General features: G+C 35.6%; 2 protein-coding genes across 3 annotated transcripts; both read right to left on the bottom strand.

Annotated features, from left to right (window-relative positions):
* Positions 1-9564: 9564 nt before the first annotated feature.
* On the bottom strand, positions 9565-25799 carry LOC123548954 (TAR DNA-binding protein 43-like). The gene is made up of 4 exons (XM_045336650.2): positions 25068-25799; positions 16511-16662; positions 13579-13719; positions 9565-12774 (listed from the first exon to the last, which is right to left on the bottom strand). Exons 1-4 carry the CDS (start codon positions 25303-25305, stop codon positions 12061-12063), a joined length of 1245 nt encoding a protein of 414 aa, XP_045192585.1. The 5' UTR covers positions 25306-25799; the 3' UTR covers positions 9565-12060.
* Positions 25068-66971, bottom strand: LOC123548953 (nuclear receptor coactivator 5-like). 2 transcript variants are annotated; one of them, XM_053545844.1, is made up of 12 exons: positions 66850-66971; positions 61003-61442; positions 58341-58451; positions 48807-48936; positions 48198-48320; positions 46842-46883; positions 44096-44182; positions 43450-43587; positions 41165-41364; positions 35870-36163; positions 29526-33076; positions 25068-25287 (listed from the first exon to the last, which is right to left on the bottom strand). In XM_053545844.1, exons 2-11 carry the CDS (start codon positions 61427-61429, stop codon positions 32460-32462), a joined length of 2169 nt encoding a protein of 722 aa, XP_053401819.1. In that variant the 5' UTR covers positions 61430-61442; positions 66850-66971; the 3' UTR covers positions 25068-25287; positions 29526-32459. The 2 variants fall into 2 exon arrangements, with proteins under 2 accessions (XP_053401819.1, XP_045192584.1); XM_045336649.2 differs by lacking the exon at positions 46842-46883.
* Between the last annotated feature and the right edge of the window lie 868 nt (positions 66972-67839).

The raw sequence follows: 67839 nt of genomic DNA, 5'->3' as shown, positions 1-67839 counted from the left end.
TGCATAACTATTATTGTTTTGCGCAGAAATACCAAGAAATATGAACTATTGATGCTGGGCTGTTATATATTTATTTCAACTACATACAATTATTTATCAAATGCATCATAGCATTTCATAGACTTAACATCATATTGTACTGCAAATGTCTACATAAATCATCATCAATGTTATTTCACAGATGTTCAGCTATTTATTTCCGCAGATACTTTTTGTAGAACAGTTCTAGCTGTTTTTTTGTACAGACATATCCTTGAATGAATACACAATGAAAAGGCAATATTGTCTTTCATTTATATACATCTGTCCCTGTATCTGATAATAGTAGTTTGAAGGTTTCTTTAGCTCCATTTCTCCGTCCGTATACTCCGTATGGAAACAATTTCCCAGGTGTGATCATTTCCTCTTTCCTAGCATATGGACATTTCACCTCAGCTATTGTTTGTTCATTGATGACTCCGTCGGGAGTTGCAGCCAGATATGGACTTTCTCTACATATGAATAAACCGCAGTTGTTGACACTTTATCCCGTTTGCTTTTCAAATTTCTTAATTGCTGTTTTTTCATATTGCTTCCCAATTTAGGGAAGTGGATCCTATGGTCTGCTTGCAGTTGATGAAACCCTTCAGTGGGCCAGTCCGAATCCAGAGGTTCTGGTTGGGGAATAGGTTCACCCCTGAAGTCTTGATTTCTGTCATATGCTTCAAGTCTGAAAGTAAGAAAAAGATAGACACCATAAATTCCTCAAACAAGATATAGTGCTAGCATAAGTCATTAACCTGTAAAATGTTATCCAAAAGGCTACTCTCCAGTATTATTGCTTCGTATAAGCAACACTAAATCTACAAATAATGAGATGCGATAAAGATAGCACCAATAAAACTTGCAGTATACACCATGACCTACATGTAAGACATTGCCTCTGTGTACTGGTTTCTCAAAGTTTAAATTTATGGATTAATACTATTTGCCTGAGAATTATTTAATTATAACAACAAACAAGAGCACCGCCTTGCGGGTGCTGACGCTCATCTGATTTTTTCTGTGCAATAGAAATATTGTCCTACCCATGATTTTCTAAGTCTAAAAAGGGCCATCATTCTTGCAAAAAGCAGGATAGAATTATGTTTCTTGATGTACAGTGTCCACTTATGATGGTGAAAAACTGTTGCAAGTTTTAAAGCAATAGCTTTGATAGTTTATGAGAAAAGTTGACTTAAACATAATACTCAACCATGAAAATGATTTTCTAAGTCCAAAAGGGGCAATAATTATTGCAAAAAGCAGGATGGAGTTATGTTGCTTGCTGTACAGGGTCAGCTTATGATGGTGAACAAGTGTTGCAAGTTTCAAAGCAATAGCTTTGATAGTTTAAGAGAAAAAGTTGACCTAAACATAAAACTTAACCAAAATATCTGATATTTTCTAAGTCCAAAGGGGCCATAAATCTTGCAAAAAGCAGGACGGAGTTATGTTTCTTGCTGTACAGGGTCAACTTATGATGGTGAACAAGTGTTGCAAGTTTTAAAGCAATAGCTTTGATAGTCTAGGATAAAAGCTGACCTAAACATAAAACTTAACCAAGGAAACTGATTTTCTAAGTCCAAAAGGGGCAATAAATCTTGCAAAAAGCAAGATGGAGTTATGTTTCTTGATGTACAGGGTCTGCTTATGATGGTGAACAAGTATTCCAAGTTTCAAAGCAATAGCTTTGATAGTTTAGGAGAAAAGTTGACCTAAACATAAAACTTAACCAAGAAATCTGATATTTTCTAAGTACAAAAGGGGCCAAAAATCTTGCAAAAAGCAAGATGGAGTTATGTTTCTTGCTATACAGGGTCAGCTTATGATGGTGAACAAGTATTCCAAGTTTCAAAGCAATAGCTTTGATAGTTTAGGAGAAAAGCTGACCTAAACATAAAACTTAACCAGGCAACGCCGACGCAGACGCCGACGCCGACACCGACGCCGACGCCGACAACCGCTCAAGTGATGACAATAACTCATCATTTTTTTTCAAAAAATCAGATGAGCTAAAAAACATACCTTGTTAACAAATCTTCCTTTCTGCCTTTGATTGGTGCCCCTCTTTTTATTAATTCTCTCTGTAATTGTATAACTTTCCATCCAAAATATTTTGATTTCTTCTCAGAATCCATTGCAAAGTGTAGTGAGATAAGAATCTGGGTCAGCATTGTTTACCCCTTATTTTACTAGCGCCACCAAGCGAGTAGCTGGCTTATTATCCCCATTATATAAATGCATTCCTACCCCCACCCCCGCTTATTTTGGGGTGGGGCACTTAGCTTGCCCTTGTCCGTACATATGTACGTCCGAATTTGTGTCGTTCATATCCTAAAAAGTATCTGACCAACAGTCCTCAAACCTCACAGGATTGTTATTCAGTATGCTAAAATTATGCACCTAGAGTTTTAATTGGGATTTTGCACTACCGGGCTAGTTATGGCCATTGATTCAGTCAAAAAAATGCATTAAAAGGACCTAAAAGATTGTGTCGCATGCATCTTAAAAAGTATTTGACCTAGGATTATGAAACATTACAGGAATATTATTGAGCATGTGAAGTTAAACCAGAGTTATAGCCCTTGTGTTTGTCAAAAATATGCATAAAAGTTTGTGGTTGCACATATTTTAAAACGTATTTAACCTTGGGTCATGCGATATAATAGAAATACTATTCAGCATAAGAAAATGTGCATCTGGGGTGATGTTTGATATTTTTGTTGGTCAGACCAGTTATGTCCCTTTAGTTACAAAAAATGCATCAGGGGCATACATGTCTGTGTCCAATGTTTTTATTTCGCATCTCATTTACATCAAAATAAAAATCTGGTTTATCTTTTTGACCAACAGTCCGATGAACGAACAGACCTCATCCATTAAACAAACTTGATAATGGTCCATACCAGTATGCTACATACCAAAGTTGGTGTAATTCTGACATGTAGTTTCAGTAAAAGCTCACCCTGAACAAAGTTTTGGCGAGCTAAAAATTCTTATACTGCAGGATCCACTTCATATTCTCCATGTTGCCTTTTATTAAGCAAGTTTCATAAACACAACAGCTGTCAAATAAGACAGCACACTCATCCAAGTGCGCTGCCTTATTTGACAGCTAAGTCAGACGGGTCCAAACTTGGCAAGATTAATTTAATTATGTCCAAGTTATATATCACTATTAGAATTTAAAAATTTCTTATGGCAATGACAGCAACAAGCATGCAAAACTTTTATTCCACGTCAACCAAAAGGCTCAAATGGGCCCCAAAGTCCTACACCCTAAGAGGACCTTGATCATCTGATCTTGCTTCTGAAAAAGTTTGGAGAACATCCTTTCAGAAGTTCATTAAAATAAGTTATCTAAAGGTTTTTTCTATATTCTGATGCGACGGCCCAAAAATAAGTTACCATTAGAACGAAATTGAATACAAGATTTTTTTCTATTTTTAGCTCTGCTGTCCCCTTAAAGGGACCAAGCAGAACCTTTTGAACAAATGTTGAGAGAGGACCTTACAATGACGCTAGAGACCAAGTTTAAAGAAGATCTGTCAGGTTTCATAAGATGTCATTTATAGTCTTTCTCTCAATTTTTTAACCCTAGAAGCCCCTAAAAGGGTCATAATTCATTTTAAATAAGCCAAAAGTTATCTTACTTGGTTATTTCAGTAGGTTTCATATATAGGAAGTCTCGTGTGACTTTTTCATGCATGCAGATGAATTAAATGCAAAACTTTAACCAAGGTGCAATGTCGAGGATGCCATCTAGCACTTGTGCAAGTAGAACAGCCTTTACTAATCTTCAAATACTTGAACTAAAATCTCTTGTACTTGCTAATTTTTCTTATATTTTCTAACTACATGATGTAATAGTAACTATGCTTTTTTTGACATAGCAACAATATGAAAGGACAAGTATATTCAATATACCGCATTCTATTAATAATTCTAACACGATCCGATTCATTTTCCTATTAAACAAAGAAGACTGAAAACAGTGAATTATTATACAACAATTCACTGTTCTGACGTCACAATTATTACGTCATAGTGTCAAAAGGCATAGCGGCGCGCTGGAAAAGAAACCGATTAAAAACGAGCAAATATTCAATGAATGCCGTCAAGGATGTACTTTAAAGTCCTTGTAACGTGTTAGAATCGAAATAATATATCTCATTTAGTGATCTGCCCTTGAATAAAATCATAGTCGTTCAGATGCGTATTATTATATCACTCTGGCTGCGCCCTCGTGATATAATTCCTTCGCATCTGAATTCCAAACAATGATTTATTCAGCGACAAATCACTAAATGAGATATATTATTTCTTAACCAACTTTCATGAAAAGATGGCTTGTACTTAATTTAAAAGTTACCCACTTTTTCTGCCTGACCGACAAGGGGACAAACCTCGAGTCATATAAATAATAAGTGAAACACTAGAACAGGACTAAAAACAACACAAAAGTTGCCAAACTATTGTTTATATTATTTTAATAAATCAACCTCACACCACACGCTAACAACGAAAAGGATATACACTGTTTACATTTGGAAGCAAAAATACACCAAATACATAAAATGCATACATTCTACAGTGGGTAAATTATACTTGATTATTAATCATTTTGAGAACTGTCAAATGTGAGTATACAATCTGGCCCTGTCACAGCCTAAAGTATACAATCTGGCCCTGTCACAGCCTAAAGTATACAATCTGGCCCTGTCACAGCCTAAAGTATACAATCTGGCCCTGTCACAGCCTAAAGTATACAATCCAGCCCTGTCCCAGCCTAAAGTATACAATCTGGCCCTGTCGCAGCCTAAAGTATACAATCTGGCCCTGTCACAGCCTAAAGTATTATGTCTTAGTTATCAACCATAATCAGTCTTTGTAATGTAACATGTAAATACAATAAATGCAGTAGTAAACTGGCTATTCATTTTGTTGTTCTATATAAAACTAAATTTAATTACAGCAATGCTCGACAGATTTCATTATAACACATTTTGGTTTAAGTCATCTACTTTGGATGCAGAGTTTAAACACGGGCAGATGAGTCAGGCATAAACCTTTTGTAGAACTCGCGTACAATGTAGCAATAGCATATATGCATTATCCTCCGTCTGAAAAGGACTATTTCTCGCATAAGGGATTCCTAAACCTTTACACTGCTAAATTTCTAAAACTGACTAGTCCATCATTCAATTTCGCCAGTACCATTTCTTACTCAAAGGGGTGTTCACTGAAAATTTACTGACTGAATAGCGAATAGTGCAGATCATGAATAGCAAATAGTGCAGGGTCTGCACTGGTCACAAAGGCAAAACCACTTGCCGCCAGCAGGCTAAAGATTAACTATCAGTCATCTCAATTAATTTGTAAAGCGAGTTGCCAGGCAAATACTAAGAGAGGTCTTACAGTTTAACCTTTAGCCTGCTGGTGGCGAGTTATTCTGCCTTTGCGACCAGTGCAGACCAAGATTAGCCTGCACATCCGTGCAGGCTAATCATGGTCTGCACTGTTCGCTATTCAGTCAATAAATTTTCAGTGAACACCCCTTCGAATAATAAATGGTATTGCCCAAATTGAATGATGGGCCAGTCCATTATAGAAATTTAGCAGGCTAAGGGTTAAGACATATGCAGATTTTCTTCCAAATATAATTTAGCTTCTGAAGACTTGCTGTGAATAATAATATAAATGGTGCGGCAAATGATTCAAGATCTGCTCTGGCAATCTAAATGTAGATGATCTCCCAGGTATATGCCTGTCTCATTTACTCTTGGCGTGAATGTAACAGATTATCTATTTCAAAAGGATACATATTAAATTAATTATAGTAAAGAGATAAAACCTTCCTTTGAAGTTTGATCACAAACAGAGAATCATATTAACCCCATATTCGGGGCTCCCTACAACTATCTGACAATCTAAGGAAATGTTACTATTCAATATATAAGTAGAGTTTATTCTCTAATACACAGGTTTCTATCTTTTCTCCTACACCTCAAAAACCCAGTCTACCATACAGGGATCTCCTACACATATTTTTTAAAAAACAATCACCATTCAATTCTTCTATTTTCCTCATGTAAGTTTCAATCAATACGACGCTTAGATTCTCAACAAAGTTCATATCATGGCTCTTTCTTCTAGTGTCAAGACACATACTTTTTTTTCACCCTCAAAATTTAACAGTGTAAAAATAAACTATTTATCAAAACCATGATTGTAAAAAAAAAATGAACTGTATCATGGTTTGAAAAAATCTCTATAAAATAATTTCCATGGGCAGAAATGACCTCGCTTAGCAATGTAAAATATGGCAGGACTAGAAGTTTCTCTGTTTTACAGAATAAAAATATATAACAAGATTTAACAACAAAATGCTGTAAATGTAAAAATTGCTTTATCCATTCTTAAAACATGGAATAGTAACAAAATTCAACGGATACAAGTTTCATACCTTTCTCAAAACAGTAAAACTCTCCACTCGGCTTGAGCAAAATATTATGACCCACTCCTCCATGTAATCTCCACTTCAATACAATATTATCATACAGAAAACCTATTTTAAGGTGCTTCTTGTGAAATGAACCTATGTCATTTACCAACCACTCAATGTTCACAGTGCTTGTAGCAACCTTTAAGAAATCTCAGGATTTTTTTATACAGTATGAATTACACTCTCTTCCATACCAAAACAGATTTTCTTCTATATTACTTAATGGAGGACAGAAAAAGAAGGCAACAGCCTCTTTTCTCACGCCAGAAACTCAACTCGAGCAGACTTAATTATATTTTCTGAAAGAAACACTTTTCACAAACTCACAGCAATGTAATCAAGCTAAACTATAGACACTTCCAACTCCCATGACTGTTACCATAGCAACAAAACATCACTATATTTTCAACAATAAAGGAACCTCAACCATGAAATAAAGACACATTCCAGTTCCAACAGTAAATTCACTACTAAGTTTACTTACATATTTCGCACACAAGATGACAAAAAATTCAAGGTCATTTCTGCCCAAAATGTGATCTGTGTAAAACTTCATGGAATTATAGCACTTAGAGTACATAATTATTAACAATTTCAAGCAAATATATACATAAAAAAGGAAGTATATACAATTAACAATGCATGTATATGTTTAAAAATGAGTCCAAAGCTGATCAAATAAATCCAACTTCCAAGTTTAATAATAGTTAAAAAATCTTTATAGCGAAGGCTAGGCAGCTATCTGAAAATACATCAATTTTACACCAATCTGCTAACAAGAGCACCGCCTTGCAGGTGCTGACGCTCATCTGATTTTTTTGTATAATAGAAATATTGTCCTACCCATGATTTTCTGGCAAGTCTAAAAAGGGCCATCACGCTTGCAAAAAGCAGGATAGAGTTATGTTTCTTGATGTACAGTGTCCACTTATGATGGTGAAAAACTGTTGCAAGTTTTAAAGCAAAAGCTTTGATAGTTTATGAGAAAAGCTGACTTAAACATAATATTCAACCAAGAAAATGATTTTTCTAAGTCCAAAAGGGGCAATAATTATTGCAAAAAGTAAGATGGAGTTATGTTGCTTGCTGTACAGGGTCAGCTTATGATGGTGAACAAGTGTTGCAAGTTTTAAAGCAATAGCTTTGATAGTTAAAGAGAAAAAGTTGACCTAAACATAAAACTTAACCAAGAAATCTGATATTTTCTAAGTCTAAAAGGGGCCATAAATCTTGCAAAAAGCAGGATGGAGTTATGTTTCTTGCTGTACAGGGTCAGCTTATGATGGTGAACAAGTGTTGCAAGTTTTATAAGAATAGCTTTGATAGTTTAGGATAAAAGCTGACCTAAACATAAAATTTAACCAAGAAAACTGATTTTCTAAGTCCAAAAGGGGCAATAATTCTTGCAAAAAGCAAGATGGAGTTATGTTTCTTGATGTACTGGGTCAGCTTATGATGGTGAACAAGTATTCCAAGTTTCAAAGCAATAGCTTTGATAGTTTAGGAGAAAAGTTGACCTAAACATAAAACTTAACCAAGAAATCTGATATTTTCTAAGTACAAAAGGGGCCATAAATCTTGCAAAAAGCAAGATGGAGTTATGTTTCTTGCTACACAGGGTCAGCTTATGATGGTGAACAAGTATTTCAAGTTTCAAAGCAATAGCTTTGATAGTTTAGGAGAAAAGCTGACCTAAACATAAAACTTAACCAGGCAACGCCGACGCAGACGCCGACAACCGCTCAAGTGATGACAATAACTCATCATTTTTTTTTCAAAAAATCAGATGAGCTAAAAATGACAACAAAATACTGGTACACTGAAAACCGTACTTTGGTTATGTTAACCAGAAATTAATTAAGACAGTATCTGCCTATTAAACAGTCAAATTAAAAGCCTGTCTATTATATGATTAAAAAAAATATTTTTGGCATATCATTGATTGATTTGGCATATTAAAGTTGGAAGAATGAATAGGAAAGAGTTATAGGATTCAAAATGGAGACAAAAAAAATATGAAAAAAATATCAAGTAAGGTCTGCAAAGACAATATAGTAAAGTTATATCCCAAGAAGACTCAATCCCACATAACATTTGAGCACAAGAGCTGTCTGTAAGATGGCGTACTCAACTATTCCACAGCTTTCAAGTTCAACAAGGGCCACAGCTTGTATTGGTAAGACTTACATAGCTGAATGATTTCATTACAATTTATTACAAATTCAAATTATATTATACACATGTAGTTATAACAACTTGTATGCAAAACTTCAACAAAATTTTCTATGTCAGACAAGGACCATAACTCGAACAAATTTCAACAAAGAGTTTTCTAACTCGGGTACATACGTATATTTGATGAGAAGGATGTCTTTAGTGAAGTTTCATTTATTACAGAGATTCAATTTGACAGTTACTTGCACACAAAAATTTTCTACATAAAGAAAATACCATATTTTACATTAAATCCAAACAAAAGTTATCAAACTTGTACTGATGACTGTAAAGTACTGTGTGAAGTTTCAATCTAATATATATAGTTGTTACTGCAGTTAATCTTGATAGTTCTTGCATGAAAAACTTTAACCAAATTGTCTAAGTTGAAAAAGTGCCATACTTTATTGAACTTGGGTTATTCCTCCAGGTTTGATTTCTATGAAGCCTTTTGTGAAGCTGCAATCCAATACATGCAATAGTTACTGAGATAGTAAATTGCACGCAAAACTTAAACCAAGGCGAGAGCCCGACAACTACTGCGATGTTGATGCCTAGGCAAGTAGAACAGCTCTTATTATCCTTGGAATAGTACAGCTAAAATTCATTTCCATAGAATTATTCACCACAAGAACTATTCAAATGTAAATGCCAGTACTATCTTGCCTAATGCCTTAATTTCAAATGACCCTTGCAAGACAGGAATTTGCATCAGCTATTGGACTCAACAATCAACTTCAGATATGATTTTACCTGCAACAAGCATATTCTGTAAGTTGCAATATTAACAAGCCTTCAAAATCCAACTAACAGGAGTTCTGTTCTGAACAACGTCACTACAACTTACTTATACAAACGAAATTCAACCTTTCGCAAATAAAACCATATCTACATTATGTAACAACATACACAACCACATAAAATGAAGTCCAGCAACTCTCCAGGCCAAAAGACTCTAAACAACTCACAAGAATGTACACATACATGTAATTTTACTTTGGTAGCCTCACATTCGCCATACTTAAGCGTCGTCCAAACCACAAACAATTTGGCACAGAGAAAATTCCTGAATTGTTTGACAAAAAACAAGTCCTTGAGCATTGTAGCTATGGCCTAATCTCACTTGATAATAAAGTATAACAAACTTGATCACACAATGAATGGACACAGAGATGGAAACAAAACATCTAACATTAACCTTTAGTCTGCTAAATTTCTAAAATAGACTGGTCTATCATTCAATTTGGGCAGTACCATTTAATATTCGAAGGGGTGTTCAGCAAAAATTTACTGACTGAATAGCAAACAACGCAGACTATGATCAGCCTGCACAAATGTGCAGGCTGATCTTGGTGTGCGTTGGTGGCAAAGGCAAAATTACTTGCCACCAGCAGGCTAACGGTTAAAATAGGCTTTGAAATGACGAGGACCAACACAAAAGGTATTTTAAACTTTACATCTACAAATATTTCCAAAAAATAATACTGGTATTGGTTTAACCTGTTGATTCATACTATTTATCATTTTCTTACTACCAACAAATACTTTATCACATCCAAAGCTTGCTAACCAGAAAAGCTGACAGGTAAATGTGGACTGTAATGCTCAGGAAATGATATTTGAATCACGTTTCTAAAATGGGTGTTATTTTTCTTTGTAACGTAATAGTACAAAACAGCATTCCCCTATGGAAAATAATCGGTCTTCTTAAAAATCCACATGTTGTGTTTAACAGGTCTGTGGTGTAATCCGTGTAAACAGTGAAATCCTTTTGTAAAATAACTGAACGTAATCACCTAATGAAAATTATTTAGTCTACAGTTCAACTTTTTTCTGATAACTATATTTCTAAAATTGATTTCAAACAAACATCTATCAGCAAGAATAGTATTTGATGGTGAACAGAGATTACACATTTAACATAAAATGTAACAAAATCCTAACAAAAATGCTACCATCTCTGTGTACAGTACATACACTTGTCATTAGATGACAACATTAGGGGACACACATTAGCTCTCACCCAGCAGGTTTCATTCCTGAAAGACTATTTTGATGTGGTTGCACATAATAGCATTTTAGAACACAAGTTCTAATTAATAAAACATCTCCCTTTGTCATGCAGGGGCACTCGTTAAATTTCCAATGAAGTTTTGTCTCGCATTCTGCAATGCAACAGGTGTCTTGATGTTTATATAGCCTAAATGTGAAGATCATTCTACAAACTCTGGCATCTAATTGTTTGTGAACTTAAATTTGAAATCGACCAATGGTTGAGATGCGACCTGCGACTATTCCCTTATACCAAGAAAAAAGTCTGTCACAGTATCTGATAAAACTACACAATTATAAAAGTCTGAAACAGCTGACTGAAACCCTTTCACCTGATAGAACATATACTTATTAGAGCAGTTAAAACTTTCCATGAGCACAGTTTTCAGTCAAAGTGCAGAAACACCTATTATCTGTATGTGTAAAAAATATTATACTAAACGAAAGATTACACACACACCTTTATCTTTCTACATAAATACCTAGACGAAAATGTTTCGCCACTGTCAGCCAATGTTAAAGTCTTTTTTTTAATTTTCCAAGTAACAAACCCTTACATGACAAAAGTAGATTACCTATAACAAACTCTGCTTAATACGAAAAAGCTTTAAATGGTTCGCACTAGGTACATAACCAATACATACCCACAAATACTATGAATTCAATATATCAGCAAAAAAATCCCAATAACAGGTGCATCTACTATCTAAAAGGGTACAACAACAACAAATTCTATACTGAAATGGTAATGAACTACCCATGCTGTGCTGAATTCATAGCATTTGATCTATTTACATCCATTACCAGGGCTCATACTGTAAACGTATTTGACTGTTCAATTTTTTTATCATCTGGCTTTTGAACCTGTACCAGTATTTTACAGAACAATCCATTCATTTGGCTTACATGCATCCACAGTGTGAGCCCTGATTTGTAAATCACTGAACTGAAACAAAACTCTTAACAAACTGAAAATTATACTCAAGTGTTTACAACTAGTCTGTGTACCAACAAACTAGTCATTCATACTATTCTTGGAAGTGGTTGTTTTATAAAATATTTTTCAAACAATCTCTTGCAGAAAATTTGTGTTAATTTTAAGATTACTCCTTACTTAATTGATAGGAAACTTTTTTAGACTGTGTATCAGTTAATTGTTTCATCAATATTAAAGACAAAATTTCTTAAATCTTGACTTTCTGCAAACTTGAATCTAATTAGGTAGTTTCAGTTCAGAGACTTCTTTCACCCATGCATGAACACCTAGATTAGCTCCATCCCTGTTGTTGTCTGTTAGAAGCGCTCCAACCTGCATAGCTCCCAGGTTGTGGCTCAGTGCCATGATGTCCGCCCCAACCCCAGGCCGTACTTGTCTGAGGTGCAGCATAAACATGACCTGCATTCTGGGGAACAACTGCATCACCAGAGGCTACGGGCTGATGATGCTGGGGTGGTGGGCCAGGAGGAGGGGTCATGTGGGCCCAGTTGCCACCAGGAGCCTGTAACATGGCCTGCGCTGCAGCAATCATGGCCGAGTTGAAAAGATTTATGCCCATAGCATTCATATCTTGTGGCGGCATATTTGGAGGGAAGCCCATTGGTTTAGCAATCTGGTTGTTTTTGTGCGGTTGCCACGACGTTTGGTGATTCACAAGCTGTGTGTAGTTACCTCCCCTCTGCGCAATAGGGCCATTCTGTACCCCTGGCTGAGCTTTCCTGTCGCCAAATCTATCTGTTCCTTTTGGTGCAGCGTAACTTACATGTACACTAACACCTTTCACGATATGATCTTCCCCGCAAAGACTGTGAGCCACTTCAGGATCAGAGAATGTAACAAACGCAAAAGATCGGAATGGTTTTGGGATGAATACGTCAACAACTTCTCCATACTGACAGAAATAATTCCTGAGATCATCTGATGTTATATCTTCTGTACATCGCGCAATGAACACTTTGCGGTTGATCAATTGGTGTGCACCTTCCTGAAAAGCAATTAACACATCAACTTTAATGACAGTCCAGCTAAAAAGAAATTTGATACCCTGAATTGCACTATGAACTTGATCTTTCAGGAAATTTCAAACATGGACTGATATTGATCCCAAAGTCAAAGGTCCAGGGGTCTTGAAGGTGCAGTTTCAAAACTAGTCCTCAGACATCAAGTTGCTGTGAAATTCATCCACATTCATATCAGATGCAGCTTTTTTCTTCATAGAAATCTTAATGTCAAATAAATAATATTTGACTTCAGGAGTCCACTTCAGTCAGTAAGAATTATTGTATGCTACATAGATTTTGTGGGTTTTTTTTTGTTAGGTTTTAACATCAAGCCAACACAATTACAGGTCATATGGCAACTTTCTAGCTTGCATGGTGAAGAAAGACCCTAGGTGCCCCTCATAGTATTATTTCAGGCATGGGAAGACATCTGCATAGTACCATCAACCTTCCTTAAGCCAACTGGATGGCTTCGTCACATAAATTTTACATCCCAAGCCTGGTTTTGAACCTACAGCAGTGGTATAAGTGCATTTAAGTGATTCAGTCAGTGACCTAAACCACTCTGCTATGGAGGACCCTTTAGCTAAAAAAAAAAATATAGCATTGCTTTCAACTGTTAAAAACTGCCATAGCAGTGTATGTGCAGCATGTCAGAAAGTATCTTTATTCATTTCAAGATGCCATCATTCAATATCTGACACTAGAAGATGGCACCATGACCTTTGCAATTCAGAAGCTGTTAAAATTTTATTTGTGTCAAATGTCACTAAACACTTGAAACTTACATTAGAATTTGGAACAGTAACATCACACCATCTCCCATCGATGTTGTGTCGCTGAGCCATACATTTCATTTGATCTTCATATTTACAAAAACGTATGAACCCGTAGCCTTTGGACTGGCTTGTTTTAGGATCTCTTTTAACCTGTAAAGGCATACGATAAAACAAGTTATGTTAAGATGTTATCCTCGAGACTGGTTACATAACAATAAAGTACTGTCCTCAAAATAAAGTGTAACGTTGCGAGGAAGTATTCACTTAAAAATGATTCATAAGTATCAATGTTTAAAAAGAGTTTTTAAATAGTTTGAAGTGATTTCTAGATTTCATTTACATTTTCATACAATGCAGTATATATCTTTATCAAAGTATATTTTGGAAAGAATATTTGATCATCCATAGTTCATGTTCTTTCACATTCAAGGGCAGTTCCATACCAGTGAAAATTAAAACGATATTTGACTTTATCCAAAATTTTAACAAAAAATTCTAAGTTAAAAAGGGGCATAATTCTGTCAAAATTCAATTCAGAGTTATGGGGACTTTTTCTCCTGGTGTAGACTTTGATGGTAAATAAGTATTTTAAGTTTCAAGTCAAAAGCTTTGATAGTAACAGAGATATTTGACTTTATCAAAAACTTTAACCAAAAATTCTAAGTTAAAAAGGGGCATAATTCTGTCAAAATTGAAATCAGAGTTATGGGCATTGTGTCTCCTGGTGTAGACTTTGATAGTAAATAGCTATTTTGAGTTTTAAGTCAAAAGCTTTAAATGTAACAGAGATATTTGACTTTATCAAAAATTAAACAAGAGGACCATGATGGTCCTGAATCGCTCACCTATCCCCACAAGACCCAGTGTTGAACTGAGTATGACGTCGTTATTTCTATTATTTGACATAGTGACCTAGTTTTTGAGCACATGTGACCTAGATATCATCAAGATAAAAAATTCTGACCAATTTTCATGAAGATCCATTGAAAAATATGGCCTCTAGAGAGGTCACAAGCTTTTTCTATTATTTGACCTAATGACCTAGTTTTTGAAGGCACGTGACCCACTTTTAAACTTGACCTAGATATCATCAAGGTGAACATTCTCACCAATTTTCAAGAAGATCTCATGAAAAATATGGCCTCTAGAGAGGTCACAAGGTTTTTCTATTTTTCGACCTACTGACCTAGTTTTTGACCGCACATGACCCAGTTACGAACCTGACCTAGATATCATCAAGCTGAATATTCTCACCAGTTTTCATGAAGATCCATTGAGAAATATGGCCTCTAGAGAGGTCACAAGGTTTTTCTATTTTTAGACCTACTGACCTAGTTTTTGACCCCACGTGACCCAGTTTCGAACCTGACCTAGATATCATCAAGGTGAACATTCTGACCAATATTCATGAAGATCTCATGAAAAATATGGCCTCTAGAGAGGTCACAAGCTTTTTCTATTTTTAGATCTACTGACCTAGTTTTTAACCCCACGTGACCCAGTTTCGAACTTGATCTAGATATCATCAAGGTAAACATTCTGACCAATTTTCCTGAAGATCCATTGAAAAATATGGCCTCTAGAGAGGTCACAAGGTTTTTCTATTTTTAGACCTACTGACCTAGTTTTTGACCGCATGTGACCCAGTTTCGAACTTGACCTAGATATCATCAAGGTGAACATTCTGACCAATTTTCATGAAGATCCATTGAGAAATATGGCCTCTAGAGAGGTCACAAGGTTTTTCTATTTTTAGACCTACTGACCTAGTTTTTGATCCAACATGACCCAGTATTGAACTTGACCTAGATATCATTAAGGTGAACATTCTGACCAACATTCATGAAGATCTCATGAAAAATATGGCCTCTAGAGAGGTCACAAGGTTTTTCTATTTTTAGATCTACTGACCTAGTTTTTACCCCCACGTGACCCAGTTTCGAACTTGACCTAGATATCATCAAGGTGAACATTCTGACCAATTTTCATTAAGATCCATTGAGAATATGGCCTCTAGAGAGGTCAAAAGGTTTTTCTATTTTTAGACCTAATGACCTAGTTTTTGACCCCACCTGACCCAGTTTCGAACTTGATCTAGATATCATCAAGGTGAACATTCTAAACAATATTCATGAAGATCTCATGAAAAATATGGCCTCTAGAGAGGTCACAAGGTTTTTCTATTTTTAGACCTACTGACCTAGTTTTTGACCCCACGTGACCCAGTTTCGAACTTGACCTAGATATCATCAAGGTGAACATTCTGACCAATTTTCATGAAGATCTTGTGAAATATATGGCCTCTAGAGAGGTCACAAGGTTTTTCTATTTTTAGACCTACTGACCTAGTTTTTGATGGCACATGACCCAGTTTCGAACTTGTCCTAGATATCATCAAGGTGAACATTCTGACCAACTTTCATAAAGATCCCATGAAAAATGTGACCTCTAGAGTGGTCACAAGCAAAAGTTTACGGACGCACGGACGCACGGACGCACGCACGCACGGACGGACGGACGGACGACGGACGCCGCGCGATCACAAAAGCTCACCTTGTCACTTTGTGACAGGTGAGCTAAAAAAAAATTATGTTAAAAAGGTGCATAATTCTGTCAAAATTTAAATCAGAGTTATGGAGATTGTTTCTCCCGGTGTAGACTTTGATGGCAAAGAATATTTTAAGTTTCAAGTCAATAGCTTTGATAGTAACAGAGATATTTGACTTTATCAAAAACTTTAACGGCGACACAGACGCCAACACCAGGGCGAGTGCAATAGCTCTACTTTTTCTTCGAAAAGTCAAGCTAAAAATTATATTATATCAACTTGTGCACCACAAAATTGTAAGTCAACCCATGACAAATCAAATGCTAAATAAGTTTGTAATCTTCTATTTTAAACCACTTTAGAAAGTATAAAAAGTCAAGTTACATTTCATACCTGAACGAGCAGGAGTTCACCAAACTTTGAGAAGTAATTCCTTAGGTCATCCTCTGAGCTCTTCCATGGTAAGCCTAATACTATGAGGTCACTACATTTCTTTTCATTGCGATTTGTCTTCAAATCTGCTCCTTCGTCCCCTTTTCTTTTGTCTAAAAATAAATAATAAGAATGATGTCAACACTATATGACACATGCTCCCGAAAATGCCTCATAAAACAAAATAAATAACAAGAGCTGTCCATAAGACAGCACACTCGACTTTTCTCAGTGCCAGACTCTGAATTTGAGCTTTGCCAGTATAGTAAAAACTTTAACCAAAAAATTCTAAGTAAAAGGGCATAACTCTGTCAAAATTCAAATCAGAGTTAATGGGGATTGTTTCTCCTGGTGTATACCTTGATAGTAAGTAACTATTTTAAGTTTCAAGTCAAAAGCTTTGATAGTAACAGAGATATTTGACTTATCAACAAGAGATCACAGAGTGATCTTGGCGCCCACCAAGTGCCATTTTTGAGTGTTCCAAATTTCAAGACTTACTGACTAGCTCAAGGTCAAATTTCATTTCCGTACACAACACTGTGCATGTGGTCCAAATTCGAAAGCTGTAGCTCGAGAAATGTGAAAGTAGGTCACTAGATCAATCTTAAGGTCAAAGTTTAATTCGGTATACAAAACTATGCAAGTGGTCCGAATTTGAAGGCTTAGCTTGAGAAATGTGTAAGTAGGTCACTAGGTCAAAATCAAGGGTCAAATTTCACTTCAGAACACAAATCTATGCATGTGGTCCAAATCTGAAGCCTGTACCTTCAAAAATGTGAAAGTAGGTCACTAGGTCAATGTCAAGGTCAAAGTTTGTTTCGGTACACAATCCTATGCAAGTGGTCCAAATCTGAGGCCTGTAGCTACAGAAATGTGAAAGTAGGTCACTAGGTCAATCTTAAGGTCAAAGTTCATTTCGGTACACAAAAATATGCATGTGGTCCAAATTTGAAGGCTGTAGCTTGAGAAATGTGAAAGTAGGTCACTAGGTCAAAATCAAGGTCAAGTTTTATTTCAGAATACAGAACTATGCATGTGGTCAAAATTTGAAGCTTGTACCTTCAAAAATGTGAAAGTAGGTCACTAGGTCAATGTAAAGGTCAAAGCTTGTTCGGTACATAAAACCATGCATGTGGTCCAAATTTGAAGGCTGTAGCTTGAGAAATGAGAAAGTAGGTCACTGGGTCAAAATCAAGGTCAAATTTAATTTCGGAACACAAAACTATGCATGTGGTCCAAATTTGAAGACTGTACCTTCAAAAATGTGAAAGTAGGTCACTAGGTCAAAATCAATGTCAAATTTCATTTTGAAACACGGAACTATGCATATGGTCCAAATTTGATACCTGTACCTTCAAAAATCTGAAAGTAGGTCACTAGGTCAAACGGACGGACGGACCACGGACGCAGAGTGATTTTAATAGCCCACCATCTGATGATGGTGGGCTAAAAACTTCAACCAAAAAATTCTAAGTTAAAAAGGGGCCTAACTCTGTCACAATTCAAATCAGACTTATGGGGATTGTTTCTACGGGTGTACACTTTGATAGTAAATAGCTATTTTAAGTTTCAAGTCAAAAGCTTTGATAGTAACTGAGATATCTGACTATCAAAAACTTTTACCAAAAAATTCTAAGTTAAAAAGGGGCATAACTCTGTCAAAATCCAAATCAGAGTTATGGTGATTGTTTCTCCTGGTGTAGACTGGTAAATAACTATTTTAAGTTTCTCGTCAATAGCTTTGACAGTAACAGAGATGTTTGACTTTATAAACAAGAGGACCATGATGGTCCTGAATCGCTCACCTTTTCCCACATGACCCAGTTTTGAGTATGACGTCGTTTTTTCTATTATTTGACACAGTGACCTAGTTTTTGAGCTCATGTGACCCAGTTTTGAACTTCACCTAGATATTATCAAGATAAAAATTCTGACCAATTTTCATGAAGCTCCATTGAAAAATATGGTCTCTGGAAAGGCCACAAGGTTTTTCTATAATTTGACCTATTGACCTAGTTTTCGAAGGTACGTGACCCTGTTTTGAACTTTACCTAGATATCATCAAGGTGAACATTCTCACTAATTTTCATGAAGATCTCATGAAAAATATGGCCTCTAGAGAGGTCACAAGATTTTTCTATTTTTATACCTACTGGCCTAGTTTTTGACCGCACGTGACCCAGTTTCGAAATTGACCTGAATATCATCAAGGTGAACATTCAGATCAATTTTCATGAAGATCCATTGAAAAATATGGCCTCTAGAGAGGTCAAAAGATTTCAATAATTTTAGACCTTCTGACCTAGGTGAACGTCCTGACCAATTTTCATGAAGATATTGTGAAATATATGGCCTCTAGAGAGGTCACAAGGTTTTTCTAATTTTAGACCTACTGACCTAGTTTATGACCGCACGTGACCCAGTTTCGAACTTGACCTAGATATCATCAAGATGAACATTAAGACCAGCTTTCATACAGATCCCATGAAAAATATTGCCTTTAGAGAGGTCACAAGGTTTTTCTATTATTTGACCTACTGACCTAGTTTTTGACGGCACATGACCCAGTTTCGAACTTGACCTAGATATCATCAAGGTGAACGTTCTGACCAATTTTCATGAAGATCTTGTGAAATATGTGGCCTCTAGAGAGGTCACAAGGTTTTTGTATTTTTAGACCTACTGACCTAGTTTTTGACGGCACGTGACCCAGTTTCGAACTTGACCTAGATATCATCAAGATGAACATTCTGACCAACTTTCATAAAGATCCCATGAAAAATAAGACCTCTAGAGTGGTCACAAGCAAAAGTTTACGGACACACGCACGGACGGACGATGGACACCGCGCGATAACAAAAGCATACCTTGTCACTTTGTGACAGGTGAGCTAAAAACTTTAACTAACAGCGACGCCAGGCAAGTGCAATAGCTCTACTTTTTCTTCAAAAAGTCGAGCTAAAAAAAGACCACAGGAGGAGGTAACTACATAAGAGCTGTCAGTAGAGAAAGTGCACCCAACTTTTTAGATGCTTGATAGTTAAATAGTGCATATCTGAGGAAACTAGAGCTATCACTAGAGTGAACTAGAAAATGCTTTTGTAAAAAAGCGCATGTCTCCCCCAATGCAAAGTCCTTTAGGCAAGAAGTCAATAGGGGTCAGGAGCGAAAGTCAAAGAGACACTGATGGTTAGCTGCAATAGGGATCATCTACTTCGCATGTCCAGACATCACGCTAAATTTCAACACTCTTGGCCTAGTGGTTCTCAAGTCACTGTTCAGGCTCCTGTGACCTTGACCTTTGATCAAGTGACCTCAAAATAAATAGGGGTCATCTACTCTGCATGTCCAATCATCCTATTAAGTTTCAACATTGTAGGTCAAGTGGTTCTCAAGTTATTTCCAAAAAATGATTTTACATGAACAGGCCACTGTGACCTTGACCTTTAATAGACTGACCCCAAAATCAATAGGGGTCATCTACTCTGCATGTTCAATCATCCTATGAAGTTTCAACATTCTGGGTCAAGTGGTTCTCAAGTTATTGATCAGAACTGGTTATCAATGTTCAGGCCTCTGTGAGCTTGACCTTTAACGAAGTGACCCCAAAAACAATAGGGGTCATTAACTCTGCATGAACAATCATCCTATGAAGTTTCAACATTCTGGGTCGAGAGGTTCTCAAGTTATTGATTGGAAATGGTTTTCCATGTTCAGGCCCCTGTGGCCTTGACCTTTAACAGAGTGACCCTAAAATCGTTAGGGGTCATCTACTCTGCATGACCAATCATCCTATGAAGTTTCATCATTCTGGGTCAAGTGGTTCTCAAGTTACTGACCGGAAATGGTTTTCAATGTTCAGGCCCCTGTGACCTTGACCTTTCACAGAGTGACCCCAAAATCATTAGAGGTCATCTACTCTGCATGACCAATCATCCTATTAAGTTTCAACATTCTGGGTCAAGTGGTTCTCAAGTTACTGACCGGAAATGGTTTTCAATGTTCAGGCCCCTGTGACCTTGACCTTTAATGGAGTGACCCCAAAATCGATAGGGGTCATCTACTTTGCATGTACAATCATCCTATGAAGTTTCAACATTCTGGGCCAAGTAGTTCTCTAGTTATTGATCGGAAATGGTTTTCCATGTTCAGGCCCCTGTGACCTTGACCTTTGATGGAGTGACCCCAAAATCAATACGGGTCATCTACTCTTCATGATCAATCATCCTATGAAGTTTCAACATTCTGGGTCAAGTGGTTCTCTAGTTATTGATCGGAAATGGTTTTCAATGTTCAGGCCCCTGTGACCTTGACCTTTGACGGAGTGACCCAAAATCAATAGGGGTCATCTACTCTTCATGGCCAATCATCCTATGAAGTTTCAACATTCTGGGTCAAGTGGTTCTCTAGTTATTGATCGGAAATGGTTTTCAATGTTCAGGCCCCTGTGACCTTGACCTTTGACGGAGTGACCCCAAAAACAATAGGGGTCGTCTACTCCATCAGCCCTACAACCCTATGAAGTTTGAAGGTTCTAGGTCAAATGGTTCTCCAGTTATTGCTCGGAAATGAAGTGTGACGTACGAACGGACGGAAGGGCGGACAGACAGACGAACGGACAGGGCAAAAACAATGTCTCCTGGGGGAGACATAATAATACCTCTGTTGTGGATAATTATATCTGACAACTGTCAAGTGTGACCTTGACCTTCAACCTTTTGATATCTCGGGATTTTGCACTTTTGTCATCTTGATATGGTTAACAACTGATGTTATGTTTTATGAAAAAGAAGATATGGGAGTGGACATAAATTTAAGCTACTTGATCTTTGACCTCAATGACCCTTGACCTTCTCACCTGGGTTATACACTCTACAGTGTCTGCATATTGTCTGGATGTGATTAACAATTGATGCTGGTTTTATGAAAATCCTTCCAGTGGTTTTAATAGAAGAAAAGGGAGCGGACACAAATTTAAGCTATCGGATTCGGATCTTTGACCACTCAGGCGCTGACCTTTGACCTCAATCATGTGCTCTGCACATCTACTTGATGATCTTTAAGAAGAAAACTGATGCAGCTTTTATGAAAATATTCCAAGCTAGAAGATATCTAAGGGCAGATGACGTCCATGGACATGCATGATTTCAATATAGCCCTCCACATACTTTGTATCTGGAGGTACATTTATGCATGTATAATAATATATATAAAATAACTATTCATAAAACTTCCATAAAGAAACTATTTATTTCATACAAAATAGTCCCAAGAGTGTCGATCAATTTTACAAGTAAAATGGTCAAAGCTTTAATAACAGTGAGACTGAGTGAGTCGAAGCCACAATCATATGACAACAACCCCTTCATTTTCAAGTACTGCAGAAATCTGCATTTGTCTATACTCTTCCCTCTACAGCTGATGTGTACGCGTATATGTGCAATCACTACAAGTACCACAGGCACCAACATAAAATAAACCATGCAACACAATTTAAGATTAATTATACACACAAAATTTAACTGTATACCACTGTCTGCAGTATTTTTCCCACCACTGCAGTTAAATTGCTGCATGATGAACATACTCTTCAAAACTTCTACTGTATGTTTTTTAAGAAATTTATTGAAAATGATACTATAGATTTCCTATTTACTTTAATACCTAAATTAATAAATACAAAACATGTTCAAGGGTGTGGAAATCCTAATATTTTTCATTTGTCCACTATTTTTCATTTGTCCACGACCACTATGTCCACGGACAAGTAAGACATAAATATCCACTTGCCCAGTCAAAATTCACTTGTCCAGATTTTCAGCATTAAAACCTGAATTAAACTGCCAATAGATTTTTTTTTTAATTCAGGCAAGTGTTTTTTATGATCTACAGGTAGAAACAAAAGCATACTATTACTGTAACTGCGACAAAAAAGCTGTACTTTTGTCTGTATACAAGGCTGAAGTCGCATCAACAAGGCTAGGTAACCTTCAACAGATTCAGTATAACAAAAATGCCATGCCGAAACATTGGCCTCTTTAAATGTTTCTACTTGTTTTGAATCGTAATCATGATCTCATTCTGCTTTTAATCTTTGTTTTTACCAGACTACTGACTTCCGTTTTTGTTGGTGACCAAAGTTCTAACAAAGTTGGCAAGAATTGTTTACGTTTTCTATTCATAGAGTTACCATGTGCAAAATCACATGAGACCGAGACCAAGAGCCAATCAGAACACGAAAAAAGACACACTAAATTTAGACGCGTGTGGTTTTTTCTAAAACTGCAGCAACTGAGAGGCCCTCGGTGGGTAAAAAATGGATTTCATAGGTTAGATCGTTTCATCACATCCATAAGGTTAAGGTTAATTTGATTTACCGTCACTTTGTGAAACAATTAACATAAGCTCTGTAGAGCTTTTGAGCGACCCTATTTTAAGAACAGTTAAAACCATTTATTCCTTACCCCCAGCAATTTGCTGGTACCCATTTACTGCTGGGTGAACAGAGGCAATCGTGATAAAGTGCCTTGCCCAAGGACACATCGCAATGGGAGTAGCCAGGATACAAACCAGGGGCCTTCAAATTCGTAGGAAAGCGTCTTAGCCCTCTCGACCAATGTGCCCACACATAAACAGTGTTCATTCCAAGATTTTTTAAAGTGGGGTCAAAGGCAGGGTTCGATCTTAACGCAGTCCCGCGATCCCGAGGACACCTATTTTAGCGGAGGGCCTCCTGAACTTGGAAGCTGGCTGTCCCGTTGGGACAGTAAGTTTTCAGTTCAATATAGCTAAAAAACTTATCAAAAATACCAAAATGACAGAAAAACCTTGCTTTGAAACGATTTTTCGAAGTTGACATCTGTTCTAACCACAGTCCGGATGTTTACTCTCGAATACATACATGTACGTAGACTGGTTCCGAGTCCTAAAAAATATATAGTGTGAAATCACAGAAGAGACAGCGGGTACCAGTCTAACATGTACGGTACGGTCCGGGTATGGGGTTTTACCATGTAGCCTCGCTTTCTGTTGTCCTATATTTTCGCGATTATTTGTTTACTGTCAAAAAGTCATGTGGAAATTTATCGATGGTGTTACGGAACCAGCCATTAAAAAGCCAAAAACAAAACATCAGCGTTTGGAAACACAACGTGATTACGAAAAAACCCAACGTAAGCGTGATTTGACTGTTAATGTATCAATTCTTTATGTTCAACAAATATAAATAAAAGAAAGATGTATTTGTTTTGGTTATATATGTTTATTTAATCTTTTTAAATAGTGTTAACAATCGATAAAATCACTGAAAATGGGAGGGATTCCTGAAATCAGGGAGGGACAGCTGAATTTGTAAGGAGGAATCCCGCCAGGATTGTTAGAAAAAAAGTAAGCATCTAACCCTGAAAGGGCCCCATGATGGCAAAAAAATGGGGACATTTGAAAAAAATAGGGGTTATGAAAGAAAAACCGACTTACATGAAAAGAAAGGCTGTATTTTTAACACTTTTCTCACATGGAGTTCAAGGTATTATTTTCGCGGTTCTTAAAACATAATTACAAAGACAAAAGTGGACACTTCACAGGTCGCTCAACATGACAAAAATGAAACAAGTCATAATATTTTGACCGTTGCCGAAACTTAACCATGGAAAGTCCGGCAGCCATGAATGAGAATTTACTACCGAATGAATGTTTGTCACCTGATTTTGGCTAAGCAGTTACGCTACTGAGCAGTCTAGCGGTCTCGAACATGTCATCTTTCTTTGGAAATTTGTTCTCCGTCGTCTGCTTTTTTTCGACGTTTAGAGAAAAACATAAAATTGGATTTCTTTTTTCTCCGTATCGCGACTGTTTTTTTGTCCGCCATTGCATAGCAACAATGAAAGTTGTATGTTGTTAGGCGACCGGAGACTGGCTACTATTTTAACATCGACCAATGAAAATGCGCGTTACCGTTACGTCATCGGAAGAGTCGTATTCGATTCACAACTTCTGGAAGTCGGCTCATTGTAAACGGACTGTTTTCTGAAAAAGTGTGCGCCCGACGGGCGCTATAGGGCAAACTTTTATGCGCCAATACGGTAAAATACACGCCTATGGCCCCATGGCGCAGCCTGGAATGAACACTGACTCCATAAACTTCAAGTAACAGCATTGCAAAATTATTCTTGCTTTTTGCATAATTTATATCTGAAAATGTATGCTTGTCCGCAGGCAAATGAAATTAAAAAATGCACTTGTCAGCCAGCAAAAAGTCACGAGTCAGACAAGTCAGACACTGAAATTCCACACCCCTGATGTTGATCATGATAACTGAAAGTAACCATGTGCTTCTGCCTCTGTGTTGCATTATCTATTTCTCATGTCAGAACACAGATGTTGCAGTTCAACACTGGTTAGGTTAACAAATGAGGTTAAGTCACAACTTAATGGACACAACGTATGATCTAAGGCATCTTCGTAAAGTAAATAAAATCAAAATTAAGTGTCCGTTGTTATGGTTGCAAGAACTAACCTTTTGGAAAAACTACCAGATACATATTATTTTTCCAGCTGTTATCTGGTGGATGGAGCTTGTTATCGCTCAGGCGTATCCCTCGGAAATTTCCAGTTTGTGGATTCCTGTATTTCAAACCGCAAGCGTTTGGAAACTGTCCTGCCAGTGTGCTAAGAAGAAGAGTACCGTCTTCTTCACTCGGGATCTCAATCGCTTCTTCATTCTCATCATCTGTGACCTGAATATATTGAGGCATTTTAGTTAATTCGCATTAAAATCTCGAAAAATATCTAGCAGGGCTTTCCCAAGAAATTACTTCCGAAACAAAGATGGCGACACGACACTTTATTGAACGGTTCTCCTTGTTTTGCATTTTAACCTCTCTTATAGTTTTCATTTTTACTACCAGTCTATCACACAAACCGGTGAAACCGTAGGAACAGTTTTATTGTGGAGACAAAGTAACCGTCACGCACGGGCGTAGTTGGAGTTTCACATCAGTTACGATGAATGTTTATTTTATGGAAATGACTTAATATGATATTTCATAACACAAGTAATAAATTACATAAACGCCAGGTACTTAACGAAAGTGTTCAGATTATTTTCAATGGGCTCTAAAATTAAGATATTTCCGAAAAACGCGAAATGATTTTACACACCACCTTCGATCATACGTTACTGGCACTAATCTGTATGTGCAACCGTTCGCTCGGTTGGAAAGCAAAACTACCGACAAGGAAAAGGAACGTTCATGTGAAATGTTGTTGGCCTTCTTTCTAAGCAAAATAATGGACATGAAATGTGCACATCCAAAGGCCGGTTATGCGACACGGTACGAGATCGGCGGATATGAGTATCTAAGTAACTTCCATTAATCTAGGTTGAAGAATGGCATTCAGCAAAAGCGTTATCAGAATTGGTAGAAAATATATAAAAAAATGTTATTTTAAGATATTCTGTTACATAGAATCAGGTCATTTTGAAAGACCCCGATAGAATTCAAGTGTTTTTTTTTTTTTAACTTTTTTTTTTCAAACGACGAATTCCACGGTTTAGTACCATCAACAACCCGGTTAAGTCCTAGAACAAAATCGTACCGATCGACGAAAGCACGAGATCATTGTTTTGTGTTAAATATTCATCATTGTACTGTCTCATTTATGAAATTATCATGAAAAATAAGACTTAAAAAGAACAATCGTGTTGCATTTTAATGTATTTTGTATTTTTTTTTATATTATGTATGAACTCCTCTCAGTTAGAACGAATATTTAATGAATAAATAATTCACGGATGGGACATTGAAAATAAATAAATCAATTAGACCTAATTTAAGTTTATCTGTACCTAAAACTGTCAACATTTTATATATCCTTTCCATGTTTGACGGTTATAAAGGACTGAAAGCGGGTTTTCAAATACTTTCCTGAATACGCGTATAAATCAGCGTTGGTTAGAATAAAAGGCGAAGGCCCTAAGAATTTTAGACCACAATGTAATTCCGGTCGGTTTCGACCGGACGATATAATAAAACGATTGTAGCTTTCAACTGTATAGGGCGTTGTCTATCTCGCCTTCTGTGCTATTTTTATTAAAGACACAAGATATTTTTCGTATTTTGAATGATGGTGTGCCGCGGCACACTCTATCCCGTGTTTCGACAAGGGTAACACAAGTAGAGAAATATCTGACAAGAAACCAAATCATCCATCATAAATTGGCGACTCTTTTTATATTAATTTATGCCAGTTCATTTACTGGCTCCGTGTATATTTTTCGTCTTTAAAGCTTCAAGTTACGTAAAACTGGCCTTGTTAACATATATTTTTATTATGTTCTTTATCTTAAAGGATTAGTTTATTAGCAAAAAATGAGCTGTATGCATTAACACTAAGAAAACCGCCAAACTGCCGGGAAAATCTCCGAGACGCTCACGAAAATGAACAAGTTCACGTTTTTATTAATACCATAAATGATCACAAATAGATAAAATGGCAGGCAACATTTTTCTCGAAAAAAAAAAACGAGTTAGTAAGAAAAAAAAACAGCACTTCAAGTGCTTTCTAACTGTATATCTGTCAAATCTGTATATTCTCAGGTTATTTGATTACTCAAATGTAACAAGTGAGTCGAGAAGTTTTGCTAAAAACATCATATTCGTCTCGCATCCTGACAATGGACTTAATACATTCCGATAGTGAAAATAGACGCAAAATCGCGCTTCTTTGTAAACGAACTTATTTTTGTTAACTAGGATATTTGAAGTATGGGTAGTCTCATTTTTGTTAACTAGGATATTAATATAATTACATGTAAATTATTTGGTAATCTAAGTATTAGGCAAAAATCAAAAATATTCGGGTGTGTTGGAATTCAGTACCACTTCCGACTATTCCATCAAAACGGCGTGGATTCGGGAGAATAACTGCGGCTTCTCACAGAGTGAAAACTGTGCAACATGTTATAAGCCAGCGCATGTCTATATGTTAAATGAATGCTTACATGTTTGTTTTTTTGTTGTTGTTGTTTTTTCGTTTATGCTCTGACAATATCAAAACTACTCGACTGGCATGCAAATGCGTGTGTAGCAGTGTGTATATAATGTATATAATTTGTCTATGATATCGATTGTCCGATTAGCTCAGTTGGTAGAGCATCTGACTTGCAAGCAGAATGTCGCAGGTTCGAGTCCTGTATCGGGCTGCACATTTTTCCGCTCCTATTACATTGGTGCCGTGAGTGTGGTGGCTAGCCTTGGAATCCTAGAGCTAGGGTGAAGCAATGGCTGGGTTAGTCAAAAGAATCTGAGTTTGTCTTTGAAAAAAGGAGGGAGGAATGTAGCAGTGTGTATATAATGTATATAATTTGTCTATGATATCGATTGTCCGATTAGCTCAGTTGGTAGAGCATCTGACTTGCAAGCAGAAGGTCGCAGGTTCGAGTCCTGTATGAAATACATGTAACAAAAACTTAATTATATAGAGATAGTACCTAAGTTTTTCAAATCATAGGTTTGGAGTTAAAAAGCTTTGAAATGAAGAGAAATGTCCATATATTTCTCAAAAACAGAAATATAGACAATATTTTAACCAGAAGTGCGGAGTTATGAGCATTTAATATTTTCATGATAACGAAAATTTTGTGATCAAGGAAATGTAACTCTTCTTGAACATGGAGAGCATAAACATCAAAGGGACATAATATAGTCAATATTTTCTAATTGGGTGCATTTGATTTAACATTCAACTTTGATCTGGATTGCTAAATACTGATCCATGATACTGTGTGCTAAAAATTTAGAACATCTGGAACAGTCTATTAACAGCAAAACTATGCTTTAGCAGAATCTAAATAGTTAAGCTCTAACTGGGACTCGAACCCAGGACCTCTCACCCCTAAGGCAGACACTCTACCACTTCCCTATAACAGCAGTAGCTAATAGCTATGCAGTTTAATTGCTGGATTACATTGCGTGAACTGGAACAATAATCGGTGAACTCCGGATTATCGGCGTATTCGCTTTGTTACCTAACGGCAATTTTTGTGTAAAGAAAAAAATATAATCTAATGCTGCCAACGTCATAATTGGTCAAATCTGCCCAAATTTCTCTGACGTGTTGTTCAGAGTATGAACTTACTAACTGGCAGTACCAGTGAAATATTACTTACACTGAATCTTTTATATTTGCCCTTTTTGCAGCTGCCGAACAGCAAAGACGATGAGATTTGTCCAAATATAAGTAATTATTTTACCAGTTTTGAGAGGATTTCAATTGATGGGAAATTACAGTTACAAACTAAATACTTTTCTGCAACACATGGAGTCATTAGCATTCACTGTCAATCAGTATTATGACTGAGATCGACTGTCATTCATTCATTTCAAAGTTTCATAGACAGAGTCCGTTGTTTACATTTTTATCGTAACCGGTGCACTTGTAAAAATCACTTTAGTTTGAAAAATCAAAGTATGCGAAGAGCTATGGTACGGTCTCTAAATTATACACGCCAATCGAACAGACCCAAGATCACTCTTTATCCGAGAGATCGAGCAGCCCTAAAAGTTCCGCGCAGCTTTCATTCTACCAAGGAAATTGGTAAAAACACAACGCCGATAGTCCAACATACAACTGAATTATCAAGTCCGTACTCCTTGTGGGACGTTGCTTTTGCGCATTAGGGAGACCGGCGGATATCTAGATTTTACGAATCTCGTATCATTTCGTTTACTGTTACAATACACCATGAAAAACTTGCGATGGGCCTTTTAATTGTTGAAAATTAATTGAAATACTCACAAAAATGTACGGTAAAAACATTTGCGAAGACTATCAACTTATTACAAGCATCTCGTCGTTTTAATTTGGTTGCCATGCATTACGTATAGATAACAGGACGGCAGCGAAAAAAACGCAGCGATCGTGCACGTGTAAACTGATATATTTTGACGGCTACAAAAAACTACGATCTTACCTCGGATGATCCATCTTCGCAAGTTCCAAAATACGTCTATGTCTTTTCGTTTGATGAAACGTCTGATTCGTAGATGCTGTTAAGCACATCACTGCTCCAAGTTTCTAGATTTTATATAAACTATGACACCAAGATAAAACATGTTTTTCGTCATTTTCATTCCCCTAGATTTTGTCATCCTCGTGTCAAAACAGGTCGTTCATCAACAAGAAATAAACGCAATGAAATACAACATCAAAAAAGCTCCACTTTTAACTTATAACACTCTAGATAACTGAAAATAGTATCAATAACAGTCTGCAAAATGTCCTATGTTTTACATTTTGAACTGCATAGGACTTTGACATGGACTGACGGTCTTGTGCGTGACATTTCGTCATGTCATTATTGTACGCTATTTATTTGAAGGATGGCACTGATATGGAAGAGACACGAAATGGACAGTATTTTGAGTAAACTGTCGAGCTAGGTACACTGGTCTTGCGTGTGACAGTATGAAATATTACGGTGAACATGTGTGCGCTTATTTCAAAATACAATGAGGAATCGAACACGAAATGGGTCGTATCGTTTATCCTCTTGCGTATGACTGGTAAACATTTGCGAAAACTGTTATTTCAAAATGCCTTAATGGATAACCAGGTTATGGACCAAACATGGAACTGTTTATCATTTAAACTTAAATTGGAGTCCGGTGCACCACTAGGGACTATCTATTTGCAAACATTTATGCAAGGTTTTGTTGTTTTTGTTTTTTGTTTTGTTCTTTTCAAATTCTTTCAAAATCCGTTGATAGGAGACAGAGTTTTACGGTTTTTTGGTATGTTGAAGGAAACATAAAAGTTAAGGCATAACAGGACAACTCTCTCTCACCTAGATCTACCAGTTAGGAAAACAAATATCATCAGGAAGCAAAATTATGATGTACACAAACGAAAAGTAGAATTATCACTAAAGAGGAACATAGCCACAAAGAAAAGGTTAAATTGTCTTCACTTCCCTCTTGTTGCCACAAGTTCCAATCAATCCATTGTCATAAATCGTTCAAAAATACAAGAGATACAATTTTTTACGAAGCTGTGGTTCTATATTTTTTTTTTCATTTTTAGACGTATTCCCTCGTCTCGAGTGCAAAGCGAAATGATTTTATAACTTTTCAAGACTCAGTTACTGCTTCTGTGCATTTGTCATCTATACTTTTTATCAAGTTATTTTTTATTCCCTTCATATTCCTGATGTATCAGACGTATGAACAGACAGGATAAAATGATTCCATTTCTGCATAGGGGTATAAATACTGCATGCATACAATGGGACCCCAATGGAAATAAGTGATTAGTGTTACTTTAATGGGTCATCCCAGGCGTTAAGATCATATCATTTTTCTATGTCATAAAACTATAAAATATACTTGACTAAATCTTTCATGTATTAATTAGCATATCTATACTTAGATTTTTATAAAATTTTAATCAAAGCATTTTCAATATATTGATTATTGTATACATGTATTTTTACTGTATAAGTTATATATAATGTTTTATGATCTTACCTCTAAATAAATTTAAATTGAATCAAGTATATATAATATATTCATGAGCTGATGTTTTATGTCTACTGTTTCGAGTACAGTTATAAAAGAAATAAATGTTCTTTTAAAGATTTGATATTAAATTTCTTTCAGGGGCAGGCTTTTTTGTTTTTGTTGTGTGTACTGACACATCCACACAAGTAAATGTCTTATGGTGACTTTCTAGCTTTTCATGGAGACAGAAGACCCTAGGTACCCCTCTGAGCATAAAGACAGACAAAGCAGCTGTGTAGAACCATCAAAAATCAGCATACCTGCTGGACGACTTCATCACATGAAACACTTCTACATCCCATGTGTGGTTTCGAACCCACAGCATTCAGAGGCAAACGACTCGCTCAGAGGCCATAACCAATTGGCCAAGGAGGTCTCTTACATAATCCTAGTAACTTATTGGCCTGTTAGAAGAGGAAATCTGACAGATCTCTGAACACATTGAAAAGCAACTCAAACAATAACCAAAACGTTCTTACAAATATTGCCAGGAAATCAATTTATACAGACTCCAACTATTTGTTATAGCAGAAAAAGAATGTGCCAGCAAGATATCAATCAAAAGAACCTACCAAAAGTCTGAATGTGTAAACAACAAAGATAACATTTTCAAAAGGATGACTATTTTATGACTAATGTATACATGTGAGAGTTACAAAACGTTTCCAATGACCATTAATTATGCCAAAGACTTGTGAAATAATCAATTTCGACTCATATATAACTCCTATGATTGAAAAGCTAACAACAGCTTAGACAGTAAGCTCCAAACTGCAGAGATATTAAAAGAAAAAAAAACATAGCGTTTCATTATTTATTTTACAAGGGTAATGTGTACTGACAATTTCACTTCTTGCCACATGATCTATGAAAAGCAGAAATGAAAATGAATGAATGAGCACAAAGGAAAAAAGCACAACATTTAACAAAGACTAACAAGCTTAATACATTTCAACTTATAGTACAAATGTATCTGATAATGGATGAAATAGATGACAACAATAATTCTGTATTGCCGTTTAAAAAAACCCAATTCTTGCTAGTGCAGTAATTTACCAAAATAGTAAAACTTCTGTTTGATCCATTGTTTTTGTTGAAATATTTTGTACATGTATACCCAGAACAATTTTCCGTAAATCTAAAATGAACTTAACTAAAACCAGAGAAACAACTGAATAAAAAATTCATTCTAAAAGGTAATCCTGTATTACATAACTAGCATATCATACCTATTCACTAAAGTCCCAACTGGTATGAACAAAAACAACATTGTTTCACAAGACTGTTTTTACAAATACTGTATTTTTTATTAACATATTACTATTTTGAAATGACTGCTCTTTATGTATTTAGTATCTCGGCCTAGAAGCCGGCTGTGGGGCCCTTGCACCTAACTGACCCCTCTGTTGCTGTGCCCCGTACCCAGCAGGCTGAGGTGCCCTTGGGGCAGCAAGTCCCTGCATCGGCGACTGCTGCTGGAACTGACCATACTGTGACCCTCCATATCCTGCCTGAGCTCCTTGGCTTCCCTGTTGTCCTTGTTGCCCAGGGTAACCAGATTGCTGGCGGCCACTTTGTTGACTGTTTGGTTGATACTGACTTGGTCTTGGAGTAGACGACTGAGTAACAGTGGATGGTAAGCTCTTCAGCAAATTTGGACCACTCTGTATCAGATTATCTAATGCCTTCTGAACATTTGGATTATCAAAGTTAATCAATGGATTAGATCCAGACTGACTTTGCTGTGCTCTGCTTGGTGCTCCACCTACACCTGCATACCCAGACCCTGCCTGGACAGCCTGTGGTGGGTTTGAACTTGCCACCGAGGATCCAGAACCATTCAATATGTTGAGAATTTTGTTTTGAAGTTCCTGCTGCTGCTGTTGTAGGAATGCCGAGGTGCTGTCTCCAGCACTGGCACTTGGGGCTTGAACCCCAGTTGGAGCTGGGCGCTGTTGGGGAACACCTAAAATAAAAACATTATTTATATAAGCACATGACAGTATCTTCTGTTTTTGTATTAAATATATCTATAACAGTTCCGCTTAAAGGCATTTTCTTTCTTATGTTTCCTAACCTGACCATACATGAAATAACTCATTCATCAAAAATTTCTACAAATTTTAGTATTTAGAAGGCACTGATAAATTCCAATGACTGAATGCTTTTTATTAATCAATCAAATGGTTCTGCATGCTCTGTTATTTTTCTACAATGTATAATTTGACTAAACCATGATTTTCCAAAATCTAAAAGATATACTTTGAAAATTCAGCATATAAGGATAGGGTTGTGTGGATTATTTGCTAGACCTACTTGAAAAATTTGGGCATCAAGCATGTTTTCATAATGGGAGTCTATGAGAAAACTGCAAACTTTAGTTTACATTTTTGTGAATCTTAATGATACTTCTCACAGCCATAAATAAACCTATTTTTTCTTGATTTTTAGATATTCAATATCTTCAAGTTTCAAGCTGATTTTGAATACATTATTTGGAACTATATTGTGTGTCATTTTTATTATCATTCTTTATCTTTAGAAAGACACTAACATTGCTGTTTCATAAATTTACGCACAGGCTGCCATATTTGTTTCCATATGAAGGGTCGAGGTTTTATTCTATGTTATCCTAATAAAAGACATCAAGTTATTAGTCAGTTTTCCAAACTCAAAGAACTACTTTAAAACAATTATAAATCCTGACCTAATGATTAAGAATTGTTCACTTGTCCGAACAAGCCCAAGTGTAGCACCATTTTCAACAGTATTTCTGTATACTATTTCAGTTATGTAACTGAAGGCAACATAACCAGTGTTCCTGGATCCTGTGCCAGTACTCCAACATCCCCAAATAAGTCACGGGTGAAAAATGCACAACTTTAGAAACACTGTCTTTTTTCAAATCATTAGCAAGTAATAACGTTAGCAAGTAATAACGCAGTATCCTGGATGGATGAATGACAAAAGACACACTGTCTTGTGTCAAACTGTGTGCCCAGGGATCGAACTCACAATTTGCAGATTCAGTCTTACACTCTACCTACTGAGCTTACCAGACCAGCTGCAAGTTGTTTTTCAAACTGCTGGTAAAATTTGCAAAGTCTAATCTTGTGAATGTATTTTATACTACCAAACTGTGCAATAGTATCAGTATCATATGGTGATAAATGTATCAGTAAAATCTACAGTATGGACAAATGTCTAAGGCTTATTCTTTTGTTTTAATTAAGGAACATGGAATTTGAAAAAAAAAATTTTTGATTTTTTATATGATGATATGTAAAGATAACCTTTGCTTTCTAATATATTTTGAATACATGTATGTACTTCTATTTCTATTACATTAACAAATGTAAGCATTAAAGTTTAAGGCTTTTCAATTAACAAGAAATGACGTCTTTTTACAAAAGATTCAGTTTAAACTACAGCTATCTTAAAGGCAATTGATACCTCCAGACACCCTTTTAATACTGGGAAAATAATATGAGCCATGCCATGAAAAAACCAACATAGTGGGTGTGCGACCACCATGGATCCAGACCAGCCTGCGCATCCGCGCAGTCTGGTCAGGATCCATGCTGTTCGCTAACAGTTTCTCCAATTCCAATAGGCTTTAAAAGCGAACAGCATGGAGCCTGACCAGACTGCGCAGATGTGCAGGCTGGTCTGGATCCATGCTGGTCGCAAAGCCACTATGTTGGTTTTCTCATGGCACGGCTCATATCTTGTGATCATTACCTTTGACCTTCAAGTATGACCTTGACCCCTGAGGTAATGATCTGACTTGTGCACTCTGCACATCATCTTGATGAGGTTAACAAATGATGCTTGCTTTATGAAAATCCTTCCCCAGGTTAAGAAGGTACTGAGCAGGCACAGATTTAAGCTATCTGATCTTTCACTTGTGTGACCTTGACCTTTAACCTAATTACCAGGGTTGTGCACTATGCATGTGGTCTTGATGATGATAATTTTATATACTTCTTTCTTGCCCTTATGAAGATGAGCAGACACAAATTTAAGCTATCTGAATATATCTGTGATCTTGACCTTAGTGACTTGGGACAAATGTGCTCTGCACCTTTCCTTCATGAAGAAAACAACTGATGCTAAGTTTCATGAAAATTTTCCAGGCATATTAGACTTTATCATGTTTATGCAGACACCAAGTTAAAAAATATTTGACCTCTGATCTTCAAGTATAACCTTAATCTTGGATCTAGTGCTCTAGGTAGTGCACTCTGCAAGTAACCTTGATCCCGTAAAGAAAACATACTAGTTTTACAAAAATAAAAATCTTCCCAGCAATTATGAAAGTATAGCACAAACACTCATTTATTTTTTTTATTTTGTTGGGTTTAACGTCGTACCAACACAATTATAGGTCATATGGCGACTTTCCAGCTTTATGATGGAGGAAGACCAGAGGTACCCCTCCGTGCATTATTTCAACACGAGCGGGTACCCAGGTAGAACCAACGACCTTCCATAAGCTAGCTGGATGGCTTCCTCACATAAAGAATCCAACTCCCCGAGTGTGGCTCAAACCGACATCGATGAGGGGCAAGTGATTTGAAGTCAGCGACCTTAACCACACGGCCACGGACGCCCCCCCCCTACAGACACTTTGGATGGACATTTGGACCAATGGCGGCACATGTTTGACACTGGTATACTGGTAGCCCTTATATTCTTTGTATCTGGGAGTATTACTACAGATGAATAAAGTTAGAAAATAATATACATTTATACTTACTCTCTGCCTGTGGCCGAATTCCTTCATTTATCATCATTTTTTCCTTACGTTCTTTCAGATAGTCAATAACTTTCCCTAATTCTTCAATTGTAAGCTGGCGATTATCAGCCAGCAAATTTAAAAGATACGCAATATCAGCTGATGGCGGGAGGAACGGGGGAGAACCTGCCGCTGGGGCAGCTCCCGGTAACGCTGGAGTTGGTGCCGCTGCTTTCTCACGCTGCGTCTGGATGTACTTCTCAAAACTGGTAGCGACTAACTTCATGGCATCTTCTAGCGGCATGTTACGGTGTTCTGCGAGGAGAGGAAAGCACACGAGTTTCAGTTACACGAAATAGTGCAATCATAATTTCAAATATTGTAAAAATATTCAAAAGTTACCATTTTTTCCACAGGAAAAAATAAATTTCTACTCCACAGGGATAAAAGGTAAGTTTATTTATTATCAAAGTTCATGAAATCCTCAATCACCAAAGAAAAATACCAAAAATATTAACTTACCAGTTTTAGTTATTATTTAGTTAGTTCCATACATTCAAGACCAAAAAAGTCCGAACATTCTAACAGATTTTTTTTTAATCTTTAAAAAACTTTTTCTGAAATATTTTTTTTAATATTTGTTTGTATTTTAACAATCATTCAAGGTAGTTATTGCTTTTTTTACAAAGTAATTGATTTATACATTTGTACGTTTGAATAAGCCTTGGCATATTTATTTTAACACAATTTTTATTGATTAAAGAAATTCAAAATTTTACAGTAACACAATCTTAAGTTTGGAAAGGTAATTTAGTTGTAAGTGAACACATAATGTTTTCTTTCACAGTAAACAGATTTTCTCATTCATGAAGATCTTGGTTTACTTTGGCATATATATCATTGAGACTAAGTATCAAATAATGTTATTTTTCCGAGTGAAGCTAATCGATGTCAACGACCGTATCAATAATTACCTATTTGCAGATTATTTAGTAATCGCAAACCTTGTTATAAAAAGATAGCTGCAGAATTTGTTTAATGTATCACCTGAAACAGTGTGATAAAAAATCAATTAGGCCGAATGGACATATAAAGTATGTCCGTAAAAAAGTAAAGCAGGCCCATAGGTGTTTTGTAGGTAGGTCTAGGAAGAACGCCGCACGTGTGCTCATAGGCATTTATGGCATGGTTATCAAAAACCAAAATTTTATAATTAAAAACCTCATTATTGATATTCAAACATTAAAACTAAAATACAACCACCAGTTCGCAGATATGTTCCGAAAATACAATCCGAGCTTCGAGTTGAAGTCCAATATTTAAAATATAACGCAGTATCATAATACTGAAATTGTATCCAGGCATCAACCTGAATTTGAAAACAAGTTTTAAAATGCAAATTTCCCTCTGACTTCGCAGTAGCTGGAAATAGTTACGACTACGCAGCGCAGCGCATTCTAATGAGAATGGTCTAAACAAAAACAGGTTAAGCAGTTGTCATACTGGTCCTGTTAAATTAACAAAGAATATTATATCAAGCAGTCGCTGGGAACACAAATATGCGTACTGTTACAGGGAATCTTGTTTCCTGCAATTGTTGCTGGAAGCGAATTACCAGTGTACTGTGTATTACTTTAATATGACCTTACTGCGAGATCAAAAAACTTCCATTCTGGTAAAACAGAACGAGATTACTTCAGCGACACAACCTATTAACTTGTGATCATAATGCAAGGCATTATAATTAATGTGATTTTTAACACATCAAGTCCGTTATAGGTAAGGAAAACATTTCTTTATCGAAAACAACGAACCGAATAATTGATGTTTGTGATAAACCTAAAGTAGTTTTTATCATTTACTTCTGCACTGACTGCAGAAAAAAACATATATATTGAAACAGAAAGTTGTAGTCAACTTGTATTTTGTTTTGTCTATGTTTTGTTTGTTTTAATGTTGATTTTCCTTGAAAAAAAAAAATTAACGAACAATGGAATAATAATTTTAAGCAATACAGAGTTATTCAGCAAAATATATTGTTTAATACTCGGTAACTATAATAACTCTAACTAGGTCATTTCGAATCTTGTAGTTAAACAACATAACCCGTTTTTAATTCGAGAAACATTTAGCATTCACATTTTGTTGATGTTAACACACAGAGTTTACACATAGTAGGTAAACCTACAAAGTAGCAATAAATGAAGATATATAGAACCTGTCAGTAAGTGTGTCAGTATAAGACTTATAAAAATCTTTATATATATTTTTTTTTTTTATGAAGATTAATTGCTCTTTTCTGTTTCTTTTTGTTCTAACTGAGCAAAATGGTCAATTAGTGATACCCAGGTACTTTTTCTTACAGTCAGGGACTTTGTTTTTTATCAACCTTTGTTTAGCGTTTGTAGTAAAAACGATGTTTATTCCACCAAAATATATATTACACATGTACATATATTATGTGTTTAGTGTGATGAGTAAGTGTTTCAGGCAAGATCCATTTCCTAAGTTGCGGGAACTAATGGATCCTTTTTGTCCAACATGCTTTGAAATTGTAACATATTTAAGCAATAAGACATATTTAAACTGCCTAACAGTCAGTACTACAGAAACTATTTGAATGTGTTTTTATACAACAAGTTATAACATTTTAATTCCCATGTATTAATTTAAGCTATCTGATCAGTTTAGCCAACACCTTTATATATTTATGAACCCCTTCTTTATCATTTTTGTTTTCATGGGTGTTTTTCAGTGAAAATAGTGCCCAGTAATATTCATAAAATGGCGGTAAGGTTCTTATTTTTGAACGAAATGTATGTCACGGCACTCATTTTCTTAGTCAGATATCATTTCTACTGATAATCATGGTTTTAATGCAAAATCTGATATATCTGTTATCAAAATTTTTAATGCAAAAAGCAGTCAATAAAAAAAATAATAAATCAATCTGGAAACATGTTTACTTGAAAACATAATGATCAGATTATATTTTTCTGGTGTCCATGCATGTGTCTACCATGTTTTAATGCATACTTATATTTAACATATTAACTATTTTTAAGCCCTTAATTCAGTAAGGGTATTCTTCAGCAGGGTTTACAAATGCATGAACACTAATCTAATTCTGTATTAATGTTTAACAGTTTTTACTTAATTTCTATGCACACTTTATATTCTTCTGCTTATGCATTCACTATTATGATGTTAATATATTTTGTACGCAGTATTTGGACACAAAAAGTCAGAAGTATCAATGTTCTGCGCCCAAAAATATACACCTAGTTTTCATTTCATATTTATTAGATCAAATCATAAACAAATACTAAACCATATTTGTGTGTGTCGTATTATGTTATGGTATTGTGAAGAATACAATCAAAATTTGTTTGCTCACATTTAATAACTTACCTCAGTAATAAAACTCACAAAAATGTCAATGTCTTTAATGAATGATTCACCATTAATTTTTGATTCAATATTATGTTGCATTTCTATCATAACAATATAAACATGAAACTCACACTTGGACTATAATTGTGAAAAGCAATTTCAAATATAAAACTACAATTTTTACATATTTATTTGTGTTTTCCCAAAGTTCCCTTTCTAATATTCAATTCACCAAAGTTGTTTGGTAACTCAATGTAAACTACTTAGCTAAAATTTCCAAGCATTTCTATACCAGTGTGAATTTCAACTTAAAGCAGCTGTCTCAACTACAGAAAGGATAATATCTATAAAGTTGGAGAGGTTTCATGAGGCAAACATAAAAATACCATAAAGCTTTAAATGAGGTACACTACAAGATGAGATCAAACAGCAAACCTCATTTCAATGAACGAATAGGGATTATGGCTTATCAACACAAGACGGCAATATATCACAGATAAAAACCTCTTGCCGACAAGAGACCAACATAGCCTAATTTTAATTCTACCTGTATTAACTATTACTTCCCACTTACGATTAACTTCCTGCTTTTTATCTAAGTGGTCCGAAAATGGAAAACACGCATCACGGAAAACAATATCGTAATTTTTTACACAGGTTCTTCGCATCAAACATGAAAATCATATACTGTAGGTATGAGACCTTTTTTAATTATGAAGGGCAACATGTAATCATTTTTGTTTACAATTATAGCAGTTAAATTTTTACCATTTATACAGCAACTTAAGGCTACATTAACTTTATCTATACACCATGGTTTTCATTTTGCTGTCTCTGTTATGGCATGTTTTATCGAGATTTGCATAGTAATGGGCTAGGAACTGACGAATACTTTCATGGGTCAAATAACAACAAAGATATACAAATAACGGATGAAGCTGAGTGATTATCGTGAAAAAGTTGATGAACAATGATATTGATAAATGTGATGATGAAACTGATAAAACAACAAACAAGCGTGCAATGATACGTGACATTTGTTTGATCATGTTCAGAGTAATACAGAACTTTTACGTTTTCTCCTTTGTTTGCACACGATGAGACAAATTTGAAAAACACGTTAGGTTCCTGAATCCGTGATATATTATGTTTTTCACATTATTACAACTACATCTGGGTCAGTACACAATTTTAATTATAAATTTATTTACAGTAAAACACTGATCACTTCAATTCGCACGGAGAAGAGCAAAATGTTCCCGAGTTATCAAGGGATTATAAGGAAAATGGCTTGGGACCACAACTTGTTCTAGAGCGGTGTTTCACTGTATGTTTTATTGAACACAACACTTCAATTCTACATTTTCTTTCCCAGTGCTCCAAGCAAATAATTTATAAATATTACTTTCGTTAATTTTTTCTCCTATATTTTATACAAATGAGTAAACAATTTTTCTCAAAGCCATTTGAATAAACGAATGATGAAATACAAAAGCTACGAACGCTGCGCTAGTAAAACGGTCCGTTATGCGACACATTCTTTTCATTCACAAGAGTGTCTCCACGCATATTTTGTTACAAAATGTTGGTATTTTTATAACATTAAATTTGTCTTCTTTATTCAATTTATACACTTTCCTTATGCAAATCAAATTTTTTTCTTTCAAAATTTTAAGCAAACAGTTCAATATATTTGTTTGTGCTTTTACAAGACAGTTTACACTGTCGGAAAAAACACATGGCTATAGATAAATGCATACCTATGGTAACACTTCATTCCTACAAAATGTTACCAAGGATACACATTCATACTTTAAAAATGCTTAAACACATGAGACAGCTGCTTTAAGTAGTTGCAAAAAAAAAAAAAACAAATTAACTTCTAACTTCATTTGTGCTTTTTTTTCCAATCAAAATCCTTACCCTGCGGTGTGCCATGTAGGATGTTCAGCGTGAGTGATTTATGCGTTTCATTCTGGCTGTTAATAATGATGGCGAATAAGAATTTCATTCTCGAAGCTTCCTCGACCATCTGCGGAACTGTCATATCTTCTGTGATGACCACGATATCAACGATAAGGGCATGTGTCCTTAAACGTGCTTCTATTGACTCAGCATATTGTCTGTATTAAGATAAGGCTTGGGTAAGACATTTGTTTCAAATTCATTGGTCAACAAAGCAAAATTCGGCCCTTTTATTCGAGAAGTTTGTTGGAAATCAACATTTAAAGTACTGAAACAATCAAAATGGCTTGAAAAGGCTAATCTAGGTGCTGAAATACGTAAGCTGACCCATCGATCTAGCAAAAGCAGTCTCAAATTTTCTTTTCAATTTTCAGCATGAATGAAAATAGTAAAAAAGTATTTTAACTAATAATATTAAATTGTTAAAATCCAGTTCTCTTCATTTATTTAATTCTGATGAGAATATTAAGTGCATTTCATATTCCGTACAAATCCTTGAATTAAACAGAGCCAAGTTACATTCTTGGAGAAGTCTACCACTTATCTATCAAAACTTAAAAGAACACACTACTCAATCACATCAACCTTATAACTAGGGCTGCTTTTGAAACAAGAGGACCATGATGGTCCTGAATCGCTCACCTCTTCCCACATGACCCAGTTTTGAGTATGACGTTGTTTTTTCTATTTTTAGACCTACTGACCTAGTTTTTGAGCTTTTGAACTTGACCTAGATATTATCAAGATAAAATTTCTGACCAATTTTCATGAAGATCCATTGAAAAATATGGTCTCTAGAGAGGTCACAAGGTTTTTCTATTATTTGACCTATTGACCTAGTTTTCGAAGGGACCGCACGTGACCCAGTTTTGAAACTGACCTAGATATCATCAAGGTGAACATTCAGACCAATTCTCATACAGATCCCATGAAAAATATGGCCTTTAGAGAGGTCACAAGGTTTTTCTATTATTTGACCTACTGACCTAGTTTTTGATGGCATGTGACCCAGTTTTGAACTTGACCTAGATATCATCAAGGTGAACGTTCTGACCAATTTTCATGAAGATCTTGTGAAATATATGGCCTCTAGAGAGGTCACAAGGTTTTTCTATTTTTAGACCTACTGACCTAGTTTTTGAAGGCACTTGACCCAGTTTCGATCTTGACCTAGATATCATCAAGGTGAACATTCTGATGAATTTCCATGAAGATCTTTGAAATATATGGCCTCTAGAGAGGTCACAAGGTTTTTCTATTTTTAGACCTACTGACCTAGTTTTTGATGGCATGTGACCCAGTTTCGAACTTGACCTAGATATCATCAAGGTGAACATTCTGACCAATTTTCATGAAGATCTTGTGAAATATATTGCCTCTAGGGAGGTCACAAGGTTTTTCTATTTTTAGACCTACTGACCTAGTTTTTGACGGAACATGACCCAGTTTCGAACTTGACCTAGATATCATCAAGATGAACATTCTGACCAACTTTCATAAAGATCCCATGAAAAATGTGACCTCTAGAGCGGTCACAAACAAAAGTTTACGGATGCACGCACGGACGGAGGACGGACACCGCACGATCACAAAAGCTCACCTTGTCACTTTGTGACAGGTGAGCTAAAAAGCGCATGTCTCCCACAATTGCCTAATCATCTAGATTGGCACTGCTTATCCATTATGTATCTGAGTCAACCATGCACTAAGACCTGTATCACTGGCATCACTGTTTCAGGTAATTCAAGGACCATAATTCCAGTGCCTGGGCCGATTTGGCTTGTTATCGAACTTGGAAGAGGACTATATTGGCAAACACATTTGTTCAAGTTTGGTGAAGATCGGATGAGAAATGTTCGACTTTGAGCACGGACAAGATTTGTGACAGACGAAAACATACACACAGACAGGAGTAAATCAATATGTCTCCCACCACAGTGGTGTGGGAGACATAATTACCATTTGAAAATTTGCAATGTCTACAGACATCATTAAACATTAGGTGTCTTTAGATGACAACAAAACAAATGTGTGAATCAGAATGAATCAGAGGTGGAAGACAAATGATTTCGGACATCAAGTCTTTTATCAGCTGTCACAGTGAACATACCCTCCCTTGGGGATCGAACTCGCATCACTCTCCCTTATTAGCTATGTAGGCGGATCAAACAAATAATAAAAATTTGAAATTCCAATGGACTGCAGTAATAAAAGAATTGAAAATCAGTAATAAAAATACATACGATAGTTGTTTATTCATACAGATGACCTGAACATCGGCTGGCAGTGGCTTCTTTGGTGGTGGTGGAGGAAGGTAAGGATCTCTGTAGTATGGATCTCTGTAGGGATCGTCATACGGATCTCTTCTATAGGGATCACGTCTGAAACAAAAATAATAGCACACATTACAGAGAAATCATTTTCTTCATAGTTTTATACCAACAAACCAATTCCTTCTGAACAAATAACTTTCCCTATTCATTTCACTGCCTCACAATTATCTCCTCTAGAAAAAGCACTTACAGTTAAAACCACAAAGCTTTATGCTAATCAAATTATTTCATATTACAGTGAAGCCTGTACTGAGCAGCCAGCCAAGGGACTGACCCTATATGGCTGCCTAAGGCAGATGACTGCTTAAGTCAGGTGAAAACTAGAACAAAACATCTATTTGGGAAGTTAGCTGACTGGCTGCCTAAAGCAAATACCTGATTAATATAGGTGGCCACTTTGGCAGCTTCAACTGTTTCTGTATCAAAGCCATATAAACTTCATCGCTCTTCTGAAAGCTCATAATGTTATTGCATTTTGCACATCTATATTAAATATTTACTCGCAACTAGAAAAATCTTACTGAATATCGCACATTCTTACGCTCATTCTAACTACCTGTATGGGTCATCTCTGTAAGGGTCCCTGTAGGGGTCATCAATAGGGGGAGGTCGTCTGTATGGGTCTGCGTAATATGGATCGTCCCTATAAAAGAAACACAATTTTGAACATTACTTCATTTAGCCTGAACAAGGAATGAAGTCTTACCAATACTAATCTCACACAGAAAGCACAGAAGTAGGAACAAACATGAATATATAGAAGTTTTTCCAAAATTCCATGCACATTCTTAAGTTCAAATCTAATAATCTATATTGGAATCTAATAAGCATACTATAGATACTGAAAATGTACTTTAAAACGCAGTATCCCGAAGTGTATACGTCAATACTTGAGTGCAAATATTTATCATTATATCCATTTGTAAACAGCTAACTGTAAAAGAGCAATGACCAATACAAAGAATACAACTACAAAAAATACAACAAACAAGAGGGCCATGAAGGCCCTGTATCGCTCACCTGACCTACAGACCTAAAGATCATTAAGATTAACATTCTGACCAAGTTTCATTAAGATATGGTCATAAATGTGGCCTCTAAAGTGTTAACTAGCCATTCCTTTGAAATGACCCCGTGACCTAGTTTTTGACCCGATATGACCCAGATTCGAACTTGATCTAAAGATCATCAAGTTTAACATTCTGACTAAGTTTCATGAATATACAGTCATAAATGTGGCCTCTAGAGTGTTAACAAGGTTTTCCTTTGATATGACCTAGTGACCTAGTTTTTGACCCCAACTGACCCAGATTTAAACTTGATCTAAAGATCATCAAGATTAATATTCTGACAAAGTTTCATTAAGATATGGTCATAACTGTGGCCTCTAAAGTGTTAACTAGCTTTTCCTTTGATTTGACCTGGTGACCTAGTTTTTGATCCGACATGACCCAGATTCAAACCTGCCCTAAAGATCATCAAGTTTAACATTCTGACTAAGTTTCATGAAGATACAGTCATAAATATGGCCTCTACAGTGTTAACAAGCTTTTCCTTTGATCTGGCCTAGTGACCTAGTTTTTGACCCCACCTGACCCAGATTTACAACTGACCTTAAGATCATCAAGATTTACATTCTGACCAAGTTTCATAATGATATGGTCATAAATGTGGTCTCTACAGTGTAAACTAGCTTTTCCTTTGATTTGACCTGGTGACCTAGTTTTTGATCCTACATGACCCAGATTCAAACTGGACCTTAAGATCATCAAGATTAACATTCTGGTCAAGTTTCATTAAGATTGGGCCAAAATTGTGACCTCTAGAGTGTTAACAAGCTTTTCCTTTGATTTGACCTGGTGACCTAGTTTTTGAACCCAGATGACCCAATATCGAACTCGTCCAAGATTTTATTGAGGGTAACATTCTGACCAAGTTTCATTAAGATTGGGCCAAAAATGTGACCTCTAGAGTGTTAACAAGCTTTTCCTTTGATTTGACCTGATGACCTAGTTTTTGATCCCAGATGACCCAATATCGAACTCGTCCAAGATTTTATTGAGGGTAACATTCTGACCAAGTTTCATTAAGATTGGGCCAAAAATGTGACCTCTAGAGTGTTAACAAGCTTTTCCTTTGATTTGACCTGATGACCTAGTTTTTGATCCCAGATGACCCAATATCGAACTCGTCCAAGATTTTATTGAGGGTAACATTCTGACCAAGTTTCATTAAGATTGGGCCAAAAATGTGACCTCTAGAGTGTTAACAGTCAAATTGTTGACGACAGACGGACGGACGGACGACGGACGACGGACACAGGGCGATCACTAAAGCTCACCTTTGAGCACTTCGTGCTCAGGTGAGCTAAAAATGCATTATAAATAAAGAGTAATTATGACAAACAATACACAGTCAGTACAAATCTCCACAATGACACAACTTAAATTTTAACAAAACCGATAGCATATATAGAGGATATTACCGGTACACGAGTGTCTTTTTATACTGAATTTATTAAACAAGTTGAATAAAATAATAAAATGCGAGGCTCTGCCGAGCATTTTATCGATTTTATTCAATGAGTTTAATAAATTCAATGTGGAAAGACACTAATGTAATATTCTATTTATCACATGTAAGCTTTTCCAGATGAAACATCAAACTTTCTTCTTTCTTTACCTATTAAAGACCAAGTCAATTCAACCAAATTCTCCTTTACTTAAAAAGACATCAACATCAAAGCTTTATTACACTAGTGTATTATCAAATTTATGTAATGGCTTTATTTTATTCCAACAATGTCAAACATTTGATAAACCAATGTATTCTTAAGTATTTTTTTAAGTCTAGTGAAATTGCCAATTTTCACAAAGTATGCTTCTAAAGGTCTTATTAAAATATTTTCTGAAAACTACTTGCACACGAACACACGAAGTCAAAGACACTCATAACTCTGATCTTACAGCCTTCTTCATCATGACTGCAGCCATGTGCCACTCCACACTTCAACCTAATCTTTCTAATTCCACCAAGTAATGATGTCAGATCTGTTTCTGAACAATTCCATATAGCATCTAACATTACACCTTACTCAGATAAAATTTCAAAGGCTTTTCTTATATATGACCAACTTAAATTTAGGTTTTGAACATAACCGAAGCATGCTAGCTACCGACCAAGCATGGCCAACATGACAAAAAGCTGCAACAGAGACAATGTCCACCTCAATTTAACAACATGTATTCTAATCAGGTATGCTCAGATCAAATCATGCAAGGCTATATGAACACAGAGCCTACCTTGGTGGAGCAGGCAACGGCCCAGGTCTATCAACACTGTCCCTACAATTGACAGGTACATATCTATTCATTAAACAGATGATCTTTCACATTCTAGACTATCAAGGCTACATAAACTCATTATTCAAACAAGAGCTCCGCCTACGTGTGCCATTGCTCATCTGCAAGTGCTGAACAATATGTAAGAAAAGAGTTATAGTTCAGATTTTCTAAGTACAAAAAGGGTCATAATTCTAACAAAATGCACATCAGAGCTATTGGTCTTGGCCTACATAGTCCACTAATGATGATAAACAAGTGTGGAAAGTTTCAAAGCTGTAGCTCTTACAGTGTTTGAGAAAAGGTGGACCTAAACAAAAATTTTAACAAACTCAAAACGCCAACAATCAAGTGATGACAATACCTCGTAGATTTTTTTTAAAAAATCAGACAAGCTAAACAGGAGTAAAATCACTTATGACCCCATTATGCCTTGTCAGAGGCAAATGGGTATGTAATTTTGTATGCTGTGACCTTGACCATCAACTTACTAACCCCTAAGGAAATGGGGATCGTGTAATGACCATAGGAAATCATTCTACGAAGATTGACAAATGAAGGCCAAAATGTTCTGTATTTACTGACTGGAAAGCATTTTCAGTCTCAATATCACTGTGAACTTGATCTGTGACCTACTGACCTTCATAACAATTCCTTTTAGGTCTTGACTACTGTAGGTTCAAGCACTCTACAGTAATTTATTGGAAATAAAATGATCTACTGACCGACTCACTTTTCTTCAAAGGGTGGGGGAGCAGAATTACCATGTTTCTCTGTGACCGAAAAGTTATAATTACTAACTTCAAATCACTTGCCTGTCAAATGTGTTCAGGTGTCATTCAACCAGCCTAAGAAAAGCCAGTGGTTCTTCACAGGTGCAAGTCTGAGATTGAGGTAACAGCAACAGTGGCCTTAATCCACCATTAACCCTTTGCCTGCTGGCGGCAGTAATTCTGCCTTTGCGACCAGTGCAGACCAAGATCAGCCTGCACATCCATGCAGTCTGATCATGGTCTGCACTGTTCACTATTCAGTCAGTAAATTTTCAGCAAACACCCCTTTGAATAATAAATGGTATTGCCCAAACTGAATGATGGACCAGTCTATATAGAAATTTAGCAGGCTAAGGGTTAAAAGCAGGTGATACATCATAGGAATTTAACTGTGTTGATGCAACTCAATACTGAACAAAATGTATGAACAAATTCATTAAAACATGAGAAATTCATATTGCAATTTTGACAGCAAACTGATTATTTTGATATAAAGCTAGCCAGTGCTCAAAAGATCAGAGCAGAATAAATTGTAAGAGCTCACCTAGGTGGGGGCTCTCTACGAGCATATGGATCTCTGTATCGGTCTTCGTATGGGTCACCTCGGACTGGGGATCGGTCTCTGCCTGGGGGTGGTGGGGGTCCTCGTCCCTCTCTGCCTGGGTATCTACAGAAGGAAACATTGACTATACCATTGATTCATAGTGATAAAAAACATACTAATTCCGAGAATGCTAACTGAGATACATCTAAAATAATCCAAAATTACCCTTTTCTTCTATTTTCTATGTACAATAGAAAAAGTACTTGAATATCCACCAAGAAGTCACCATATAAAATATACCTCTCAAAACCCAAATGCCTAAAATTCAGCTGTCAACTTTGCAAATATCTGACACAAGTTATTGGTTTAATTCTAGAACTGATGTAAGAATGTGATTTATTTACACTTTAAATATGATGCATCAAATATATTCGTCAAGTAACATGTAATGCCCTTTTACAGCTGAAGATTAATTTTTTATATATATCACAGCCATTTAAATTTTCAATACACTTTTCATATATATTTCTCAAAGTACCTACTAACTCCCATTTATCAAACACACAAAGTTAATTTCTTCATTTATCTGTTCAGGCTCTTTAAACCTACCCTCCGGGTTCTCTGTCAAAGTCTCTGTCTCTGCTGGATGCTGGTCCTGCCCCTCTGCCTCCGCCCCTGTCTGGTGGGCCAGGTCGTGGTGGGCCACTACCTCGTCTGCCTTCAGCTGCCATCTTTACGTCTGTAAGAAAACCAAAATCATTTGCTTGTTATTATCATTCTTTTAATGTTTTCATCAATCTGGCCATTTTTGCTAACGCTTTGGTAATAAATGCTCAAAAACATACTTTCAAAGGATGAACACCTGGGACTATACTTAGTACACAGTAATTGCTAACAGGAGCTAAAATAAAAATGACAAAAAATCATCATAATATAATATCTATTTTAAACAACAAAAATTCTCAGTAAAATTGTTCAAAATGATATATTCTGTTTCGAAATGTTTTTTTCGAAATTCAACAGAATCTTATCCAATTTATTTATCCTGAAAGGGAAAAATAATAGTTGAAAGGGCCTGAAAGAAGACTCTGCACTTGAAAAAAGCATAAATTTTGCTTTTACTTATGGGAGAGAAAAAACAACAACATCATCCTTTCCTGTCCTTTTAATAAATAATATTGTGACATCTGACAACTAGAAGCAACAATTTCCAACTTTTATTCATAACATGCACATCCTAAAAGGGGAATTATAAATCTGTATCATTTTTTGCTGAAATAGTATGCCAGTGAAAAATCAAATACTGTAAAAGCATATATTTTCGCTGGGTCAAAATTTCACGAATTTGAAATTTTATGTATGTTCACAAGGTTTAATATTTTAGATGTAGGGCCTCGCGAATAAATAGCGAAAATTAAACCCTCTAGAAAATTTCTGCTTTTACAGTACTGTAAAATCTTTATTTTGTGAGCATGAAGTTTAGAGTTTGGTCAATTGATACGTATTTGTGGACTTCAATTTTTGAAGATTATACGACTAGAAAATTTATTTGTTCAACCATACAATCCATGAATATAAGTCCCCTACAAAAACAACGATGTCTACACATGATTGTTACCATTCAGGACTTGTCTTAGAACACATTAAAAATAAATTCTTACTCATATATTTTTATTACGGAAAAATATGCACTGTTTGTAGAAGTTGAAAAATATTCAAACTTTTCAAGCCCATGGAAAAATATTTTAGGAAACCAGGACATCTGATAAATGAAGACACAATTTCAATCTATTGAACTTTTATTCAGCAAATATTCCGATTTATTATTTTGACATATTTACATAAATACAAATTTACTTTTACATATTGAATAACAACAAGTATTATCACTCACCGAATAGCTGCACATTATGTGGTTGCTGACACTAGGTTCTTTTACTGTGCTTCTACATGCAGAAATTCCTTCCCGCATTTGATTTTATTTAAATCTTACTTGTGTTTTTCCATAAAATTTTAAGCACGGCAGAATTTATTTTTTTTATATTTATAGTTACGACTGACGTTGTAGAATCCAGTTGTCCGTCCAAGAAATATTTCAGTCAGAAGCAGGTACATGGGTAAAGCAATCCTCAAACTCAAGTCTATAGACAAGTGACTTAAAGTCAGTAACCATAACCACTCTGCCACAGAGGACCAGGTAATACTGTAACCAAATTTTTGGTTGCCAAGTAACACTCCAGTTTTTCTATTTTACAAGAGCAGTCTATGTACAGTGGATTTGTTTTTTGTTTTTTTGTTGGGTTTAACATCACACCAACACAATTATAGGTCATATGGCGACTTTCCAGCTTTGACGGTGGAGGAAGACCCCAGGTGCCCCTCTGTGCATTATTTCTTCATAAGCGGGCACCTGGGTAGAACCATCAACCTTCCGTAAGCCAGCCGGATGGCTTTTTCACATGAAGAATTCTATGCCCCAAGTGGGGCTTGAACCTCGATCTGTGAGGGGCAAGTGATTCGAAGTCACAGACCTTAACCACTCGGCCACAGAAGCCCCCCTACGTACAGTGGAACCCCTCCAGATCAGACACCCTGATAACTGCAAACGCCTCTATTCAACTGAAAAATTTTCTTGGTCCCAAATTTCATTCTTTCATTCTTGATTAAATATAAAATGCAATGACAATACATTGTTATTTTCTGCATATATTTCTTTCAAAGTAGACTTCCCACTGACAAATAACCCTCTTAACTGAAAACCCATCACAAATAAACTTTTTCTTTGGTCCGCTGGGTGTCCATTTTGGTGGCATTCCACTGTAGTTCTTACTGAGATATGGCTTGATAGGTAACTGCCAGCAAAGTATCACTTGATAACAAAGATAGAGTCCGGTCTGGACGAGGAGAAAACAAAACTGACTTTAAGGTTTTGTACCCGTAATGACACAACTGTAATTTCCATGTTATTATGAAATCCCTCGTGGCTTTTTGGTATTCTTTGGGTAGCGAGTAGCTAAAGTCACACGTAACTTTCAGTTAAAAATGGAAAATGCAAAAATCACATAATATGGAGAATACGGAATATGCTTAATGTCATTACAGGTTCACTACTTACAGTAATACCGCATGATTTTTCCTATCCCTGTGGAGACATAAAAAATGTTGATTAAAGACACTGATAATGGACCTTCCATCATCCTGCATCCACTTGCAGATTTGTACCATTCACTGCCTAAAGTCTTAAACGGAACTTAAAATTTTACCTATCAATATTTACATGTCAGTTTTTGAAATTCAATGCCAGTTGCACCAGTATGCGAGTCTATAAATACCCTCTTTTAAATTCTGTTTAGTACAGATCAAACCTGTGTTAAACAGCCAGTCAAGAGAGTAACAAAATCTGGCTGCTTAAGTCTGGTGACTGCTTAAGACAAAACGAAACAAAAAGTCAACTTGAAAAGTTTGCTTGCTACTTAGGGCAAGTGGTTGTTTAATACACATGATACAGGTGGCTGCAAAGGCATGTTCAACTGTTATTACTCGGAATGTAAAAATGTCAGTTTCTGTAAGATTGTAACAAAACTTTAAAAATAATAGCAGAACCATTAACATATCGAAACGATACGATGAGTTATACACCTGCAGAATAATTTCACATGGGCGTAGCCCGAGTGAATTATACACCATTTTTGAGATATGTTAAAACATGGTTGTGCTCTATACTATTTCGATTCTAATATGTCTTTTATGCAAACAAGTATATGAAACAGGGTAGCACTAGTAGAGGTGGTCAATGCGTAACTGTGTTTTTAAAAGTACGGGAAATAACTCATTCTACGGAATATCTTTGGAGGTGTAAACATCTACCGAGTCATTTTCTCCGCCTAATAACCTATACAGTATAACACCATTCCAGTATACCATGTTGATTCTGAAACATCTTTTATAAAAGATAGTACATCAGGTACAGTAGCAAACGCTCTTGGCGCATGGCGCCAAATAATACGTCAACGTAACGTCAGATTTGCATGTTTTAACAGGAATGTGCATGAATTTTAATATCAGAATTCATGTTAGCCTTCAAAGTCAATAGTTTGCTATTACGTATAATACATGTGGCATGACTTATATCATATAATTATGTTATTTTCAGATTTTATAATTCCGCGAAACTCACATCATGACATACAGCTCATGATGTGTTGCCACCACGGCAGAATATTCTTTACTATTCACATTTTTGTAAATCTTTCGGAAAAACATGTGAAAATAGCTATGTATTACTGATACAATTTATTACGACAACAATTTGCCATGGTAGATCTGCTAAACCATAGGTTGTATCTACTCCAAATATACCCTGGTCACAAGGTTGTAACAATTATTTTTAGTTATTTTTTGTAGATATTTCATTATCATGAATCAGAACATTTTTAATCAAAGGACGAGTGTCCTAAAAATTGACATTGTTTGAAATTATGGGGTAAGCATTGCCTGACTGAACATACCTATCATACCATTAAAGTAATTATCTCACTACTGCTCACTGAAGACATTGTTTTCTAATGAGATTTTGAAGTCTTAAGTAGAACTTTTGAGTTTAAACAGTTTTTTTAAGTAGAACTTAGATCTAAATCATCTATGAATTGTCCTCCCTAGGGTTAGAAATATTCTGGATTCTGTAGGTGAGAACATTAAAAACGAAGTGTAAAAACATCTTTCGACTGCTACTGCTATAAAACTTAAAGCTGTTTGGACTGCAATGGCAATCGATCATACAGTTGTCTGTCTTCCACTTCTGCTGAAAATTAATCTGAGATGTATTTACAGAAATAGTTATATACCTCGTCTTTACTTTGATGGTACTATTTTATTTTTTTCTATTACAAAATTTACATATTTATACGCTGTTTCATGACTTTATTTTTAATTGTTCATCAATTAATGTCAAATCTGCATGAACGGCAACATACAAAGTTCTGTAGAGATGGGGCATGTTTGATTCAGTAACTAAATGATCTTTCAGCCAACAATACTGAAGAAAATATTTCTGGTGACATTAAGGAGTTGACAGGAAACTAAATCAAAGCCTTGAAATGTCTGATGGTTGCGGGTTTTTGGTAGATTTAATTTCTCTTTAAATGCTAGTCTATGAATATACATGAATGAGAAACAAATACAAATTCAATCTGCCTCATATCAAAGATGAACTCTGCCTGACCCAGCTTGTGATGTAATCATGGGCTGGAATACTTTATCATTGATAGATCTTATATAATCTAAATGGTCAGTGTGATTGGATACAGGTTAAATAAGAACTGCTTGTTCATTGAAAATTCATCCGCATTGTTCATGAATGGGACTATTTTGTGTAGCACATGAACATCCTTTGGATGTGATTCGGAATCAAATAAAGATGATATGATTGTCAGAAATACACTTTAACTTTGGTAACGGGATAAACCCGCAACCAAAAAGTCCAATCAATTTTGAACATCAAAGCATTTAGAACAGAAAGATGATGTTTACCTAAAAGCCAAATAAAAAGACTGATCATCACATTTTCACTTTTTCAGATGTTATTCAACAAATGATTTTACCATTGGGACATGCAAATGTGTTTTCTTATAATCTGAAAATTTGATATACTGTGTTCACTAAAACAAAGGATCAAAGAACAAAGACAGGCTAAAATTCGAAACATTTGAAAATGTTCCTTATCAGAGGAAATACTTTATATTTAAACAAATATAAAAGAAGTTGATTGTATTATGTCCCTTTGGAAAGTCTGCTTTTATCAGTGCAAGCAGAGTTGCTTTTCCTTTGATCACATCCTTCTGATTTCTAATAATAACTCAGTTTAGTTAACAATACTGCAAAATAGGGTATCCTATGCAGTATTACCGTCATACTGGTATATTATGATTCCGCTGTAAAAAGATACATATTGCTCTACAAAAATTTCAAAACTGATTTGCTACAATACAACGATGTTCCTATTTGTGTATACAAATGATGTAAAATGTGTATAATTAAATGGGAAAATAAAATACTTTGAACTTCACAATATGGTGGACTTTATGTGACAGCTATTCTAAACAAGAGCACAGCCTGTGGGTGCCATCGCTCGTCTGCAAGTGCTTGACAATATGTAAGAAAAGTTATAGTTCATATTTTCTAAGTATAAAAAGGGGCATAATTCTAAAAACAAGAGCACCGCCTACGGGTGCCATCTCTCGTCTGCAAGTGCTGGACAATATGTAAGAAAATAGTAATACTTCAGAATTTTTCTAAGTACAAAAACGGTCATAATTTTGACAAAATGCATATTAGAGTTATGGTTCTTCGCCCATATAGTCAACTAATGATGATAAACAAGTGTGCAAAGTTTCAAAGCTGTATCTCTTATAGCTTTTGAGAAAAGGTGGACCTAAACAAACATTTTAACCAAGAAACTCAAACTCAAATTTTCTAAGTATAAAAAGGGCCATTATTCTGACAAAATGCATATCAGAGTTATGGTTTTTGGCCTACAGAGTCAACTAATGATGATAAACAAGTGTACAAAGGAAAGATGGACCCAAACAAAAAATTTAACCAAGAAACTCAAACTTTCTTTACAAAAAAGGGCCATAATTTTGACAAAATGCATATCGGAGTTATGGTTTTTAGCCTACACAGTCACCTAATGATGATAAACAAGTATGCAAAGTTTCAAAGCTACAACCAACGCCGATGACGATAATTACGCCGATGATCAAGTGACGACAATACCTCATAGATTTTTTTCAAAAAATCAAACAAGCTAAAAATGCAGGTTTGAGTTAGATTCTTGGCCTGCATAGTCACGTAATTATGATTTATAAACATGTGTGCAAAGTTTCAAATCAGTAGCTTTTATAGTTTTTGAGACAAGGTGAACCTAAACAAAAATTTTAACCAACGCCGATGCCGGCACCGACTCCAATGATCAAGTGGCGACAATACCTTAAAAATCAGACTAGCTAAAAATTTCACCAATTTGCATAAATCATCTGCCAAATGACAAGTCGTGTTGCTTTAACTAAGTACTTGCAAGAGATTTTTAACGTAAAACATGGTACTTTTAATGAACACTAAAACAGACCTTACTATGGTTATGGTTGGTGTGTTTGTCATACATATTGTGTTGTCTGCAATATGTCAGTCAGAAGAAAACCACATTCAGAATATGTTTGTGGACAAAATTGCAGTTAATATAATAAAATCCCATGAAAATGTCCTTTGTTGCATCTATAAAGCCAGAAGTGTGTCATGGACTGATACGTAACTCGATTAATCTGATATACCTGCACGAATGTTAGCAAATTATGTTTTATATCATAGCTTGTTCAACAGATGCGTTTGTTGTTAATTTTTTCATGTAAATTTGATAATTTTATTAGCATACCAAGCTATAGTGCTGACACAGCAGATAGGCAAATAGAACATCTACAGCTCAACTCTGGAGTTAGGGCTCCAGATAATTTTTTTATGCCAATGAATATTTACTCATCTTAATTCTTGTGAATGAATAAAATGGTAAAATCTGAACTTGACTTGTGGAGTTATTTTACATCTGAAAATTTCTGTTAATGAGAAAACCCAGAAATCAGTTTGTTAATATATTTATTGCGTATAACACCAATATGTTTGTTCGCTTGTGTTAACTTGCAATTTAGCAGTCAAATTTTTGCTTTTTTGCTTCCCTTGGCTTATAGTTCTGTATCAGTCATTTCTTCTAACTACCCACTGATGAGTGGCTGGTTTTGGGTTGTACTCTGCCACTGGTTCTCCATAAAGGATCACCCTTAGCAATGATTCATAACGCCTTGGTTATGAGAGCCAGAAGAATGATGTTTGTATGGTCATTTTCTGTTGGTTTAAAATATGTGTGGAGATTTTGTTTACTTTTTTAACACTTTGAAAATGATATTTTGTTGTTTTCTGCGGAACAGAACAGTACCGTACCTATATGTAAACAGAATGGGAATATTGCGAAGCTACAAGGTGCATGCTCACAAATATGTTCTGTTACGAAAAGCATTAAGACGATTCAGTTTTGGTTTACGCTAGTAGAAAGTAATTGTGTGCGTTTCTGTAATTTCATTTATGTTTCTATATGAATAAAAATTACCATACATGCATATAATTATAAGCATTATCTCAAAGCGAAATTTACGCTAATACGCATCTGGAGCCCTGATTCAAGTACTTAATAACTTAGTATAGTACATATCACGACACAGTGTTGCCATATCACAATATACCAAATTTACAAACCCTGGGGTATTTTCAGTCTTTAACAAAAATATGCAAATGGATTAGTAAACAATAGCTGTCCAGAAGACAGCATGCTCAACTACTTGATAGCTTCTGAGTGAAACAAGGGCTAACACTTGCTATAACAACAGTGCTCCAGCTAGCTATTTACAGCAGGGCGCATCGCCTGTTCTGAAATTCGTTCCGCCCTGTTGCCCCGCCAGGCACCCTGCCCGTTTTACAACCATTCATTTCTTTTTTTAGCCAAACTTCCCTTTTTTTACCTCAGTGATTATAATACACTGCTTTAACCCCCTTTTTATCGAGTGATACACGCCGGGGGGCATTGACATAATTAGCAAACAATTAAACAATTACCTGCTGTAATCATGCCCGAGACAGACCATGATATTCTAGACTGCTCCACTAGCATTAAAATCACTGAACCTTAGTGTTAAAACAGTTTGCAAACCAGTCTGAAATCATTATCATTTCGCGCCACCTGTCAAAGTGTACTTTCGTTTTCGGTAATATAGTCGTAAATACCCCTTTATACACAACTGAAACTTAAGTCCAGACAACAGACATTTAAATCTAATTAATAAAAATCGATCACAATCAAATTTAAATAGGAAAATATTTGATTTTATTGTTTTACAAGTTTTTGAAATCGAAAGTAGGTTGTCGTCTGCTTTGTGAAATTGCCGATTTTTCATGAAGATTTCTCTGAAATTAGTTTACTAAGATGTAATGACAGGGTACACTTTAATGTCAGATACTGTAAAATGCTGTTAAACTGTCTTTGCATCATAATAATTTTTCAAAAATATTGTTTAAACTGGACATTCGACGATTTTTAGAAAAAGTGTAACCATATCCGGATAAAAATTTTGGATACCCGATATGTCTATTACAAGTGCTAAACTTGCTTTTAGACTGTTGTAAGTTAAAAACTTTGCCTGATTTCATTTATTTAAGTGGAAGTTTAAACTTTATTTTCTGTATATAATATGTTGCACGTATAAATTTATAAATATCAAGTAGCCTACATGGAGAAGATGTATACTGAATTTGTAACAAAATAGGCCTAAACACATAGATATTGTTATTCAGTATGCAATTACAAAGAAATGTTACAAGTTGAAAATCAATGCCAAGTAAAATACAAACAGCAGAATTTTTAGTTAATAAATAGGTGCATTACAGATGACAGACATAGCCTATTAAAAAACCATACCTAAAGTGTGCCAAAAAACATGCCTAAATTATGCCAAAGTCCATGCCTAAAGTATGTTAAAATGCACGGACCAGTTATATTTTTTTCCCGGGGGAGCACGGTCCCGGACCGACCACCACCCCAGAAGTGCCCTTTTCATTGCTAGCACCCTGCCCTTTTTTAATCCTAGCTGGAGCACTGAACAAGAATTATCTAACATGGTTATTTTAATCGGTTAGAGGTCTAAGCAGATTGTGTAAAGTTCCAATCCAAAACATAGTTGTTATTGACATACTGCTAGATAATTAACTGCACTCAAAACCTTTACTTCAAAAAGGGCCATAACTTGTATTAAATTCACTCAAGAGTTATCTTACTTGGTTATTTCAGTAGCTTTTATGACTAGGAAACCTTGTTTGGAGTTTCAATTTAACACATGCAATGGTTATTGGATATGCTGTTGCACAAGGTGATGTTGCATCGACAACTAGGTGAGTAGAATAGCTCTCATTATTCTTTGAATAGTCAAACTAAAAATGAATTTCTATGCTAATGCAAACAAAGCTTTTGACTCCCTACATTTTAGAAGGACAGCATGTACTTCACTAAGTATTCATTTTAAAAGTTATAATTCAGTTTAAACTTACCAAGCACTTGTCCTTTAAATTTTGTTCCATTTTCTGCCTCCTGGGCCTTTCTAGCATCTTCTTCCTTCTCAAATTGCACAAAACCAAAACCTCGGTCATGGATTGAAACCCCTGCAAAAATGTACACAATTCAATAAAATGTACAGACAGTTTTACTTTGAAAACGAAACAATTCTCCAGATAGGTGTCTCTAATTGTTTTGGGAATACCAAATCCTGTATCCCAACAAGAGGACCATGATGGCCCTAAATCACTCATCTGAGTTTCACAGCTCAAACATTTTTCGATGGGGCTGTGGTTTTTGACAAATCAACATGATGTAGATGTTACATAATGAGCGGTTGTGTGAAATAATTCCAAATTCAAGCAGTTTCAGACAAGATGAATTTCAAAGAGTCTCAGTCCTCTATAATAAATACAAGCCAAGCTACATGATTGTAACAGTGGCCATGTTGTTTTTTACCATCAAGTGGTTCATGAGAAACTATTTAAACTAAAGGTTTTTCTATTTTCAGCTAAGGGGGCCCCTATAAGGGACTAAGTGCGCCCATATGTACACATTTTGTAGAAGACCATCCAAGCAACATCCATGCCAAATTTCAACTTCCATCAAATGGTTTCAGAGGAGATGTGATTTGAAGGAAAAAGTGGACGATGATAGACAGACAACAGATGGCAAGTAATCACAATAGCTTACCCTGAGCACTTACTGCTCAGGTAAGCATGCTTCCAGCTGACGTACCAGTAATTCACTGTTTTGAAAATTGATAATGAGTGCAAAAGTATTGTAACTGTATGTAAATAAAGAACAAGATACAATAGTGTTGTGCTAAGTCCTTGAAAAGGAATTTTTACCCATGTCTTTAAATTAGCATGCTTTATAAATCTATTTTCAGTAACGAGTGTGATGTACAAAATAGTTCAATTTCTAATATTTTTTACATCTTTTTTATCTACAATTAGACCAATTTCTGTATATTTTTCACACTTAAAAAATAGAAAATTCATGATTCTACCTAATTCCACTTGGTTTATAACTTTTATTTACAATGACTAACAAAATTTCAAATAAACTTATTAATTTACATGAATTGCTGTGAGAAGCTATCTGATTTTTTAACATAAACTGATTTAGTACAAACTTCAAAGTGGGCAACAATTCTGAGCCATAAAATTTTTCCCTCTTCTGATGCTTCATGAGAAAATAGATAACACCGAAAAATTGCTTAGTTGAAAAAGGGACATAATTTTGTGAAAAAGTAAACCAGATTTATGGGCCCTGTGCACTGCAGCATGTAATAGCATCACAGTGAATAAGAGTGTTAAGTTTGAATCCATTTCCACAAGAGGTTACTGAATACCAGCTTCATAAATACACAGCCAAAAACTGCTGGGTTGAAAAATAGGAACAACATTGTTTTAAGAGCATCGCAATGCGGAGCAATATACGCCCGAAGGTATGACCCCTAACTGTGACCTTGATGTAAGCCATCTGAAACATGCACTCTGCACATTGTCTCAATCTGGTGAACATTTGTGCCTAGTTTCTTTAAAATCCTTTAAGCAGTTCAAGAGTTACAGAACAGACACGAAACAAAGTCATATGACCTTTGACCCCTAAGTCACAGTGTGACCTTGACCTTGAAGCAAGCCATCTAAAACATGCGCTCTGCATGTCTCCTCTATGTGGTGAACATTTGTGTGATGGCTCTCTGAAATCCTTCGAGGGCTTCAAGAGTTACAGTGGACATGAAATTGCTGACGGATGGACACCGGCGTCTTAACATAATATGTCCCTTTGGGCGTATAAAAATGCAAAATCAAGGAATGGAACCTAAGCAGTGTATGTCAGATCATCACAGTGCATACACATGTTATTTTCTAATCAGCTCCCATTTCTGCATAATGAGATACCAATTACATACAAAACTTAATGAAAAGATTGCCAAGTTGAGAATTGATTTTTTCGGAATGCATCATGCCAAATAGAGTTATGGAACCTGCGCATCGCTTGACAGTGAACAAGTCAAGTCTTTCATTCCGTTCCCATCAGTGAATAATTAGATACCAGCTTACTTACAAATGCTAACTAAATCTGAAGCCTGAAGTAGACACACCAGTGAGTGCAACTACCTTTTCTTCAAATAGTTGTGCTACAAAATAGACACTGATATAGAGGCACACCCAAGTAAGGTTGCCAGTTATAAATTTGTGCATCTCTATTACCAGTAGGTAAGAACTATGGTAGACAAGACTAGTATCATTTCATTGTGTGGAAACAAACACTGAAATGAAGGTACACACATGTAAAGCTGCCAGATCTAAAATTGTGCATCTGTATTACCAGTAGGTGAGAAGGTAGACAAGGATCATTTTCACTTAGTAACAGTAGGCTTTGCAAAAAATATGCTACTATAAATAGTTTATGATTGGATGCTAAACAGTAAATGAAAAGTCAGACTGTTTGTCACATTTTTTGTAAATGTAAACCATTTCTTCACCAAAATTTGGAAAAATGTGTTACTGTTACTTTGTATAAATGTCTCCAAGTCTGGTCTGGGACTTCTCAAAAACTTACTACACTGGTACCTTACTGGCAAAATTCATTAAGTCTGTAACAGGTAGACCTTAGTGAAAAATACCCTGTTTATATCTGACTTACCTAATATTTTACCATATGGTACAAAAAGTTCTTCTAATTCTTCTTTCGAACATCTGTCAGATGGTAATTTTCCTATAAAAATTCTAGCGTTTAAAAATGCCGGATCTTCAATATTTGTCCTACTTGTCACTTCTTTTTCTCTAAACTGTCTTGAAGACGACCTACTCCGCCTTTCAACTCTAAAGCTAGAATTTCTAGACTCTCTGGATCTACTGCGAGTTCTACTTCTACTTCTGTAACGAGCATGACGCACTGGTGACCTAGTTCGTCTACGAAAACGATCACGGGAACGAGACGGCGATCGAGACATTGATCGCTTTTTTCCAGGAGGAATAACTCTGCCAAATCTATCAATACGTTCCCGCGGGGAGCGACTGCGGCTCCGACTCCTGCTTCGGCTTGTACTTCTAGACCTTGTCCTCACCATGAGGGTCAATAATCTGAAAAATATTACAATAAACCATAAAAACATTTGCAAAACCTAATCCAACTGTCAATAATTAACGTAATGATGGTATGGCAAAATTTTTCTCCGCTGAATTAAAAAGTACAGCAGTTACTACATATATTATAACACCTTTAAAATGGACAATTTATTTTTCAATATAAAAAAATAACCTTCAATACCAATTTCTACTTTGGAACAAACAAGAACTATGTGTCCAATATGATCAAACTTGCCTTCAGCAAATAAACATATGTTTATTTGAAAAACTGATCAAGAGAATAGATTAAATTTTTACTGAAATCACCCTAAGAATTCTTTATGAAATTATTTAAAATGTTTAACATCAACCCTGAAGAATAAAATCTATCATACTCCAGGTTCCAGCCAACCTATTTATGCATGTCATGAGTTACAACTGCCAATGTGACATGTCAAAAACACAGCTTTATAAACATCCTGGCAATTAGTCCTTAGTTGTTTTTTTTTTTAAAAGCACAGATCCCTGCAAATGATGACTGTCTTTCCTACTCTAAAATAGCATGAATGAGCAAATTATGTCTTTAAAACTAAAAAAGATCAGGCGTATGGGAACCTTACCACTTCCAGCACGAAGAGATACCCTCCCACAATCTCCCATTATTGTAACATGTCTTCCTAATTTTTTTGTTAAAGTCCCAATACTAAAATAATTTAATAAAGTTATTAAATAGTTTTGCCTCAGTGTACTTGTATAATTTCAGTTGAAATTTCATATTTTCTAGGTCTTAGATACAAAAATCTCAATTTGTTTAAAATTCTTCCTTCTCAAGACAACACTTAAGTTTAAACTGAAATCTCTCTAGCAGAAATTCTTTGATTTTGTCAACATGCTGTTTACTTTCTGATCAGAGTCGCAAAGAGAGTATTTTGTTTTAAATTTCTTTTGTATAGGAATTTTAGGAGTTTACAATGGACCATTTATTAGCAAAATATCAATTCTACTGTTAAACCACATATTCCCTAATTAAAGCCCTCTCACTATATAGTCACTAATAAAATTCTCCCATGTATTTTCATAAAAAAATTATTATAGGTCACAAATGACTATAGTCATGCAATAATGGTTAAAATTCATGATTCATTATACGCTGCATTTATAATTCATAAAATTTGCTAAATAAAATGAAAAAAGAACACAGATTTTATTCAAGCATAAAAATCCCCCTTATGCAAAACATAACTTATTGATCAAATATACATGTATGATGCATTTTTTTATCACCTGATTAAAATATTATGACAAAATGTGTTTTACATAAGTTTAGCAATTATGCTCATATTTAACAATAGTTTGGATTATTTTCAAAGATGTGTAGCTAATCCAGACAGCACAGATAAATTGTAATTCTTCTATATTTAGTGTTAAGTTTATTTTGTAAGGCAAAGTCATGGAATAGTCTAAATGTTATCCCATCAATACATATCTATATATAGACTTGTACTGACAAATCATGACATGAACTAGATATATACCTTTAAAATATATTATTTCGTACACTTGAATAATAAAAACAAATTCAAACATAACTTGAACTTTACCTGTCCCCTCTATCGTGATAGGCAAACAAAATTACCGCATGTATAAAATGAAAATTTCTATCGTCAAAAACATCAAAATGTAGGCGAATAAAAACCGATTCAATTTCTTGCAAATGCCTGAAAAAACCGACAGCTTACTTCAAACCAGTAAATCCAAAATTCCAAAAACAACTGAAATCGAACTCATGGCTGAACTGCATCATTGTTCCAGGAAGTTATTTCCCAAAATACTGTTTTCTGATCACCATAAAACATGTTATTGCAAAGGTGATAACCTAAGCATTGACACACTGCTACCATACAAAATTTCATCATTCAATCTAATTAACAGCAAATGTTATATGGATACTATTATAAACAAATTACAAGAGGTGTTTGTAAAACATGTACGCCCCCATGATGGCCTATCCATTTTCAGTCTCAAGATCACTATGACCTTCATCTTTGACCTACTGACCCTCAAAATGATAGGGGTCATCTACCGACCACAGGCAATCATCCTATGAAGTTTAACCATTGTGAGATCAAGCATTCTCTAGCTATAATATTGATTGTAAACCACGTTCTTCAGGAGCGGCAAATTCAAGTGTCCGTATTGCCCAGGTTGTCCCAAAGCTTGTACGGACAAGTGAAATTTGACCAGAATTAACTATATAACTATCATACAGACAAGTAAAAAATAGCAAAAGAAAAGAAACGGACAAGCAAGTCAAAATCAGATTTCGCCGCCCCTGGTTCTTGCTGACTGACTAACCAACTGACAATGAGCAAAACAATATACCCACTCTTCTATTGGAAGCGGGGCATAAATATGTACATAGACTTTTTGATTATGTCTTGAAACATTCTAAAATAATGAAGGAAGAAGTATTTTTATTAAAACAAAGTACTGAATAAAGTATACATACAAAATGGAAATTATAACAAGAGCACCGCCTTGCGGGTGCTGACGCTCATCTGATTTTTTTTTGTGTAATAGAAATATTGTCCTACCCATGATTTTCTAAGTCTAAAAAGGGCCATCATTCTTGCAAAAAGCAGGATAGAGTTATGTTTCTTGATGTACAGTGTCCACTTATGATGGTGAAAAACTGTTGCAAGTTTTAAAGCAATAGCTTTGATAGTTTATGAGAAAAGTTGACTTAAACATAATACTCAACCAAGAAACTCAACCAAGAAAATGATTTTCTAAGTCCAAAAGGGGCAATAATTATTGAAAAAAGCAGGATGGAGTTATGTTGCTTGCTGTACAGGGTCAGCTTATGATGGTGAACAAGTGTTGCAAGTTTCAAAGCAATAGCTTTGATAGTTTAAGAGAAAAAGTTGACCTAAACATAAAACTTAACCAAGAAATCTGATATTTTCTAAGTCCAAAAGGGGCCATAAATCTTGCAAAAAGCAGGACGGAGTTATGTTTCTTGCTATACAGGGTCAACTTATGATGGTGAACAAGTGTTGCAAGTTTTAAAGCAATAGCTTTGATAGTTTAGGATAAAAGCTGACCTAAACATAAAACTTAACCAAGAAAACTGATTTTCTAAGTCCAAAAGGGGCAATAAATCTTGCAAAAAGCAAGATGGAGTTATATTTCTTGATGTACAGGGTCTGCTTATGATGGTGAACAAGTATTCCAAGTTTCAAAGCAATAGCTTTGATAGTTTAGGAGAAAAGTTGACCTAAACATAAAACTTAACCAAGAAATCTGATATTTTCTAAGTACAAAAGGGGCCATAAATCTTGCAAAAAGCAAGATGGAGTTATGTTTCTTGCTATACAGGGTCAGCTTATGATGGTGAACAAGTATTCCAAGTTTCAAAGCAATAGCTTTGATAGTTTAGGAGAAAAGCTGACCTAAACATAGAACTTAACCAGGCAACGCCGACGCAGACGCCGACAACCGCTCAAGTGATGACAATAACTCATCATTTTTTTTTCAAAAAATCAGATGAGCTAAAAACTGGAATAAACTTGGACATATCAGTATATAAATTGGGAAATGTATCAGTTAGGGTACATTGAACAATACCGATTTGCATAAGTGTGCAGGGCTCAATAAATTCTTTAAAGCAAGTCATACTGCAGGACTGAACTGCCTAGAATTTTCTTTCATCGTGCTTTGTACTTGTCCTGCAATCCACTTGATGAAAAACAATTTTTCAGACAGCATCGTTTTTGAAGTTCAAAACGACACATACCAAAAACTTGCCCTGGACAACTAATGCAATCATGATAAGGTATGTAACAGAGCACTGAGAACTGGAAAAAAATTTATAGAGCTGCAAACAATAAATCAACTTCTGTTCTAGAACTTTTAGTTATATGGCTTCTGAACAGTGTTGTATTGGTTGGATTTATTATATTTTTGGACAATGACGGATGAGTGCTATAGCAAGTTCCACTCGCCTAGAGCCTAATTTTACTCATATTTACTGGTATGAGCAGAAAAGGGGATCTGTTGAGCCCCGTCTTGGTCATTTTTAATGTATGTACGAATACTTGCCATGTACCAGTCACAGGATCAAATTCCTTGTTTGGGGTTGTTTGTTCTCTTAAAATGTAACTGGAAACTCACAACATATAAACTTAAGCCCCCACAATAATAGTAATACCACTACGTTGTGGTTAAATGACAACAGTTACGGTTAACATGAAGGTTTGTACATGTTTAAATTGGCTCAAACAGGGACCTGGATCTTAACTCTTAAAGAGGTAATTTTTCAAGAGCTTTTATCCAGTGGCCAGAAAAGTATTTTGAATATGAATGACTTATTTTAAAAGAAAAGATAATAACTGGGCATATTTTAATTTTTTTAATTTTTAGGCTTTTTAAGCTAGAATCATACTGCCCCAGATGGTCTTGTCAGTGAGTTTCAGATTCCCATCCCTGGATTGCATAGGATGTGCAAGAAAAAAATTGGTTTTGTGAATTTGATACGGTAAGAGAACCTTAATTAACCTTATTAGAATTGAACCGGAACAAAACCGTAATAGCTCATATTTTTTTACTACAGTGATTGTCTTCCGGACTGTTACGATCTTTTTAGAAGTGAGAACTGTTACGGATTTATTACGTATTCCTTACAGATATATTATCTGTGGCAAAATTTTGAGCAAGTCCTTGCCCCCGATTTTTGAACGGATACACTGGATGACTTACGAATGAGTTAGGAGTTCTACGGATGCGTTATAGATCCCATCCAGGGCTGAGTGATTCTAGCTTTAAGAAGAATATAAAAGGTAAGCCAATTGTCAACAGTACATTTTGAAGAAAACAGTAAATGTTGTACATGAAAAGAAGGCATTCCTACCAAAAATGTTCTCAATATCTCAACGAGATAACCAACTACCATGTCCCAGCTGGCCAGAAAGCAAAGTAATCTGGTGCATGGGAATGGCATTCATCACAATGACCACAACTAGCACAAGGGTGAAACAAATTGACCCATTTAACAAATGGGTTGATACAGCACATTTATTTAGTTGTTACTGACAAATTTATTCACACATGCTCGGCATCAAATTATTGAATACATATACGATATATACGCAAAATATCCCGAACCAGTCCAAAATTCTTTTATATCGATCTGATAATGGATCAATTGTATTCAGGGTACATCCCTTTAAATGTGAATTTGCTCATTTTCTTGATTTTGCCTCTTTTTTTGGACCAGGCTTCTTTGAGAAATTTGCATGCGATGAGAATTCGAAAGAAAATACTGCATTCCACTTGAAAAAACTAGAAATGTATTAACTGCATTTATTTTAAATGAAGTGAGTCAATGTCTTTTATCATACACTCAAGTAATTTGATAAAATACCTTTTTTACTCCTAAATTTCTACAATGTGATTCGGCCTCTATCTGATATTGACTTCGTTCTAAGGCATTTTTCTATTGGTTATTTGCGCGAATAACGCCCAATGAAAATACTTAGCACAAATCAGACAGTGGGATGTACTAAAATCTAGTATCCCGTTTTACTGATTTTTGGACCAAGAGGCAACTCGTCTGCCGTAACTGTTCATTTATTTAGAAATTTCATAGATCAAAACTAACAATTTTATAACAAATCGTTATAAAACAAGTTTAACTATATAGAATATGGCGAACCTGGGATTCAGGTGTAAACAGTTTTTTCTTTTCACATATAACTGCATGAGCAAGTCTGTATGATTACATGTATTGATTTGGTCGTTTTAACTTTTAGATAGTGTCAATTTGCCACACAGAAGCACCTGAAAAATCGACAGACTTACATCCAGACAACAACCTGTGTCTTTGGACTCACAGGTGCTAGTAACTAAACCCTTTTTATGTTCTATAGTACTATATATGTGTATACGTAGTATACATATATAAGACATTGTCTATAGAACATAAACAAGGATTTAGTTGCTATTAGCACCTGTGTTTAGACCAAGCTATAACTGAGCGTACTAAACTAAAGCTAGACTTATTTTCCCGTATTTTACCAACTTTTATTCTAATATGCAAATGAGTAACACATTAATACCGTTTAAAAAAGCAGTTTCACATCTGACAACTATATAAATGAGGGAAACTCAGTCCGTAAATAAAAAAAAAAAACACACTCAAAACAGTGAAAATAAGAATTGAGGGCAAGGAGTATCATTTTTTACAGCAATGAAATATTCATTTTTTTATCGAAATCTGACCAAAATAGCCTATTTATATGCTGGCAGTCTATTATTTCAAATTTACACCTGGATATTTTTTATGTATAAAACCATTGATTTTACTAATGTAGATTTCACTTAAGCTGTAAAACTGTTCAAATTATGCAAATTA

This window comes from Mercenaria mercenaria, chromosome 6, assembly GCF_021730395.1.
Source record: "Mercenaria mercenaria strain notata chromosome 6, MADL_Memer_1, whole genome shotgun sequence".
Classification (NCBI taxonomy): domain Eukaryota; kingdom Metazoa; phylum Mollusca; class Bivalvia; order Venerida; family Veneridae; genus Mercenaria; species Mercenaria mercenaria.
This window is presented reverse-complemented; position numbering and strand designations above follow the sequence as displayed.

Coding starts and splice junctions, on each gene's coding strand:
- LOC123548953 (XM_053545844.1), bottom strand. CDS start 61,429: ATGGTGAGGACAAGGTCTAGAAGTACAAGCCGAAGCAGGAGTCGGAGC. Junction 48,937..58,340: donor ATTTAAAGGACAAGTGCTTG/GTAAGTTTAAAC, acceptor GTTTTCTTACAG/ACGTAAAGATGGCAGCTGAA. Junction 36,164..41,164: donor CCTACATGGCACACCGCAGG/GTAAGGATTTTG, acceptor CTCTCCTCGCAG/AACACCGTAACATGCCGCTA.
- LOC123548954 (XM_045336650.2), bottom strand. CDS start 25,305: ATGCCTCAATATATTCAGGTCACAGATGATGAGAATGAAGAAGCGATT. Junction 13,720..16,510: donor GTGAACTCCTGCTCGTTCAG/GTATGAAATGTA, acceptor ATGCCTTTACAG/GTTAAAAGAGATCCTAAAAC. Junction 12,775..13,578: donor TTACTGTTCCAAATTCTAAT/GTAAGTTTCAAG, acceptor ATTGCTTTTCAG/GAAGGTGCACACCAATTGAT.